The following is a 72,089-nucleotide window of genomic DNA, read 5'->3' as shown; positions in this document are numbered from 1 at the left end:
TTTACAATTATCTAACAAAGGCAGGTGTGTCTAAAGGATCATTGGTTTTCTAAGTCTGTATATAGTAAAAAGAATAGAGCAGTGCCGTAGAATAGGTTTGATCACCTGCAGCAATTCAGCCATTCAAAGAACATTAATATTGTTCTTGGCAGTTAAAAACAAGTATGTAGCTAAGACTGGCGGGTACTGAATTTAGCAGTGTCACCTGTGTGAAACATCAAATACACTTGTGAATGTTTGTCATTTGTTGCATCAACACACAAAGCATTTATATAGGTCATCTGTAATATTGTTATGTAAAAATGTACCATTTCAGTTATGGAACGAAAATCATTTTTTCTGCCATCAACACAGTCAGGCTATCCCAATCAATATTCAATTTATCTATCAGCAATTATATTGTGCCTTATGCTTTAACAACAATCCTCTGATTTAACCATATGGGCAAATTATTTGCAAATTAAGTTCAACACAGATAAATGTGAGGTAGTACATTTCGAAAGGAAGAATAGAGAGATCATTTATTATTTGGAAGGTGCAAGTTTAGATGAGGTAGAGGAACAAAGAGATCTTGGAGTACAAATGCAACTATAACTAAAAGTTGTGCCACAGTTGGCAAGGCCATGGAAAAAAGCAGACCAAACACCAGGCTTTGTTTCTAGAGAGAGAGAATTGAAAAGTAGGCAAGTTATGCTAAACCTGTATCGAATCTTGGTCAGGCCACACTTGAAGTATTGTGTGTAGTTTTGGTCACATAATATAAAATGGATATAAAGTCACTGGAGAAGGTACAGAGATTTACAAGGATTATAGCATAAATGCATGGTACACATATCAGGAAAGGATTGACAGTCTGGGTCTCTTTTCTCTTATAAAAAGAAGACTGAGGGGTGACCTAATAGAGGTATTTAAACTTATGAAAGGTTTTAATAGAGCAGATATGGATAGAATGTTTCCTCTCGTGGGGAAAAGCATACTGGGGACAATCAACATGAGATAGTCACAAAAGAAATCCAGTAGGGAATTCAGAAGAAACTTCTTCACCCAAACAGTGCTTAGAATGTCAAACTTACTATCACAGGGAGTGATTAAAGTAAACAGTATAGATGAATTTAAGGGGAAGCTAGAGAAGCATATGAGGGAAAAGGGGATAAATGGTTATGATGGTAAATTGAGTTGATGAAGGATGGAAGGAGGCTTGAGCACAGCATAAACACCAACATGTACCAGGTGGGCTGGGTGGCCTGGTTCTGTACCATACGCAATATATATTGCTCACCTGAGTATTGATTCACTTACAGGTCTGGATAAGCTAGGGGCAGCCTTAGAACTGAATACCATTTCTGTTGTGTTGCTACCATACTACCCATCTCACCCTGATATTGACTGTAATCAATTATTTAATCATCATAACAATTTGATCATCAATTTAGTTAAAACAAAAATACAAGCTTTTTTGCAAATGCATTCAGCATTTGTCAAACAAATGCAGCACTTGCACTGAATGTGATTTAGTTTTATCTATGATGCACTTGAAGGTTGTGAAGGTGAATTATTTGTACACAGAGCCTCTGGCCAATCAAAATTTAGTTTAGAGGGAACTGTGTAGTGTGAGATTAATGTGTTTCTTATTCACATGACAGTTTCTTTCCCGTGTGCAGCAGATTAGCAGAAATAATGGAGCAGGCCACTGCCCTAACCTCACAGCCTGGAGTATCTGGCAGCTGCAGACAGATCTGCAGAGGATTCTGTCACCACAATGACACAGAGATATGTCAAGGGATATGCAGACTACTATCACTGAAGCTGTGAGTGACAGTTTGCAATTAGTCCTTCATCTGCCAGAAATTCATACAAAATACAAAACACACATAAAAAGGAGTTAATAGCACACACAAGTATAAAAAGTATAAAAGATACAAAACATATTAAAAAAATTAATATTTCCTATACTGGTCTCCACGTTTTTGGCTAAAGACAAACATCCCTTGGGGCTTTCAGGATCTGATTGTAAACATTAGATTGACCCTCCCGCTGGTCAGTGGCAGGCAGTGGTCATGTCATGCCTGAAATCTGATGGCAGAGTGTTGGCTGTCACTCAGAATAGCTGCACATGAAAACTCCCCAGCCAACCCCTCACAAGCATGTGCAAGTTATCACAAGAAGGTAAGGCTGGACTGTATGTACAGCAATGCCAGAGACACAACCTGGAGACAGTCCATCCAAGGGCTCAGCTGGCTCATACATAGTCAGTTCCGACATAGTGTTATATTCATCAGCCCTGCACCTCATATGTTCCTGCCCTGCCCTGTAGGAACCAGGTTACAATTAAGAATGACTTTAAGGAAAGTCACAAGGTTAGTCATCTGCAAACACATGAGTCATAAGGAGGGACAGGAACAAAAAGGTTGTTGGATTCGCATTACTTTGCATGAGAAGAATGTTTTTGCAAATTTGAAAATGTTTTGGGTGAAGTAGAATGAATGTGAATGTGTTGCACACAGAGAAGAGGTACAGGTGGGGACATATTTGTGATGGGCAGGGGAAAGGATGGAGGCAGAGCAATTCATGTTGTGGACAAATTAATATATGCTATAAAGGGCAGGAAAAGGTTTCCACAATTAAATAAAAAATAAATATAAACTTTTCGGTAGAGTTTTCATTCTGTTAATGTTATTGTGAGTGAGACCCATGTTGGGACAGTTTTTTTCAGATTTTAAAACTCTTTATTTATGAATTTAAAATTGTTCAGCTCCCTGCCTTCAGGGAGCTTTCAGTGTCCGCTCCCCCGCGGATGCGCAGACTTCTGAGCTCGCACTCCTCCCGCCCCCATCTCAGCAGCGCTGAGGTTCTTGGTGTGCCAATTAACGGCCAGCCAGCGTGAAATCGCGGTCGGGGGTTGATCGTGGATGCTGGACTGTTTCCCGGCCACTCCCAGGCCTGCCTGCCGCGCCCACCTGATGAATGGAAAATCTTGCCCATTGTATACCTGGATTTTAATAAAGTCCCCCACAGGAGGTTAGTTAGCAAAATTAAAGCACTTGGGATAGGGGTTAACATACTGACATGGTTTAAGGATTGGTTAAAAGGCAGAAAACAGAGAGTAGGAATAGGAGAAGGTCATTCTCACGTTGGCAGGCTGTGACTGATGCAGTACTGCAAGGATCAGTACTTGGGGCCCAGCTGTTCACAATATACATCAATGATTTGGATGTGGGGACCAAATGTAATATTTCCAAGTATATGGATGATGTAAAGCTAGGTGGGTCTGTGTGTTGTGAGGACGATGCAAAGCGGCTTCAAGAGGATTTAGTGAGTGGGTAGAAAAATGGCAAATGGAATATAATGTGGAAAAATGTGAGATTATCCACTTTGGTAGGGGCAACGGATGTGCAGAGCATTTCTTAAATGGTAAGAGATTAGAAAGTGTAGATGTACAAAGGGATCTGGGTGTCCTCGTCAAGAAGTCATTTAAAGCTAACATGCAGGTGCAGCAGGCAATTAGGGAGGCTAATGGTATGTTAGCCTTTATTGCAAGAGGATTTGATTACAGGAGTAGAGAAGTCTTGCTTCAATTGTATAGAACCTTGGTTAGACCACACCCGAAGTACTTTTTGATCTCCTTACCTTAGGAAAGATATTATTGCCATAGAGGGGGTGCAACGAAGGTTCACCATATTTGCTCTCAGGGTGGCGGGACTACCTGTGAAGAGAGATTGGGGAAATTGGGCCTGTATTCTCTAGAGTTTTGAAGAATGAGAGGTGATGTCATTGAAACCTACAAAATACTTAAAGGGGTGGACAGGGTAGATGCAGGTAAGATGTTTCCCATGGCTGAGGAGTCTAGAACCAGGGGACACAATTTCAAACTAATGGGGAAGCCATTTAGGACCGAGATGAGAAGAATATTTTTTACTCCAAGTGTTGTGAATTTTTGGAATTCTCTACCCCAGAGGGCTGTGGAAGCTCAGTCATTGAGTATTTTTAAAGCACAGATTGACAGATTTCTAAATACCAATGACATAAAGGGATATGGGGATAGTGTGGGAAAAAGGCATTTAACTGGATGATCAGCCATGATCATATTGAATGGTGGAGCAGACTCAACAGGCTGAATGGCCAGCTCCTGCTCTTATGTTCCTATGAAATAGCAAGGGAAGGTGTAGTGACATGACAAGAAGAAGAGGATCATCGTAAACAAGAGAGAATCTTACCTATTCCAAATGATGTTTAACATCATCACCATTGCTGGATATCCCCCATCAACATTCTGGAGAGGTTACCAAAACTGAACTGGACCAGCCATATAAGTACTGTGGCTACAAGAGCAGGAGAGTGGCTAGCAATTCAGCAGCAAATAATTCATTTTGTGACTCCCCAAAGCCTGTTGTCCATCTCCAAGGCACAAGTCAGGACTGTGGTGGAATGCCCACCACTTACCTAGATAGGCGCAGCTCCAACATCATTCAAGAAGTTCAACATTATCCAGGACAAAGTGGCCCAGTTGATCAGCATCCCATCTGCCAACTAAACATCCACTCCATCCACCACTGGTGCACAATGGCAGCAGTGTGTACCATCTATAGGATGCACTGCAGCAACTCACCAAGGTTCCTTTAAGAACACCTTTGAAAACTGCGACTTCTACCCCCTAGAAGAATAAGGGCAGCAGATGCATGGGAACAGCATCACCTGTATATTCCCCTCCAAGCCACACATTGTCCTGACTTGGAAATATATCAACGATATTCCTTTACTGTTACTGGGTCAAAAACTTGGAACTGCCTTCCTAACAGCACTGTGGGTGTACCTATATACATAGACTGCAGAGTTTCAAGAAGACATCTCATTACCGCCTTCTCAAGATGAATTAGGGATGGACAACAAATTCTGGCCTTGCCAGTTCAGGTCACATTTCGGGAGCAAATAACAAAAATGGCAATGAGTCTTTTTCTTGAACAGCTGCAGGATGTGTGATGAAAGGGCTCTCACGTTGCTGTTGAGGGGGCAGGGGGTGGTTCCAGGATTTTGGTCTAGTAACGATGAAGGGATGGCAATATACTTCTGAGTCATGATGGTGTGTGACTTGGATGGGAACTTGGAGGTGGTGGTGTGCCTATGCATCTACCACCCTTATCCTACTAGATGCTACAGGTCATGGATTTAGTGGGTGCTGTCAAAGAAGCCTTGGCAGGTTGCTGCTGTGCCTCTTATCAATGATGCCCTCTCCGTGTTGCAGTCATGTTGCACTAGTGGTGGAGGGAGTCAACGTTTAAGGTCGTGGATGGGTTGCTGATTCAGCAGCTGCTTTATCAGTGTTGTTGGAGCTGCATTATCGACTTACACCTTATGGTGGTGGACAGGTTTTGGGAAGTCAGTAGTTGAGTTACTCACCACAGAATAGCCAACCTGACCTGCTCTTGTATCCACATTAGTTATGTGGCTAGTCCAGTTAAGTTTCTGGTCAATGGTAACCCTCAGGATATTGATGGTGATGGATTATATCATGGTTACGACATTGAATGTCAAGGAGAGATGTTTAGACTTTCTGTCGTTGGAGATGGTCATTGTCTGGCTTTTGTGTTGTGTGAATGTTATTTCCTCTTATCAGTCCAAGTCTGAGTCTTGTTCAGATATACCACAAGTGGGCACAGACTGCTTCATTATCTGAGAAGTTGCAAACGGAACTGAACACTGTTCAATCATCAATGATTGTCTGACCTGACAATGGAGGGAAGGTAACTGGTGAAACAGCTGAAGATGGTTGGGCCTAGGACACTACCCTGAAGAACTCCTGCATTAAAGTCCTGTGTCTGAGATGATTGGGCTCTAACAATCACAACCATCTTCCTTCATGCTAGGTATAACTCCAGCCAGTGGAGAGTCTCCTCCCGGATTCCCATTGACTTTGTTTTTATTAGGGTGCCTTGAGGCCACACTAGGTTAAAGTTGGCCTCATTAGAAATTTCTGATATGGTTATGATTTAAATGTCACTTTTATGACAAAATGCAAAAATAATGCGCCAGATTCTGCTGGAGCAGGGCATCACTCAACATGTCCTGTTAGGTTTCTTCGTGTATATTTAGGCTTTAAAATGTTTTCACCACAAAGTCAATGGAAGTGTGAGCTGTTAGTAACACAGCAAGGGAAACCTAGCATTTCGGACTTTGGTGAACATCAGGACAAAGGGTGTATCTCCTTAACTAATAAAATTAAGAATTGAGAAATTAAAAAAGCAAAGACTGAAAAGAAGAATGAATTAGAGTAGATGGATTCAATGCCAAACCAGATACAGAAAGAGAAATTAAAAGAGAGAAAGACTGAATTAAGAGAGAAAAAAGGAAAGACAGAAAGTCAAAGAAAATTAAAAATTGACAGTTCTAAATCTCCTGAAATAATTCAGAACCTAAAGGAATAAGGCACCAAACATAACTGTTTACCTTGTGGGAGGATGGTTGATTGATAGTTATTAACAATTTTCACCTTAAAAGAGTACCTTCATGATTAATTGCTAGATTTAATATTCTGTGGTGAATTTAATGGTCAATTAATGTGCAAATGCAGCAATTTCATGATAATCACAGGAGTGGGGGGGGGGGGGGGGGGGGGGGGGCAGAAAGAAATTCAGTGTGAGATACTGTCTTTGGAAAGCTCATGGCAAAGTGGTACAAATCGACCAGCAGCTTATAGCGATTCACAATTCATGGGGTGCCTCTTCCTCATTACTACACATGCTATTTTTCAGAAAAGTTTGGTAAAATATTTGTCTATGCTATAGGCAACAGTTTCAATAAGGGATTAAAACCAATGTTTTAAAAATAATGTTGGAATATTGTACACATGTGATTTTCATTCCCAATAGAGTCCTACCCTTTGGTTCAAATGAGGTGTCAGCCTTAGGCGTGGGAACCAAAAGAAGTATTATCACAAGTGCATGTTCTAACAAGTAATTTCCTACACTCCCAACTGATCTGCAGATGCCACATGTCTATACAAAACACTTATATACATTCTCAGGTCAAGTCCAAAGTCTTACTGCACAAAATATGTTGCTTTACAGAGAGAGATGGATGCAAAAAATATTCACATTTATCTCCCTTCTTGGAAATCTCGTTCGCAGCCCTCTCTCAACAATGTTTTACCATAAATTCAGAAACCAAGGAATTAATTTTCCTAAATGAACGTTAGTAATTTTTCTATAATTAAGAGCTGGAGAAAATCTTGCCAGAATCGTAACCTGCTATTTGGATGTATTTTATGGTATTAGGCAATTTGCTTTTAATTACTGACAGTTCCAAGTAAACATTTGGGCAAGTGCAGGAGAGCAGTCTCATGGTGGGATTGGAAAATTGCATGCAATTACAATGTAAAGAGAAGTCAGACTCAAGACGTTTGAGCTTTTGCAAAAGCTACATAGGCATTGCAATCCACTAGCACTTTTTGCCAAGGGAAAAGGAACTAAAAAAGAAAAGAAACCGGTTTTCAGGTATTTGAAGAACAGTTGAACTCTGAACCCTTTTTAATGACAATTGAAGTGAATGAGATTCTGCATAGTGTGGCACATCATCCTTAACCAATCTACAAATTTGCACCTTAATCAACATTCTTTAATGGAACTAGGGGGCAAGAGCAGCATATGGTCTCCTGGGCACCCCACAAACTCCAGCCCATCTGAGGTCCCACTACCCGTATCACCTCCTCTAATCCCCACTAATCTCAGCCCAAACCTCTGGCCAGTTTAGCCTGGCAATAAGAAAACGTTTATCTCCTTGAACCAACAAACTGCAAAAGTGCAACCCTTTGACCCAGCTCAACAGTGGCAGACTAATGAAACCCAGACCTCCAATTAGTTCATCCTCATGCTGACACAACTAGGTGGATGGAGTAGCCATTTTGCTATATGTTAAAATTGATTCCCAGAGTCAGAATAGAGTGTGAAAGGTAGATACAAACTGTAGACAACCTTTAGCCAATACGAAAATGCTAAATTTCATTGCCAACAGAGAACCCTTAGAACATCATAAACCAGTGATACCAGACATGGGGCAGAATTTTACCTTTGGCGTGCGGGCTTGGCGGGCAGCTGCCCTTGGGAAGATGACTGCAATTGGCAGCGCACCGCAGGCCATTTAAGGCCCACCCAGTGTGAAAGGCGGCTGGGGAATCAGTGAGAAGGGGCGGGCAGGGGCATGATTTCTACCGGGTCCAGTGGTGACCCAGCGACCGATTCAAAACCGGCCCAGGCAGCCCCCGGAAGGCTGCCACAGAAGGATACGGAAGGGAGGATGGAACGGAACGTTGCATTTGGACTCAGCAGGCAGGAGGGCAGGTTGGCGGGGCAGTTGGCCATGTGCTTCTTGGATGAGTGTGAGTGCCTCACAGCCCTCCTAGAGGAGGTTGCAGCCAGCAGGGAATCCTTTGTCCCCAGACGAGAGGACTCCTCACCAAAAAGGCCTGGGATGAGGTGGCATCCAAGGTCAGTAGCCATGACGTGGTGAGAGGCACATGGGTACAGTGCCAGAAGCGTTTTAATGATCTGCTGCGATCAGGAAATGTGAGTACTGTGTTGACATGGGTCACTTTTGAGATCAGTTAAGAGCTGGCCATCCCCCCGTGGACCTCAGAGGCATTAGCATGTGAGTGGCAAATGTCAATGAGGGCAGGAGCTGGCCAAGGGGGTGAGCCCTGGTTGCTTGGGTTGAGTGCCTTATGGCTCCAGGGTCACTAATCGGCTGAGCCCTGCGAGGTATTCCTCAGGTGGGGTTGGCCATGGTGCAATGGTGCCATAGGTAGAGAGTGGACTAATCAATGCTCCTCTGTCCTTTCAGGAGAAGGCATCCCATAACAATATTGAGAGGTTGCAGGCTGGCGGGGGACTGCCACACCTCCTAATTCTCATGCATTACAGAGCAGTAGGCCCTGGAGCTTGAGAGGTGCCTTGCACCTCGGTCAAGTGGACGCGGTAAGGTTGCGGTGCCAGACGGAGGTGAGAGTGCAGTGCACTGAGGTGAGAATTTCGGCTATTGCAACCATTCTAGTGTAGTCTCTATATTGATGTGAGCCTCAAAACTGGAGTCCCCATTGATAATGGAAAGACTAGGACACCATGATGCATATCTCTGTCTCACCAGTGTGCCTGGCATGCACAGTGACAGCGTCAGGGATTAAACTAATGATATGTCCTTCACCAGCAGGCAGTCACTATGAGGATCCTGAAGGCCCACCCCTGAGCCCGGAGGTTCATCATGCTGAGCACGCACCTGTGTCACACCCTCTCTGTCAAGCAGGCACCAGCGCAGATACCAGCACCTTGGTGCGCATAAGATCACCGTCTAGTATCTTGGTGCACATTGGTGAGGGCACTTCACATCGCTTGAAGTGCAGGCGGAGGCAGAGAGTACCCAGGATGCCAGCAGTCAGAGGACTGCTGGGGACTAGGGCAATGCCCAGTCGATGGCTGATAATGGACTTGTCCATTAGGCAGCAGATGCTGGAAGTCCAGTGGGATGTGTGGGAGGATCTGGCAGAGATACATGAGGGAATGCGTGTCATGGTGTCCGCTGTGGAGAAGTCCCTGCAGAGCATGACCACTGTGTTTTTCCTTTAGGCCAAGTGCAATGCCTCCTCCATGGAGAGAGTGGCCACTCTCATGGAGCGGCTGCTCTAGGGACTCAATCAGGGGTCCCTGGGGATGCACTCGGACCTGCAAGCCCACACACCAGCAAGGACCTCAGCTGGTCAGTGTCAGTGTGGGAGATGGATTGGGCACCCAGTATCTCAGCTAGGTACCCGGCTATCAATGGTGAGCAGGAAGGTCCAATGCAACCTCACGTTGGTGCACAAGCTGCCTGTCGTCTCTGTGGGCTTTTCTCAGGATGATAGCAGCAGCTCCTCCACCCTTCTGCCAGTGACCGTGACATCTGGTGAGGCTATGGCGACTGGGGAGATGCCAGCCATTGCACTAGCTGCTCCCTCCCAGGTGGGGCCTTCACAGGCTCCACAGGCCAGAGTACGACTGCCAAGGTCATCAAGGCCAACAAGACAGCAGAGTTAGCAGGCTGTCTCCAATGCCAGTGCCAGCGATGGGGGAGAACCTAGACATAGCACCCGCAGACGTAAATGTAAAGCACCTTAAACATGAGACAGGCTCAGTATTGGTGATATTTTGTTTCCCCATTTTGGTTTGAACTTTCTCATGGTGTGACTAAAAGCACCGGTTTAATGTTCATTTCAGCCCTGTTTCACATTCACAATTAAATGAGATGTTATTTTGTGCTATTGGCCTCTGTATGCTTCATTTGTTCTGTAGGTGCAGGGAAGATCATTATGTAATGATTGATGTGTGTCTCCTGAAACTTTATTGCAAAGGCACACAGAGTATGTTGTTGGCCAAGGAAATGGTGCTGTCTGGGATCGAGTATGGAGAATGCAGCCCTGGTATGTGATGGTGGTTCTTATTTGGTAGGCTAGCTGAAGGAGCGTTGGATCAAAGCGTCCCATGTGTCCCTGCCTCCCTGGAGGTTACCCAGGTCAGTGTCCAAGCCCTCAGCATTCTCTTTGTGCTCGTACTCGTCCTTGGACTCACCACTGGATTCATCATTTGTCGTCTGTGCAGCTGCGTCAAGATCTTCTTCCTCCACTGGGTTTCCCCTTTCCAGTGCCAGATTGTGGAGAGCGCAGAATACAACTGCTATCAGTAGCACACGCTCTGAGGGATATTGCAGTGCGCCCCCTGAATGGTCCAGGCATTGGAAGCGCATCTTGAGAAGACCTATGGTCTCTCTACCACCGTCCTTGTGGAGGCATGGCTCCTGTTGTACCACTACTCGGCCTCTGTTTTTAGGTGATGGAAAAGTATCATGAGCTACCTTTTGAAGGGATGGCTCTTATCACCCAGCAGCCATCCATCCTGTCGGGCTGGAGAACTGAAGAGCCTCGGCATCTGGGAGTGCCTCAGGATGTAAGCGTCATGGGAGCTGCCAGGGTACCTTCCACTCGCTTGCAGAATCTGCATCTTGTGATCACACACTAGCTGCATATTCCACAGTTGCACTAAGGAATCCCTTCCTGTTGACAAAGGCATCCAGTGCACCCGCTGGTGTCTTGATGGCCACATGTGTGCAGTCAATTGCACCCTGGACATGGGCGAACCCAGCAATCGCTGCGAAGCTTCTGGCTCACTCTGCCTGGCTGGCCCCGTTCATACGGTAATGAATGAAAGTCAATGAATGCCTGAACAGAGCTTCTGTCACCAGCTTGGTGCAACTGTGGACAGCTGATTGTGAGACTCCACACATCCCCCACTGACCCCTGGAAAGAGTCGGAGGCATAGAAGTTGACTTTCAGCACCACTGGGATGGGGTGACCACCCACACAGTCTGAACTGATCTCAGGCCCGATCCTCTGACAGATGGAGGTCACTGTCTCGCTTGAGAAACAAAGCCTCCTTCGGCATTGCACCTCGGACATATTGAGGTAGCTGCACCACCGCCTGTAAACCCTAGCAGCAGGATAGTGATGTCTTCTGCAGCCCCTTCTGCCTTGGACTTCCTGTTAGCCCTACCCCCCCTTGTGCCTGCACCTCTCCTCCCACAGGTTGCTCCCCTGGAAACTGCGTTGGGACACCTAGCCTCCTCTCCCTTTTGCCCCTCTCTTCCTCCTCAGAAGAGGTAACTCCAGCGAAGACCACAATTCTCATTACCAGGGTAACGGAAGGCTGTCCTGGGAGGGCCCACGCAGTCTGAATCCTCCGGGGGCCTGAAAGAAAACAATGAGTCTTGAAATGAAGCCTAGAAATGCTTAGAATGCAGCTCTGAAGCGAGATGAAGCTGTCCAGTTCATAGAAGCAACCAGCAGCGTTTGATCCAAAACTCCTCACTACTCGCATTGACCAAGCCACTGACGCTTCTTATTTTGCCTGTGGATGAGCTTCTGCTAATTGTGGCCTGCCCGTTTTGCCCGTGCAACAGCTGAAAAATCGCACGAGCCACGTAAAGTCGGAGACAATTTGTGTCTCAAGGGCCTTAACTGGTCTCTTAATTAATGGCAGGAGCACCTCCGTCTCCTTTGCGCACCTGCCTAGCAAAATATCACACGAGTGCACATTGACATCAGCATGCTCGGCTGACATCAGCGCACATTATTTCATGCTCAAGCAGGTCGGGCATGTGTGCGCCCGCCAAGTGAAAAATTCTGCCCATGGAGTGTCACTGCTGTCAGGCACAAGCTCTCCTCTAGGCTTCCCTCATGCTGATACACACCAGAGATCCATCATTGAGCTAAGCCTCGAAACCAGTCTGTGTTGTCCACTCCCAAATTTCCTATCCATACTGATGTTATAACCGAGGACCACCACCCTGCCTTCCCCATGTTGTCAAAGTCCAGCAGCCTCACGGTAATATTGTCAGACTCTAGGACCCTTACCTCAGTTCCAGAAAACTACCAGATCATTTCCCACTGCTACTAAAGGACCTAGGACCATTCCCTAGAGTCACCGAGGCCTAGGATTCAACCCCATAACTACCAAAGCACAGGGCTTCTCCATTACGGCTAAATACTACATACTTACCGTCAGTATGTACATCTTGCATACTATCTTTTTTTTATATTTTCAACGAGAAATTGAAAGGAATAAAGATTAAATACATAGGTAAAAAGACAAATATTGGCTGATATTTACCTATATCAATTTCTATATTTTCATTTACAATGGCACTGAATAATGCAGAGCTGCAAAATTCAATTTCCAAAGTACAAGAAATAAATCCCAGAATGCATTTACACACAAATGCATCAAATCCACTCCCAAACTGCACCCTTGAGAGGAATGTTACCTAGCCATTTTCAACAGCTAAACATCAAGCAATCAATCAGTATAAATGACAGACAACTTAATGATTGCATAACACTCTGAAAATATCTAAGGGTTGTAAATACTCACCTTAGCAAAAACCTAAATCTAACAAAAGGTTTTGGAAAATATTCATGTGTCAATTGATCAATGAGCAATGCTGCATTAATTTTTCCTTGCTAATAAGAATGGACTGCCAATAAAGAGAAATTTGATTAAATGAGGCTATTCACAGAAAATACTTTATCTGAGCTTATCTGAGGTTAAAAATGTTGCTTTGAGGGTATCATGTCTAAACGCAGCGATGTACCTCAATCGCAAAGGGTCCCCAGTGTTGTGTGATATTATATGTGCCTGCATGCCATTGTAATGTAAAGGCGTTGCATGACAGTAACTGGGATCTGTACATAGTTAAGAATTAACAAGTGTTCAGCTTTAAACACACAAGTCTCAAGAACTCATCACTGTGACATATAACAAACCACAACACCCGTTGTGCAGTTTAATTGTGATCATGCTCAGCACATTGTGCAAGTGAATGCCTGGTATCCTATCAGTGCTCATGATATATTTGTTCAGCACCAGGTCGATTCATTCGACTACATTGATGTGAACACAACCCAATTCCTTGTTCAACAAAAAAGTCCCACACTTTACTTTCCCTCTATGCTCTAGATCATAATGCTGAAAATAATGCCTCAAATTAAACAAACATTTCAAATCAACTTTATCAAACAAACCATCCAATATTCCATGCCAAGTCAACTAATCACCCTTCTATCTTTCTTTAGAACCTGTCTTCCTTGTGCCCTTGCCTGGCTTAGTGGACCTACACAATGCTACCCCACTGGCTGCAGCGTGGTTGGTGGAATATTACACATTTTCAGTGGGAGAGACGTGGATGGCCTTGCAGGATGACCTCAAACAGCTTTGGCCCTAGCAGCCCCAGCTTTGGACTGCACCATCTCAGCATAGGCAGCAGCTGGTTGACAAGCAACAGCAAGGACACTGGGTGAATGGCTGTGGTGGGTGGATGAATGTTGAAGGTGAACAGCAGTTTCCTCCTTCAGAGCCATTGCCATGCTCCCAGGGCAACATCCCAGCAATCTTAGTAATCTGGTGGAATATAGATTGGTAAACTGCTGTAAGCTCATGATGGCAGCACTCTCAATCTGCAAGGTAGTCAGCTGCACTTGACAACAAGTTGAACTTGTATGATATTCGTCTTAGCTTCTAATACAGCACTCAAATGTTTGATGACTTCTGCTTGTGCCGAAATGGAAGCTGGGACTTCAACCATCAGACACTAGATCATGGGTCTGTAAGTGTTGTCTTGGAGTTGGCCTCTACTTTCATGATGAAAAATATGGGCTCTTAGCTCTGCAATAGCCAAGTTGGTGCTGGACTCCTCCATGCTCTTTGACAGTAACTGTGGGCTTTTCAGCAGGCCTGCCAATGCACCAAGCATTGCTTTGGAAATTTCCAGGCTTTTCCTGTACACTGGCCCACTGAAGTCCTTAGCCGAGTCTCTTGCAGCAGAAGTCGTCTGTGATCTGGCCTTCTGGCAAGCTGGCACCTGCAGAAACCTTTATCACTGCCCTGGCTTCAAATCACCTGTGCCTGGTGACTCATCATATGTAGATCCCACTCCCTATATCACTTTCTAAAGTATGCGCAGTGTCAAAATCTGTGGCGATAGCTGTGAGTGCGAGATAGAATGGCAGTGTTTCATCGTCAGCATCCCTCTCACTTCAAACTCCTGCACTACCGCCTGGCCAATTGACGTTTATCAGATATTTGAAAGGAGAAATGCACAGGATAGACCAGCAATGAGGAGAACAGTGGAAAGCAAGAGCTGCAGCTTGAGAATCAGTAGAGACTTTGTGATGAGGGGGAAGTGGGGTGTGGAAGGTGGATTAGGTATGAGCATACCTTTCAGTCTCACCACTGGCTATGTCCTCAGTCACAGCTATTCCAATGATGACAAGCACTATCTCCTCCACTGCAGTGAAGAGATGCAGCCGGCTCTGTCCCCACAGTTAGCTGCCACCGCCTTCGGTTGTCCGTCATCTTGTCCTGCAAGAAAGAAGGCAATGTGGCAGTGGGGGTGGTGTAACCTGTTTGGGTAATGTGGCTGTCATGGTTGAATAGGTGGCATTGTACACAAGTTATGAGATTGGGGTGTGAGGCTTACAGCAGTACTAAGTATGTGAGGGTGAGGTGAAGCAATGAATATTAGGTATGAGATGTGATTGATGAAGATTTTTGGTAGGTGTGAAATGGGGTTGCTTGAGCTAATGGTGCAGCTGGGGGCATTTAGCATTTGAAAGTGCATTCACTAATACTGGCCACTTGTGTGGGGTCATTGAACTTATTTTGCCACTGTATTCAAATGAAAGCAATTAGGAGAGCAAAGAGGGGATATGAGAAAGCTCCGGCTGGTAAAAGTAGGGAAAATACCAAGATATTTTATAAGTATATCAATGGGAAGAGGATAACCACAGAAAGGTATTGGAGGCGTTGGCAGGCTTAAAAGTGGACAAATCTCCAGATCCGGATGATTTGTGTCCCAGACTGCTGAGGGAGGAAAGGGAGGAGATCGCAGGGGCTCTGACCCAAATTTTTAATTCCTCCCTGGCTATGAGGGAAGTGCCATGGGGGCTGGAGAACAGCTAATGTGGTTCCACTATTTAAGAAGGGTTGTAGAGATAAGCCAGGGAACTACAGGCCATTGAGTCTCACATCAGTGGTAGGGAAACTATTGGAGAAAATTCTGAAGGAGAGATTCTATCTCCACTTGGAGAGGCAAGGTTTGATCAGGGATAGTCAGCATGACTTTGTCAGAGGGAGGTCATGCCTAACAAATTTGATTGAATTTTTTTAGGAGGTGACCAGGTGTGTAGATGAGGGTAGTGCAGTTGATGTTAGTTTATTTGGATATCAGCAAGGCCTTTGACAAAGTCCCACATGGGAGACTTATAAAGAAGGCAAATGCACATGGGATACAGGGTAATTTGATAAGGTGGATTCAAAATTGGCTTAGTTGTAGGAGGCAGAGGGTGATGACAGAAGGATGCTTTAGTGACTGGAAGCCAGTATCCAGTGACGTACCGCAGGGATCTGTGCTCGGTCCCCTATTATTCGTCATTTATATAAGCAACATAGATGACTATGTGGGGGGTAGGATTAGTAAGTTTGCGGATGATACAAAGATTGGCCGGGTGGTTAACATTGAGGTTGAGTGTCTTGGGCTACAGGAAGATATGGATGGGATGGTCAAATGGGCAGATAAGTGGCAGATGGAATTTAACCCTGAAAAGTGTGAGGTGATACACTTTGGAAGGAGTAATTTGACAAGGAAGTATTCAATGAATGGCATGATACTAGGAAGTTCTGAGGAACAGAAGGACCTTGGCATGTGTGTCCATAGATCTCTGAAGGTGGAGGGGTATGTTAGTGGGGTAGTGAAAAAGGCATATGGGACACTTGCCTTTATCAATCAGGGCATAGATTACAAAAGTAGGGAGATCATGTTGGAGTTGTATAGAACCTTGGTGAGGCCACAGCTGGAGTACTGTGTGCAGTTCTGGTCACCACATTATAGGAAAGATGTGATTGCACTGGAGCGGGTGCAGAGGAGATTCAGAGGATGTTGCCTGGGATGAAACATTTAAGTTATGAAGAGAGGTTGGATAGACTTGGGTTGTTTTTGTTGGAGCAGAGAAGACTGAGGGGCGACTTGATTGAGGTGCACAAGATTATGAGGGGCATGGGCAGGGTGGATAGGAAGCAGCTGTTCCCCTTAGTTGAAGGGTCAGTCACAAGGGGACACAAGTTCAAGGTGAGGGGCAGAAGGTTTATGGGGGATGTGAGGAAAAACATTTTTACCCAGAGGGTGGTGACGGTCTGGAATGTGCTGCCTGGGAGGGTGGTGGAGGTGGGTTGCCTCACATCCTTTAAAAAGTACCTGGATGAGCACTTGGCATGTCATAACATTCAAGGCTATGGGCCAAGTGCTGGTAAATGGGATTAGGTAGGTAGGTCAGGTGTTTCTCATGTGTTGGTACAGACTCAATGGGCCAAAGGGCCTCTTCTGCACTGTGTGATTCTGTGATTCAGGTCCTTGGGATCTTACTGCTGGTACTGACTTGCACAGTTATCCGCTCCTATTGCCTTCTCAGAATTTGTCTGGAGGTCCTCCTGGCCCTCTGAGGATATGGGAGCTTTCTCCTCCTGTTGACCTCCTCCACCAAGACTTCCAGTGCTGCATCAGAGAACCTTGGAGCCTGCTCTCTGCCATATTGTGCCACTCCTGTGTCTTTCTGAGGTCACATTCAGTTGTGCAATGAATTCTTACACTGCTCCAGCCAAATACATTTCCCCCTATAAGAAGTGCAGGCTTCATTTTCATAGAAGAGGCAATTTTAAACTCATGCTAGTCTCTCATGCTTTTAAATCCCTATACTCAGGTGTCCAGTCACTCAACGGTGCACTTAGTGCTGACTGCAATCTTGTATTTGAGAATGAAGTTTGTGCGCTGCCTCTATCAGAAAGAATAGACATGGGTCAATCACACATCGCGATTCCTATGCCTGGTTTTGAACCTTATCCAATTTTTCCCCAACAATAGACAAAATGGAAGGTAAGACCCATCAATGTTCATTCTTCCCATTAGGTATTAGATTCCCAGTGTTGGCTAAGGAACTTCAAGAAGCACAATGAAATTTCAGTCCAGGAAAGCTTCTAGATCCAAAGGCTTTACAACCAAGTTTTTCATCTTTTACTCTCCAAATAGAAATCCGTCACTCTGAAGACAATATTCAAGGTTGTGCACCTCTGCAACAACTCCGGCACTAATATACTCACTGGACAAAGAGAATTTTACTGAGTGGGTTGGGAATTTTTTCTCATGGTACTCAAGAGAGTAGCCTCAGGTGAGTCATCCCAAAAATTCCATATTCACAATATATACCATTGAACTCAACTCTATTGTATTCAGTTTCCAAAAGCCTGCCTTCTTATTCCTCCTTCAACATTGTGTTGGCAATTGAATCCCTAGTAAAAAAAAAATGAGAATGGAGCAGAATACTGTTATATATGTATAATGAGTCCTCCACCTCACTGCCAAAATGATTGAAGTTGTATTTTTTTCTTAATACCTTTACAAGAGCATGACCCTTTATGAACAAAACGTTTATGGGTGTGCTCTGCCTGCATAGCTTGTATCATAATGAAAACAATTTCATGTCCTAACCCAACACAAATATTTTGTCACAACAAAATTAAGTTTTACCTCATCTTTTTGAATTCTTTATGAACATTATGGGTTGGGTACTTGTATTGACAGTCACTAGCAGTACAGACACTACCAGCTTTTCATTTTTTTAACCTGTTAGCGGCAGCTACCATCAGCTTTCACATTTTCCACTTTTTTGAGAGTAAGGAGCTGCTAATTTTTCCCAATTAGGTACAGCTAATATTCTCTCTTTTGGGTTTCAGCCATGTATTCTGACTGTAAGTCAAGTAACAAAGTTTTAAGCTTTAATCTATTGACTTACAGCTTGAAAGATTTTTTTAATATATTTTTAATATATTTTAATATATGATATAATATATTGATGCCTATAAATGCAGGATTCGAAGTGTGTAGACAACAATTTTCATGCATCTTCATTTTGTTGAAATCAATGCTAATCACACTGTCTTCATCTCTTAGTCAGTCTTTCCTGGGAAATCCAAATTGTGGACCTTAGTACCTCTTTCATTCAATTTACAATTTACCTCCCTGCAATTTACATGGTTCTTATTTTTAAAAAAATCCAAGTTTGGCATCACATTAGTCATGAATTCTTTATGTATCTTACTTTTTAAAAACTTTTTTGGAGTCCCAAAATAGGTCTGAACTTTTCAACTGCAAAAGTACAGACAGGTGTATTCAGTACTCAGGAAAATCAAAATTTTAGTCAATGTTAATGTTGTTCAAATGGGTAACAAATTAGGAAACAAATAATGACTAGTACAATTGTATACATCTGAAGTGCTTTCCTTCATGCAATCGATCTGCAACACACTGAAAGTGCACTGCACCTATTTCCCTAACAGGCATTTTAGCCTTCAGTTGACAAGTTGTGCCACCCGTCCATTGGGAACAAGGTAGTTGGATGTGCGAGATTCACTGTTGAAGTAACTTTTGGATAATTAATGATATAGTTGGTCTGTTGAAAATCAATGAGTTAGTTTGTTCTTTCCTTTTTAAAAAAACATTAAGGACTGGAAATTGGCCCATGCTTTCGGCCTCACCTCCGTCCTCCCCCTTAATATTGGGGTCAATGGATCTGTAAGTGCTCCAATGCTTCTGCATAAATATGTATGTGCTCCAGGATGACATAGAATTAAATACTTTTTTTCTCTGTGTGGCCAAGGAATCCTGTACAACTTTCTCAGTACTTACCCCACTAAGATCTTAACAAGCAAAATTACATTGTATTTCATCTGGTTTCCTTTCAGAGCATAAGAACAGGAGTAAGCTATTCAGTCCCTTGAGCTTGATGAGACCGGATCTGTGCCTTAATTCTATCTAGCCACCTTAGTTCTGTAACCCTTAATATCCTAGTCAAACAAAAATCTACCAATCTTAATTTGAAATTTTTCATTTGACTTAGCCCCAGCACCTTTTTGGGAGAAGAGAGTCCTAAATTTCCACTACCCTTTGTGTAAAGAGACACTTCCTGAATGACCTAGCCTAATTTTAAGGTTATTCCCCTTTGTTCTGCATGCCCCATCAGAGGAAATAGTTTCATTGTGACTACTTTATCAAATCCTTTGAATCATCTTAAACACCTCAGTTAGATCAGTCTTAAGCTTCCACACTCAATGGAATACAAGCAATGTTCATACAACCCATTCTCACAAGTTAACCTTTTTTAACTCAGGTATCATTCTTGTGACTTGGCACTGTACCCCCTTCAAAACCAATATATCCATCCTGAGTTGTGGTGCATAGAACTGAACCAGTTCTCTAAATGGGGTCCACCAGAGATTTATATAACTAAACATAATTTTCACCCTTCTTCATTAAAAGTCCCCTTGAGATAAAGGCCAACATTCCAATCATCTTTTTAATTAAGTTCTATTTGTCCACTAGATTTTAATGATTTTGGTTCTTGGAGCCCTAAATCTCTGTGTGCCTCCAAGCTCCTAGCTTTTCACCATTTAGAAAATATCTAATTTATATTTCTTAGGCCCAATGTGGATGCCTTAATATTCCCACGTAGAATTTCATCTTCCACTTTTGCCCAATCACTTAACCTATCAAAGTTCCTTTGAAACTCTCTGCTTCCTTCTACATGATTTACTATATAACTTAACTTGGTGTTGTCAACAAATTTGGATATGTGGTTCTCTATTCCTTCATCCAAGTCATTTACAAATATACCAAAAAGCTGAGGGCCCAGTACAAATGCTTGGGGAGACACAACTAGTCAAGCCCTGCCAGTTGGAGTACATACCCACTGTGCCTCCTCCTCTGTCTCCTCATCAACTGCCTACCTTTGAGAATAGGTTGCCTCCAATTTTTGTTAGCCATTTTTTATGTGGAACCTTATTATATGTCTTCTAGAAGTCCAAATAAATAACATGCATGGACACTCCATTATCAACATCAGTACCTCCACAAAAATTTATCTAGATTCATTAGATATGACTTACCCATTACAAATCCATGCTGAAGAAGAGTCATATTGGATTTGAAATGTTAACTCTGTTTCTCTCTCAACAGACGCTGCCAGAGGTGCTGAATTTTCTGTTTCTGTTACAAATCCATGTTAGTTCTTTCTGATCAGTTGATGTTTATCCATGTACTCAGTCACTTTCCCTAATAATAGATCTTAGTACCTTCCTGGCAATAAATGTTAGTATAATAGACCTATCATTTCCTGATTTATCTGTCTTAAATGGTGGCATGCGATCGGCAGCTATTCAATCTAAGGGAGGAATTCATGAATTGCGCGAGTTTAAGAAAATCATGACTGGAACATTTATAATTTCCTCACTGACAGGTAGGGGTATGTCTTAAAGCACTATATAACGCTATATTTATCACATTGCTGGAAATGAGGAATAGTTTGATTATCAATAGAAACACATCTAAAAGTCACAAATTCTGGAATAGCAGAGAAGATCTAACATGCAAAAGAGCTGTTTTTCTTCATTATTACACATGTGAGTGATTCATTAATATTGTATATCATGCCTCGTGCTGAAATTACAAGCTCTCATTCACTGGTATCGCTAATGTTTTCTGTTGCTATGCAGAGAGAAATAAGGAGTGCCAAATATTCCTTCTCACACGAAGTAAGTTGCCTCTATCTGCAATTACCAATTACAAATTACACCATCAGATAACTCAGGCTGAACCAATGTAAATGGGAACCAATTTAAGAAGCAATAAAGCAAGATTTTTAACAAGAAGGTAAAATAAGAAAAGAAAATATACCAAATTCCCCATATGGAATAGAACCATACAACACAGGAGGACAGTCGTGTCTGCGCTGACGCTTTGAAAGAACTATTCAATTAGTTCAGCTCCCTACTCCTTCTTAGTAGCTCTGCAAAACTTTCCCCTTCAAGGGCAGAATTTTGCCCTTGGCCTGCAGGCTTGGCAGGGGCAGGCAGTCAGGAAGCTGACTGCTGCCCATGATCAGGCCCAGGAAGCAATTTCATGCTGGCCCACCCAGCATGAAACACGAGCGGTAGTGCTGCCTGTGCAGAGAGCTGCCTCAGGGAGGCGAACTGATTTTAAAAAAAATTAAAGATTTTATAAATGTTGTGAAACATGTCCCCTCATGTGACTCTATCACATGAGCAGGAACATGTTATTAATGAAAAAATAAAGTTTTTATTTGATTTTTATTTACTTTTGGAAACCTCATCCCACCCATGGATGAGGTTTCCAGAAAGTACAAAGGCCGCTTGGCCATTTTGCCTGCCTGGCAACCATCAGGTTTCTTTTAATTAACTTTTTAATGGCCTTAGAAGGCTTTTTAGTTGTCAGGGGGCACGCCCGCCGACCGTAATATTGCGCCAGTGCGCTATGACTCCGGGAAGCACGAGCAACAGCGCATGCGCCTGCCGAGATAAAAATTTTACCCTAAGTTTATGTACAATTATCTTTTGAAAGTTACAATTCAAACTGCTTCTATCACCATTTCAGATCATAACAACTCATTGTTAAAAAATGTCTCATCTTCCACTTTTCTTTGCGAATTACCTTAAATTTAAGCACTCTGATCACTGACCCTCCTGCATTAGAAACAGTCACTCCTTATTTACTCTATCAAACTATCTAGATAGATAGGAAAGAGCAGAAATATCAAAAACAGAAGTGTAAAAAAATAGAAAATAACAAACAATACTTCCCAGCAGTTAGCGATTAAATTAGGTTAATTTAACATTACACCAAAGCAGGTATTAAGAAACAGCTGGGCTAAAATTTAACATAGATTCAATTTGTGATCAAATCTTCAGTTCTTAAAGTCAAAGGATCCTCCAGTCACTTTTTATGTTAGCTCATTGTTTTCTAGAATTTAATAATTTATACATGCAAAACATCCGTCTGTAATAAAAAGACATTTGTTATAATTTGAGGAATAGAGATTCAACAGTGACATTACATTTATTATCATAGTGGTATGAGCAACACAGCGCTTGTAAGTTGTCAACATAAGTTCATATGTGTATCACCACTCTTGTGAGTGACCTATACTTTGCATGTTTGTGTGTGTGCGTGTGTGTGTGTGTGTGTCTGTGGTGCCACCTAGTGTATTTGTATAGCATATGAAAATACATCATTCCTACAGCATGCAGTATTTAATACTGGCCGGAATTATCTGGCCCTGTTGGCATCAGGTATCATGACGAGTAGTGGAGGGGGGGGGGGGCGCGGAGTGGAGAATATGGCAAGAAGGTCAAAAATCAGTCAAACCAGTTTGGGATTGTCCACTCCACCCATCAATGGCGGCCCACATTTCCCACCGCCGCACATCAGGAACCTAATTTCAATACTTTAGCATCTTATTATAGGCCCTGCTCGCCGGAATCATCTCCCTATGTCAAATTTACCACAGACAGCAGCGTGACTTCAGAATGGTGTGTTTCATGAATGCCTTTAAAAGGAGTGCACTGGCAACCTGAACTTGGAGCTGAGTGCATACAACCTTGCACAGCACTTGCCAGCATCAGCCGTGGGACATCAAGGAAGAGGTACCTAGCATTCGTAGGGGGCACAGGCAAGTCGCTTTTTCCCAGCTGGCTTTCAGTGCGGTGCCGGGGCAAGGGCTACAATGCAGGTCAGGCAAGAGGGTGTGGATGGGAGGCAAGGCAGCACAGACTGAAGGAAGTACTCAAGCACATCCTTGGACACAGGGGGTGGAGTGGGGGTGATGGAAGCGGCCATGCACTTGGAAAATCTTGTCAAAAGCGAGTATTCTTCTGCAGCTGAACGGTCTCAGCTTTGATATGCTTGGAGTCAGACCTCTGAAGCTTTTCTGCCCACTCAAGCAATGCAAGAACATGAAAATGTCACCAAATGCTCCAGAACTTACCACTCCTCGGGCACAAACTGCAAACCATGTGCTTTTTAAAGGGCAATAGAGCAATTGGCCAACTGGACAAGTTGTATAATGCTCTTGTGAAAGATGGTCATGGTGCAGTCACTGGTGGAGGTGCTCACAGCCCCTTGTAATGTCTTTATTAAGGTTTGGACCAATATCCGTTATGGTTCAAGCTAACAGCACAGCCGTGCAGTGCATGTTAGGAGAATGCCTGTACCTGAGCGGAGAGGACAGGATGCAGTCAGTAGCCGAAGCTGCCACCAATCGGTCAGTTGGAGTGGAGCGGAGGTGAATGGGGCTTTGGACAACCAATGAGTGCACTACACACTGCTCATCCAAGTAGTGGCCAGCACTCTTCTGTATGTGTGAAAGGACCTTTAGACTTAACCAAGAGAGATTCTTAGGACACCTATGCCAACGCAGGCGTCTCTCTCTTTGATCCTGCAGGAGGAGAGCATCAAGATCATGGATCCTGGCTATTTAGTGGAATGCCTCATGGCTTACAGAGACCAGAGAAGAAGAAGAAGAAGAAGAAGAAGAAGAGACCAGTGGAGGGACCTGGCTCTGTAAAAGGAGTACCTCCCTCGAGATGAAGGGATGGCAGGGCCACCTGCGCACGCAGCTGAAGATCCACTATGAGCTGTTAGTCGTAGGCGCCTCGCTAGACCCAGGGCCTAAAGTCCACACTTATCATTCCTGCAGATGACCAAGAACAAATGTCGCTGAAGACTGCACATTTCTAGGGAACAGGCTAGCCATCTGCTGTAGGATTTGGTGCCACAGGGACATGGAGGGCAAGCCACTGGTGTGGCCGTGAAAGTGGCACTCAATTTTTATACCAGTGGCTCCTTCCAGTGCTCCACAGGTGACCGCTCTGGGATCTCACAAGCCTCCACTCACCTGGCACTAACGGGGCCAGAAAATTCCAGGAGGTGACAGACAAAGTACCAGGACTTTGTGTATTTCACCAGGGATCAAGGAAGCAAGAGCGCTGGGATTTGCACAGGTCTCAGGTTTTTGAAAGGTGCAGGGTGCCATCGACTGCATTCACATACTGCTTAGATCTCTGTGGCAACAAGCAGTCAATGTGTCAACCACAAGGGTTTCCACTTGCTGAATGTTTAGCTGGTGTGCGACCACTGCAAACACATCCTACAGGTCTGCGCAGGATTCCCAGGGACATTCCACGACTCCTACATCCTTTCAGGGTCCAGAGAGGCTGCAGAGTTGGCTCCTTGGGAACAAGGGCTACCCACAGAAGACATGGCTCACGTAGTGGCCTCAAACTGCAGCAGAGCAACAGTATAATGAGGCTCAGGCCTCGATCCAGACTTTGGCGGAGCAAACAATAGGCATTTTGAAACAATGTAACTTCATCTGAAACAGATGGAAACGGGTTTGTACTCGAAAGAGTTACATCCTTGTAACAGCTTGGCCTAAATAGCCAAGTGGTTATGGTACTGGGTTTGTAAACCCAAGATCAAGAGTTCAAATCTCACAATGGCAAACCATGAAACAATGTAACTTCATCTGAAACAGATAGAAACATGTTTGTATTTGAAAGAGTTACTGGGCTTGTAACCCCAAAATCAAGAGTTCATTTTCTTAACGATCTCGTGGAGGCAATTGTGGATTCAGTTGGTTTCCTGATACTGAGGAGAGAAGGTGTGTGGTGTTGGTGTTGCTGCTCCTCAGTGTTTCAACTGTTTCTGCTGCTGCCTTTGGGGTTGTTGCTTCTGCTGTGTGCTGCTGCTGGACCTGCACTCGAGGGTGTTTGCTGCTGCTGCTCCTGCACTCGAGGGTGTTTGCTGCTGCTGCTGGACCTGCACTCGAGGGTGTTTGCTGCTGCTGCTGGACCTGCACTCGAGGGTGTTTGCTGCTGCTGCTGCTCCTGGACTCGAGGGTGTTTGCTGCAGCTGCTGCTGGACCTGCCCCTGTGAAGCAAAAGGAGAGAGAGGGAGAGAAGAAGAACAGCTTCTGTTGCTGCTTCAGGACAGGAAGGCCAGGACGCCAGGACTGTGTGTCAAAACAACATCCTAGGTGGGTGTCCAACGTTAATGTTTGTGTAAGGTGGGGGCAATAAAGGACTGTGTTTTGTAGGGGGAGGAAAGAAGACCGCAGGAAGGTTTGGGGAAGGAAGAGAGGGGGGTGTGTGGTTAAAACCACCTTTCTGCTATCCCCCCTGCCCCACCCAGCCCTTTCCCAGTAAGGCCAGCGGTGGCTGGTGAAGACATCGCCTCCCCCTGCAAGAAGATCATCAGGCCCCAACCCAACGTCCACCTTTCATTGGAGACACCCACCTGGACTCTTCCCTTTTCCATCCTGTGCCTCCCTGTCCTTCACTCCTCTCCCTCCTCTCCTCTCCTGTACAAAAGGGGAAGGTTATTACTACTCTCCCTAGGGAGGAACATTGTATATTTAAAAAAATATATATATATTAAAAAATATATATAATTTAAAAAAAAAATGGCCAATCCTTCCCAGGGTGGGCGTGGCTCTGGCCCTAAGGCCAGTTCAACATCTCCTGTGGCCGGGCCCTCGAGGGCTAATGTGGAGGCGGCTTTGTCACCGGTGGCAGGGCCTACAAAAAAGACCTATGTGGGGGTGGTTGCTTCTGCAGCTCCTGCTGCTCCCGCTGCCCTGTCGCCATTCCGTCTCCTCACCAGGGCCCTCGGGGTAAAATGCTACGCTCACCCTGAGATGACTATTGAGGCCTGCGTTAAGGCTATGGCTGGGGTTGTCGGCCCCTCAGCCATTGTTGCGGCCTCAAAGATGTATGGGAGGGCCATCTTTTTCTTGAGGTCCGAGCGGGCGGTGCAACTCGCCCTGCATTAGGGGCTCACTGTGGGCGGGACTTTTCTGGCGGTGGACCCCCTTGAGGCCACCACCCAGAAGATTGTTATTTCAAATGTCCCGCCCTTTATACCATGTGGGCTCCTCCTCCCCCACCTTAATAAGCTGGGGGAGGTCAGGTCAGGAGTTGTGCCAGTCCCGCTTGGCCTCAGAGACTCGGCCCTCTGCCACGTGTACTCCTTCCGACGCCAAGTTTTCATCCGCTTGGCCCGGGAGGAGTGCCTGGAGGGGGCCTTCTTGTTTAATTTTGAGGGGACTGCCTATCGGGTCTTTTGGACCGCGGAGGGCGTGCGGTGCCATGCCTGTAAGGAGGCAGGGCACGTAAGAAAGAACTGCCCTGCCTCCAAGGCCACGAGCCCCACCCAAGTGGCCGCGGCTGGCACCGCCCCTCCTCCCCCCGCCACCACTCCATCTCCCTCCCCGCAAGGGGAAGTGATCCCGGCAGCAGCTGCCATCTCGGCTGCCGGTGAGGCGGGGGGAGAGCCCCCACGCCGTAAGAAGGTGCGGAGGAAGACCCGAAATTTGGAGGCGGCCCCTGAAACGCCCCAAACCCCCCAAACACCTGGAAAAACCGGCTCGGGGGAGAAAACATCATCTGGCCCCGGCGTCGTGTCTGCGTGTGCTCCCAGGTCCGTGGGTGCTAAGGCGCCGAGCGCTGGGCCCGGCGTCGTCCCTGCGCGTGCTCCCGGGGCTGGCGGGGAAAAGACGCGGGACCCCGAGCTGGGGAATCAAACATCCAAAACCCAGAGGGAGGACTGTCCGGGAGGGCTGGGCAAGGAGGAGGGGGCCTCGGAAATGGAGGTCTCCCTAGCCCCCAGCCTAACCCGGAAGAGACGTCACGCTTCGGAGGAGGAAGTGGGCGACGCCCAAACTGAAGTAGTTGGGTGTGTCCCTTCCCCTGATGAAGAGGTGGTGGCGTCTCCACCCAGTAAAACCTCGCCCTGCCCTCTGGGGGAACCCGAAACCCCTACCCCTACCACTGTTCCCCCTACCAGTCTGCTGCAGTCCCCTGAACAGGGCCCCTCGGGGGTCACTGAGGGCACCTCCCTTGTGGTGGTGTCCGTCTCCAGTGCACTTAACACCCCCGAGGTACCTTCTGGCTCGTCGGGGGACTGCAGCTTGGAAATTTTAAAAAATATAAATGGGTCATTGGGTGGCGGCGAAAAGGAGGGCCTTCCCGCTCCCTCCCAAACCTTGACACCGGGCGTCCTATGTTTAGGTCAGGAGCTTGTCCTGAGCTCCCCGGATGACCCGGTGCCGGGAGGAGAACGGGCATCAGAACTGCCGCTGCCCTCTGGCCCAAAAAGTTTAGAGGAGACCAGAGAGGACTCCTCTGGCCTTGATCCTGGGGGTCGGATCGAGGCACAGATAGAGCCAGCTGGCAGCTCCGAATCAGCCCCCGTACTCAATGCGGGGGAGGGGTCGGAAGCTGGAGGCGACGACCCGGAGGAGGACGGGGTATCGGTGGTGAGCGTTGGGGATCACGCGGAGTCGCTCTCAAGCGAGGCGGTGGATCCCCTGGTGCCCTCTACTGACTCCCCCCTCATCCCCCCAAGGGAACTCCGGGACTTTTTGTCGGGGCACCGCGGTCGCCGAGACAGGGTTCAGTTGGCCTTGGACCGGTGGCATTCTTTTCCGCTGGTGTTCTGGTCCACTCGCGAGGCTCTCAAGTCTCCCGAGTTGGATAGGAACGCGCGGCAGAGGGTCCAAACATTTCTCGCTGGGCTCCTGAAGGAGAGGAAGGACTAAAAAGTCCTCTTCTTCTTTTTAATTACTTAAGGTGAAGGTTTGATGTACCTTTGACAATGAAGACGACTATAGCCAGCCTCAACATCCGCGGCAACAGGGGCGCACAGCGCAGGTTCCAGAACTTCTCGGTCCTCAGGGACAGGAAGTATGCGTTGTGCTTCCTACAAGAAACCCATACCGTTCCGGGAGATGAAGCCACGTGGCTCCTGGAGTGGTGAGGGGGGGTCTACATGAGTCACCTAGCCTCCAATTCGGGCGGGGTGGCTATCTTGTTGGCCCCGCATTTTCAGCCGGAGATCTTGGGGGTCAAGGAGCCGGTGCCAGGCAGGTTGTTGCACCTGACTGTGCGTCTGGGGGGGGCGGTGCTTCACTTTGTGAATGTGTACGCTCCCCTGGGCACGCAGCAGCAAGCGAGCTTCTTTGAAGAAGTGTCCACTCATCTCGGCTCCATCGACGCTGGCGAGTGCATCGTCCTCGGGGGGATTTCAATTGCACCCTCGGGGTCCGGGACCGTCACGGTACCCCGCACTGCACGCGAGGTGTGAGTAAGTTGCGGGACCTGGTCAGGTCCTTCGACTTAGTGGACGTCTGGCGAAATCTCCATCCTGACTCCAGCGTGTTCACCTTTGTGTCACCTGGAGTCGGAGCGTCCAGACTCGACCGCCTTTACGTTTCGAAGGCGTACGTGTCCTGCGTTCCGGCTGCTTCTATACAGCAGGTTCCGTGCACGGACCACCGTCTGGTGTGGGCGGAGCTCACTTCGTTCTGCGCTCGGACGGGGTCCGCGTACTGGCATTTTAATAACCTGTTGTTGGAAGACCAGCGGTTCCTGGACTCGTTCCGTCGCTTCTGGGCCGGCTGGAGAAGGAAGCGGGGGGGCTTCCCCTCCTTGAGGCTATGGTGGGACGTGGGCAAGACTCACGTCCGAGTTTTCTGTCAAGAGTACGTGAAGGGGTCGACAAAGAGACGCAAATCCATGGTCGAGGAGTTGGAGAAGGAGGTGCTCGACCTGGAGGCACGTCTCCATCAGCCCGACGCGGACCCGGCCCTGCGGTCGGTGTACGATGAGAAGAAGGGTGCGCTGCGGGACCTGCAACTGGTCGGGTCTCGGAGCGCGTTCGTGAGGTCGCGGATCCGGTTCCTCAAGGAGATGGACCGTGGCTCCCCCTTCTTCTACTCGCTGGAAAAAAGGCACGGGGTCCGTAAGCAGCTCTTTACGCTGCTGGCCGACGACGGATCCCTTGTCTCGGATCCGGAGGGCATCAGGGCCATTGCCCGAGATTACTACACTGCCCTGTTCTCTCCGGATCCGTCCAGTGAGGAAGCTTGCAGAGTTTTGTGGGAAGACCTGAGTGCGCCGGGAAGCTCGACTCCCCTATAAGTCTGGGGGAGCTGACCGGCGCACTCGACGGTCTTTCTAGGGGCAAAACCCCGGGACTAGACGGGCTGACCGTGGAGTTCTTCAGGGCGTTCTGGGACGTCTTGGGGAGCGACTTCGAGGGGGTCCTGGGGGAGAGCATTGCTACCGGGGAGATGCCCCTTTCGTGGCGCAGGGCCGTGATTGTCCTGCTGCTGAAGAAGGGGGATCTCCGCCTTCTAAAAACCTGGCGCCCGGTCTCCCTCCTCAGCACGGACTACAAAATCTTCGCCCGAGCCATGTCTTCTCGGCTCGGCACCGTGCTGGACCACATGATCCACCCTGACCAGTCCTACACCATCCCGGACCGAACCATTTATGATAACATCCATCTGGTCCGGGACATCATCCACCATTCCCAGAGGGCTGGACTGTCGAGCGCCTTCCTGTCTCTCGATCAGGAGAAGGCGTTCGACAGGGTGGATCACGAATACTTACTCGGAACTCTGCGAGCTTTCGGGTTCGGGACGCATTTTGTCGCCCGGATCCGACTTCTGTACACCGCCGCGGAGTGTCTAGTGAAGGTTAACGGGTCCCTGACGGCGCCCCTTTGCTTTGGGAGAGGGGTATGTCAGGGCTGCCCCCTGTCTGGCCAGTTGTATTCTATTTGCGTGGAGTCTTTCCTGCGCCTCTTGAGGAGGAGGTTGTCGGGATTGGTTCTGCGCGGGCCGGGCATCGGGGTGGTCCTTTCGGCTTACGCCGATGACGTGCTCCTTATGTTTAGTGACCCGGCGGACCTGCGGAGGATGCGCGAGTGCCAGGAGGTCTACTCTGCCGCTTCTTCTGCCAGGATCAACTGGGGTAAATGTTCTGGACTCCTGGTCGGTCAGTGGCAGATGGATCCCCTACCCGAGGAGCTCAGGCCTTTCACCTGGAGCAGGACCAGCCTCCTCTACCTGGGGGTCCATCTCTGCACCGCTGAGGAATCCTGGCCGGCAAACTGGCAGGAACTGGAGACGAAAGTCACCGCTCGCCTGCGGCGCTGGACAGGACTGCTCCGAGTGCTATCTTACCGAGGTCGAGTTCTGGTCATAAACCAGCTGATCGCCGCCATGTTGTGGTATCGGCTGGTCACTTTGACCCCTCCCCCGGACTTTGTCACAAGAATCCAGAGATTGTTAGTCGACTTCTTCTGGGACAAAAGATTGCACTGGGTCGCTGCCGAGGTTCTGAGTCTCCCGCTTAGGGAGGGTGGTCAGGCGCTAGTGTGCCTACGCACACAGATGGCGACTTTCCGCCTTCAGACCCTGCAGCGATACCTCTACGTCGAGCCTCCTCCCAGATGGTGTGCCCTGACGACGTATTTCTTCCGTCAGGTGCACGGCCTGAATTATGACGTGCAGCTCCTGTTTATAGAACAGCTGAGCCTCGGTGGCTCCTTGCAGGCGTTGCCCGTCTTTTACCAGGACCTGATCAAAGTCTGGAAAGTGGTCGCCTCGCGACGCAGCTCTCCCCCGTCAGGAGTAGTGGCTATCATCAGAGAGCCGCTGATCAGGAATCCGCCCCTCCGTCCTTTTCAGTGGTTGGCGGAGAGGAGGGCTGTGGCCGCAGGGGTGACCAGGATCGGGGACGTGCTGGGTGGCGGAGGACTGGGCTGGATGCTCCTGCAGGAGTTGGCGCGACGCGCGTCTGTGAGTGTCCAGGTCGCAGCCGATGCCATCCAAGACCTGAGAACGGTCGTGCTCGTACCCGATGTTATTTTGGGTCTTGAGGTGGCCCAGGTGCGCGGTGGTCTTCCGTCTGAGCGTTCCCCTGTTCGGACGGAATTCCACATTGTGCCCAAGCCCCGAACCCTCCCTCGGGTGCTGGTGCCCCGCAATATGAGCCGCCTCGGGGACATGCCCTCTGTGCCTTTTGGCACAGCAAAGAGGGGCTTTTTGTATGGACTGCTGCTGCACATCTTACATTTTCTCGCCCTTGTCCGTCGACCGGACACGCCCTGGCATGCCTTGTTGCCGTCCGGCGGCGGAGGCCCCCGATGGGAGGCCCTCTACGGAGGTGCCCTCCCCCTTTCTATCGGGGACCTGGGTTGGAGGGTGTTGCATGCAGCAGTCTCTTATAATAAGAGGATGCATAGGTTCACGGACTCTCAGGACATGTGCCCTTTTTGCGGTCTTGTGGAGTCCGTGGACCATGTATACATAGGGTGTTGTAGGCTGCACTCCCTTTTTAGTTATTTGAAAAACCTTTTATTGATGTTTTGTTTGCACTTCAGCCCCACGCTCCTGATCTATGGGCACCCAGTGCGGAAGGGGGTCGGGAAGGAGGAGGACCTCCTCGTGAACCTGCTCCTGGGCCTGGCCAAGTTGGCCATTAACAGGTCCAGGCAGCGGGCGATCGATGGGGGAGTCCCGCCCGATTGTTTGTCCCTCTTCCGTGGCTACGTTCGCTGCCGGATGTCCCTGGAGAAGGAGCACGCGGTGTCTGCCGGCACTCTCGAGGCCTTCCGTGCTTGGTGGGCACCGCGGGGACTGGAGTGTTTTGTTGACCCCTTTAATCACATTTTGATTTAAAGTTTGTAAGTTTCCTTTAAACTTTGTTCTTGGTTTTACAGCTGACCTGAATTAGGGGCTGTGCCTGATTTATCCCAATTTTGTTGATTTGGTTTTCATTTAAAAGATTATCAAGAGTTCAAATCTCACAATGGCAAACTATGAAACAATGTAACTTCATCTGAATAGGAACAGATGGAAACATGTTTATACTTGAAAGAGTTACATCTTTGTAACCTTCCTAACTCTGCCACTATATTTTGGTGTTCCCCTGACATCCACAGCTTCATTTGCTTTAGGGAACAGAACCTCATCTTCCAATTAGGCACTTTACAGTCTACTGCACTTAACAATCAGTTCAACTAATTTAGGCCATGAACTCTGACCTCCATGTTGATATTTTTTTCCTAACCCAATCCCCCAACAAGGCCAGTCTGTAGCTTGTTCTTATATTTTGCTTTTAGAGAGCACTGACCCTTGCTCTGCTATTAACATATTCTGCAATCTTATCTTTATGCAACTTTAACACCTGCCTTCATCTTTAACGTTATCATAACCACTCCGTTTGTCTTGTGTCCATTACATCTTTGTCAAATCTCTCCCGAGTTCCCACCCATCCCTGGCCTTTTATTTTGCTCCACCTACTCTATCCCCTCTCTTCAACAGTAAAAAACTCTTTACATTTCTACCTCTCTTCAACTCTAAAGAAGTATATAGACACAAAACATTTACTGTTTCTCTCTCCACAGACGCTGCCAGGCCTGCTGAGTATTTCCCAGCATTTTATGTTTTTATTTTAAATCTTAGCTAACCTATGCCAACCGTATCAAACTTCATGGATGGCAGAAGATTTAAAATTCAGCAAGTCTCCCACCTTTTGGCATTGAGGACAGTTTTTACATATTGCCATGCATAGATGTCTGCACCATCAGAGCGAGGGGGGAAGCATTCTAGAAGGGGCAAAGCTGCCTCCAGGTTCAGTGAGGCTGCCCTTGATGCCCTCCTGCATGCAGTGCATGATAGATGTCACCAGTTCATGCCAAGTGTTGGGAAGAGGAGGGAGCCCAAGCAGACTCGTGCTGCATGGGAGGAGGTGGCTGACGAGGTCAGCAGTGTCAACGTACTGAGGAAGATTTAGTTCCAGTGCCACAAAAAGCTCAATGACCTCATGAGGTTAGTTGCAAGTAGCTAGATCTCTGCCTGTATACCCTTGGGCAGCATATGTTCATCTGCACCTCTGCTGAGTGTTTCTGGATTCCTCCTGACCCTGGGGGCCTGGTGCTGCTCTGTCCCATTCCTGAGGGACCACAGCATCCTGAGCCTCCCTGTGTTACCTTCTTCGTCTCACCCTTCTCCTTTTAATCTTTCCCTCTTCCTCACTGGAGGCTGTGTCTCCAGCTGAGACAACAATATCCATCTGTCTCAAACACTTTTCACCCCTCAACCTTGGGTGATGGACAGGAAAATAATCCATCAAAAGAGTCCTATTAAATCAGAGGAGAGTTCTCCTCACTAAAAATATCCAAAAGAATGCTTTGTCCACTCAAATGAGCAGTCCCTGCAGTCAATAGAGATTGGCCTCCAAAGCTGAAACTCTGGTCTGAACCTGCCCTTTAAATTGATATTCAAATAATGCAGGCAGGTTCCCAGCTTTCTGACCTGCCCGCCCGCTGTAAAATCGGAAACTGGCGTGATGACATCCTAAATGGCACCAGACAACATCACGCCCAATAATATGCTCCACAAAGCAGAAAATGGTCCCGATCTTGGAGTGTAAAATTCAGCCCAAAATGTTGAGCCAAGTACAGTTGGGGTAATAACGTGGACACCGAGTTCTTTCTTTTTCTGCAAGCTCCTATTGTAGAGGCACTACAGAGCACACAAATAGTACTTAGAAACACAGGCCAGAATTTTATGTTCGGCTTGAGAGCTCGGCGGGATCGGGTGGCCAGGGAGCCGTGCTGTGATTTTACGCGGGCAGGCCAATTAAGACCCGTCGAGTATAAAACACCACTGTGGCAACAGCAAGAAGGGGCAGGAGGGGGTGGGAGCTTAATGTCTGCCGGGTCCAATGGTGACCCGGCAGCCGATTCAAAAGCTGCGGCAGACATGCGAAGGTTGCCAGTGAAGCACACGCACCTCGTCGTGGAGCTCATTATTGGTGAACGTGGCAGGGGGAAGGGCAGGTCAGCGGGGCAGTCAGCACTGCCTTTCTCTAATGAGTGCCTTACTGCCCTCCTGGAGGAGGTGGCAGCATGGAGAGAGATCCATGTCCCCAGGGACAGGAGGAGGAGGCCCCCCCCTCACCTCACCAAAAATGCCTGGGAGGAGGTGGCATCCAGGGTGAGCTCCCATGATGTGGTGAGGAGCACATGGGTGCAGTGCCATAAGTACTTCAACGGTCTCCTGCGATCGGGAAAGGTGAGTATCCTGTTGGCATAGGTCACTTAGCACAGCAGTTAGGAATTGCCCACAACCCCCTTCCCCCCACCTCCACTCCCACCTGGCCCCCTTGGACCTCAGATGTCTTAGAGTATGAGTGGAAAATGTCAATGAGGCAGCATCTGGGCAAAGGGGTGAGACCTGGCTGCTTGGGATGATGTCTTGTGGCTCCAGGGTCACAAATCAGCTGAGCCCTGCGAGGTATTCCTCAGGTGGGGTTGGCCAGGCTGCAATGGCTATGCAGGTACAGGGTGGACTAATCAGTGCTCCTCTGTCCTTTCAGGAGAAGACATCCCGTAACAATGCCGAGAGGTTGGGGACTGGCGGGGGACCACACCACCTACTCATCCTAACTCAATATGAGCTGGGGTCACTGGAGCTGGAGAGGCACAATGCGCCTAGGTCAACCAGCCATGGTGAGGTTAGGGTGCCACAGGGGGGTAAGAGTGCAGTGCACTGAGGTCAGAATGTCAGTAATAGCAACCATTCCACTGTAGTCTCTGTATTGATGTGAGTGTCGAACATGGAATCCCCTTTGATAATGGTAAGATGAGGGCACCCTGATCCATGTGCCAGGCATGCACAGTAACTACGTAATGACAGTAACAGTGTAATGACTTCAACTAATGACATGTCTTTGTTCTTCCTTTCAGGCTCAGCATCAGCCCAATGAGGTGAGGAGACTGAAGGCCCACCACTGACCCCAGAGGTCAGCAACCATCGAAACGCACCTGCATCACATCCTCTCAGCCAAGCAGGCAGCAGCGCAGATACCAACACCTCAGTGGACATTACATCGGTGACTAATATCTCAGTGCACATCAGTAAGGGCACTTCACACTCGCTTGAGGTACAGGCGGAGGCAGAGAGTGCCCAGGCCACCGGTAGTCGGAGGACTGCTGGGGACGAGGAGCATCCTCAGTCAGTGGCTGATAATGTGCCTCTGGAGTCGTCCCTGAGGCAGCAGATGCTGGAAGTCCAGCAGGTTGTGCGGGGGGATCTGGCAGAGATACATGAGGGAATGCTTGCCATGGGGAATCCTTGCGGAGCATGAACAATGTAATGACTCTCATGGCCGAGCACACTGCCTCCTCCATGGAGAAAGTGGCAACTCTCATGGAGAGGCTCCTCCAGGAGCTGAATCAGGGGTTCCTGGGGATGTGCTCAGACCTGCAAGCCCTCACAATAGCAATGACCTCAGGTGGTCACTGTCAGTGTGGGAGATGCATTGGGCACCCAGTATCCCAGTTAGGTGCCCTTCCATCAATGATGAACAGGGAGGTCCAAAGCAGCCTCACGTTGGCGCACAAGCTGCTTGCTGTCTCTGCAGGCTCCTCTCAGGACGCTGTGGATGATGACAGCAGCTCCTCTGCCCCTCTGCCAGTGACTGTGGCATCCGATGAGGCTGCAATGACTGGGGAGATGCCAGTCATGGCACTGGCTGCTCCCTCCCGGGGGGGGCCAGCACAGGTTCCATGGGCCGGAGGACACATGCCAAGGCCAACAGGACAGCAGAGTGAGCAGGCTGTCTCCAATGCCAGTGCCAGCAAGGGGGGAGCACCAGACATAGCACCCGCAAGCGAAAACATAAAGCACCTTAAGTACAACACAGGCTTATCACTGGTGATATTTCCCCCCCACTTTTACATTAAATGTTATTTGGTGTGATGGACAACATCTATCAATTTCATTTGTATTATGTATGCCAGGCACCACATCATTAAATGTGTTTCTATTCTACAAGCTTCTGGGTGCTTCATTAGTTCTACAGGTGAAGGGTAACCCATGATGCTATGAGTGACTTGTTTGCCATTGCACTTTATTGAAATGGCACACAGTGTATGTTGTTCACCAAACAAATGTTCCAGTCAGGTGTCACGTATGGAACCTGTAGCTCTAGCATGTGTTGGTGGTTCTTATTTGGTAGGCTAGCTGAAGTAGCATTGGATCAAAGCATCCCGGGTGTCCCTGTCTCCTGGAGGTTGCCCAGGTCAGCATCTATCCCGTCAGCATTCTCCTGACTGTGCTCGTCTGGAGACTCACTACTGGACTCATCGTCAGTTGCCAGTGTAGCTGCGTCAACATTTTCTGCCTCTTTCGGCATTGCACATTAGACATATTGAGGTAGCTGCATCGCTACCTGTAAACCCTGGCAGCGAGATAGCGTTGTCTTCTGTGGCACCTTCCGCCTTGAACTTCCTGTTGGCCCTGTGCGCCTTGTGCCTGCGCCTGTCCTCCCACAGGTCACTCCCCTGGAAGCTGAATAAGGACACCTGGCCTCCTCCCCCTTCTGGCCCTCTCTTCCTCCTCAGAGGAGGTGCCTCCAGCGGAGACCACAATACCCATTCCCAGGGTAAGGGAAGGCTGTCCTGAACTGAAGCCTCCTATTTTTGTCAAAGCAGCTCTGAAGCAAAATGAAGATGTTCTGTTCAGACAAGCAAGCAGCAGCAAATTATAAGCTAAAGTACAAACAACTCGCACTAGCAAGCCCACTGACCCCTCTTATTTTTGAAAATTTGGCCTAACTGCCTGCCTGTTGCGCACGTGTGATGCTCTGAAAATCACACTGGCTACATAAACTCCAAGACAATTGGTGTTTCAAGGGCCTTAACTGGCCTATTAATTAATGGTGGGTGCGCCTCCGTGTTCATCATGCGCCCACTTAGTGAAATATCACGAGCGTGCGCGATGATGTTGGGACGTGTGACTGATGTCATCATGTGTCATATTATGCTTGGGCACCCACACGCCCAACGTAAAATTCTGGCACAATTTCACAACAGGAGTGGGCCAAATTTTAAAATAACAACCACTAATGCTGCCCCAAAAATCCATGTGCCTTCAGAACAGTCAACTTAACAAAGCTAGTTTACTGGAAAAACTCAGCAGGTCTGGCAGCATCGGTGGAGAAGGAAAGAGCTGACGTTTCGAGTCCTCATGACCTTCAACAGAACTGAGTGAATATTAGGAAAGGGGTGAAATATAAGCTGGTTTAAGGTGGGGGGGGAGGGGGGTGGGGGGAGAGAAGTGGGGGGGGTGGTTGTCGGGACAAGCAAGCAGTGATAGGAGCAGATAATCAAAAAATGTCACAGACAGAAGAACAAAGAGGTGTTGAAGGTGGTGATATTATCTAAACGAATGTACTAATTAAGAATGGATGGCAGGACGCTCAAGGTACAGCTCTAGTGGGGGTGGGGTGGAAAGGCTAACAGGGCATAAAAGATATAGATTTAAAAATAATGGAAATGGGTGGGAAAATAAAAATCTATATAAATTATTGGAAAAAACAAAAGGAAGGGGGAAGAAACGGAAAGGGGGTGGGGATGGAGGAGTTGTTTTGGATTTCCGGCATCCGCAGTTTTTTGTTTTTAAAGCTAGTTTACTCTTTTGTACTATCTTTGGCTCTATCCCACCAACTCTTCTGTCCCTTCAAGTCTCCTGCCTTCTGCCCTATCACGGACCTTCCCTTTCTTTTTCCACCCTCTGCCAATTGACCTACTTAAAACCTATTACATTTCTAATGCTTCCCACTTCTGATGAACGTTCGTCGACCTGAAACGTTTATTCTGTTCCTCGCCCACTAGGTCCTGCCACACCTGTTAAGTATTTACAGCGTCTTCTGTTGTTACAAAATTAACACCTCCTCATTTGATACAGGCACTTTGTTCAGTACTTTTACAGCTTATTTAAGTGATACAGTTGGAGGAGTGTTATGTGGCTCCTTTAACCCCTCCTTGTTGCCGTAATTCCCTAAAAGTCTTCTTTCCACAAGTTATTTAAGTACGAGTAGTTTCTGAAGAGAACGAACATCTAAATATAAGATACACTGCTGCGCATAAAAGCACCACTATCCCATCAGTGCATTGTTCTGAGAGTCGTTGCTTGGCGATAATGCCAGTTATTTCTATAAAGAAACACCCACATGTTTTTGTTAATAGAATGGGGATAAAAGTTGCTTAAAATTTACGAACACAACGCACATCCGCCAACGTCATAATTAATACAATGTTTGACTTTATGATGTCCCACTTTGTGATAGAAAATCCACACAATTCAATTTCTTCATTCTCGTGGTCCGAAAATATTTCTTTGCGTGGACGAAGAAAAATGTTTAAAAAATGTCAGAAGCCCCCGACTTCTACTGCGGAAAAGCACAAAGAATCAAAATCCTCATCATTACCAGGGATGGGTAAGGACGGGAAACCAAGATCAGAAGTTAAATCAAACACGAAGGTGAATTCGAATTGCTTCACTTTGAGGACGGGGGCGCTAGTAATTGACATGGGATCCGGTATTTGCAAAGTGGGATACGCCGGCCAACCCAGACCTGATTCTGTGGTGGGATCAATTTTGGGATACCCGAGAGGGAAGAGTAAACGTAACAACATCGCTGTGGGCAAAATGGTCTCAACCGAACCAGACCTCAAACTAGTTCGGCCGACCCGACAAGGAATCATAGTGGACTGGACAGCGGCCGAAGATCTCCTTCGGCACGTATTTTATGAGGATCTGAAGGTTTCGCCAGAGGAACACGCAATCCTAATCTCAGACCCCCCTCTCAGTCCCACGACCAATAGAGAGAAGATTGCAGAATTCCTGTTCGAGCGTTTCAATGTCCCTGCCATGCACGTCTCTTACCAGTCAGTGCTGGCTGTGTATTCTTATGGAAAAACCACGGGGTTGGTGGTAGATTCTGGTGATGGTGTCACCCATTCTGTCCCCGTTCATGACGGCTACAACATGCCTGATGCAGTCAGTAGAATAGATTTGGGTGGCCACGATCTCACTACTTACCTAATAAAGCTGCTCAGTGAGGCAGGTAACGCCTTTCATGAGAAAGGCAGGTACATAGTAGAAGACATCAAGCAGAAATGTTGCTACGTAGCTGTTGATTATCCAAACGAGGGAACCCGTCTTGTAGATTATGAGCTACCAGATGGTCATATCATCACCATTGGAACAGAAAGATTTAAATGTCCAGAAGCCCTATTCAATCCATCGTTCATGGAGTCAAACCAGGAAGGTATTCACATTATGACCATCAACAGTTTGAAAAGGGTTCAGCCCCATATTAGACAGCTCATGTACGATAATGTTCTGTTGAGTGGGGGCTCGACATTATTCGATGGCTTTAATGTTCGTTTCTGCAAAGAGATTTTTCCCTTAGCTCCTAAAGATGTTAAAACTAAAATTCACGCTGTTCCGGAGAGGAAGTATGCTGTCTGGATAGGTGGCTCCATATTGGCCTCATTACATGCCTTCCAATCTTTGTGGATTCGCCAAGAAGATTATACAGAACAAGGCCCATTAATTGTGCATCGTAGATGCTACTGAGACCCTGTTTTTTGTCCTATTATAGTTTCAAAGAATATTAAAGATTTTAATTTCACTGTGTCATTTTGTGCAAAGATAATAGTGTTGGTTTGTATATCAGCTATTGCTGGTTTATTACTTTTCCCATCGAATGTTCATAGTAATTAATGCCAATTTCATATATCTTCCTTCATAAATTAAGGCCAGATAACTGTACCATTTAAAATGCTTTATTTGAACTTATATTTAAATAATTAAACCATCAAGGAAATCCACATATGTGAAAATACAGAGGGTTTGCTTTGTTTTATTGCTGATTTTGAGACCTTTCCAAAGTTTGAGTGCCCTGGTATGGCACTCACGGAGAGGTAACATATTCAGAATAGGATTGGTAGCCTAAAAGTCCAATAAAAATTGACGATGCATCCAGCTTTATTTCAAAACTGGCCTACTATTGTGTACTCAGGCAGTAAACCATTTTTAATATGGAAATCAAGATACTGTGATGTAAATAGGATCCTGATTTCTAGGTGAAATCTAAACAGTTCCATTGTTGATGAACAAGCAAAGGCCTTCTAAAGAAAAGTCTTGAATTGTTTTTGTGGGCTTTGGTGAAACAAGAGTGTACCTCTGGGGCCCACAAAAATAGTCTGGGCAGCTGTCGCCCTGTGCCCCCCACCCCACCCTTTGCGACTGCAAACACCACTCCACTGCAATTTATCTTACTGGCAGCAGCCCCTGGTGACTTCCAATTTTCAACCTGGTGAGCTAAGATAGTATGCCTGTTCAATGCCCTGTAACTCATATGGTGAATTATATGGGGCTGGAATGTCAAAATCACGAGGGCAACTTCATTGCATGAATAGCCAGCCAACAAGGGTGCTTTGTCAGTCAGCCACCTAAAAGCCAACATCTACCTTACGCTGTACAATCAGCTCATCAAGTATTTTATTATTATGCAAATTAGAGGAGATCCCATACTGAGATTGAAGCAACAACATCCATTTATTTAACACCTTTAAAGTAGTAAAATATCCCAAAATGCTTCAAGGAAGCATTATCAGATAGAATCTGACACTGAGACACATAAGAACATTGCAGGACAGTTGGCCAAAAGCTTGGTCAAAGACAGATTTTAAGGAGTGTCTTAAAGAAGGAGAAAGAGGGAGAGATGCAGAGGGTTTCAGGAAGAGCAGCAGAGGGTTTTAGGGAGGAAATTCCAAAGCTTTGTTTCTAGATAACTGAAGACATAGCTGTTAATGATGTAGAAAAGTAAATCTGGGTGCATAAGAGATCAGTTTTGGAAGAATGCAAAGTTTGCCATAAGACCATAACCATAACATGTAGGAGCAGAAGTAGTCCATTCAGACCATCGAGTCTGCCTCAGAAAGTTGTAGGAGCTGAAAGAGATTTTATAAAATGGGGAGGGATGAGGACATGGAGGGATTTGAACACAATGATGAGAATTTAAACTTAGAGGCACTGCTGAACTGGGAGTCAATGTAGATCAGCGAGCATTAAGGTGATGAATGAACGGGACATGGTGTGAGTTAGGATCCAGGCAGCAGTGTTTTAGATGAGCGATAGTTGATGGAAGGTTAACAATGTGAGGCCAGCCTGCGGAGAGCAATGGAATAATCAAGCCTAGTGGTAACAAAGGAAAGGATGAGGGTTTCAGCAGCAGGCGGACTGAGGCAGGGATGGAGTGGTATGATATTAAAAAGGTTAAATAGTCAGTATTGACAATGGAGAGGTTATGGAGGCGGAAGCTAATCTCAGGATTAAATAGGTTTCAGTCTGGTTAAACTCAGCCAGTGGATGATAGAGGAATAGAATCTGTGGCCAAGGAATGGAGTTTGTGAAGGGGGAACCAAAATCATTGACATCAGTCTTCCCAGTATTAAAGTGGAGCATATTTCTACAAATCCAACACTAGGTGTCTTCATTGTGAGAAGTCTAAAATGAAAGGGGTATACGACTCTTGAAGACTGTTGACTCAGCTGGCTTCAGGCTGAATTCAGTGATCCTGTTGCTTTTGGCATCAAGACAGCTTAAAGTTGTAGATGGAGGATTTATCTGTTCCAGAGACAACAGCACTGGGTTGAGTTCTTTCTTGAAGCCTCTGTTTGCGGTACCTGGATAGTCAAAATCAGCCAACAGGATTTAGAAAAACTTGAAAGTTGGATGGAGAGAGAGAAAGAAACCCACTCAGGGTCTGGTTCTTTTCGCATCTCAGTTGCTTGTTCAGTTCTGCACAGAAAGCAGGTGCTTAAAACACACAAAGGGTTGGCTTGTTCAATGTTCAAATAAGGTCAGGGCTGGTGTATTCCAATTGCAACTTAATGAGATCATGGCTGGGAATTCCTTGGTCAGCCAGGGTGCCATTGTCCAAGTAATTATGTCTAATGGTTTGTCTCCACTCAGTTGAGAACCTGGGTGATTGGATGCTTTGTTAATGGGATAGGAGATGCCCCATTCATCCTCTTTCAAGACCATTGTTCCTGGTGCGACTTTTCAGACAGGTTGTCTCCATTTGAATTATTTTTTGGAATGGTGAAGGCACAGCGATCAAATGTGCGGCCATCTTTGACTGTGATCCCAAGTCACTGGGATGTGGCTTCAGGATTAAAAAAAATAATAATTAGAGGTTTCCAGCCAATAAATTCAAAATTCATTTTTTTATTCCTTATGGGAGCGGAGTCAACCGGAACTGCGAGGGACACCTCTACTCAGGCAGCAGGCTGAGTTTGAAAAAAAATATCCATGAATGACACCACAGGAAAAGTGTAAGTTCATTGGTTGGTGAGAAGCTGCTGTTAGGGATTGCATTTAAATAGCTTAAAAGTAGGAAAACAGATCATTTATAAAGAAGTAGTTACTTGGAATTCAGTAAGGAACACTAGCAATAGGGAAGTAAAAGTTAAGTCAAAGTGAAATAAAGTAAGTAAACCGAAGTAAGATAAAGTTAGCATGTGTAGTAAAGTTGTTACTAGTCATTTATTCCACTCATTTTATTTACCCTAAGTGTGATAAATCGCATTTAGAGTTATGGGATGGCAGGTCAACTTGGCGAAGTGGAGTGTACATCCTACGGTATGTGTGAAGTCATGGACGCACCATGTGTCCCTGACAAACACATCTGTAAGAAATGTCACCAGCTGCACAAGCTTGAGCTCCGGGTTTCGGAACTTGAGCGGTGGCTGGAGTCACTGCCATGCATCCCTGAGGCACAGGACTATGTGGATAGCACATTAAGGGAGGTAGTCACACCGCAGGTCAGGAGCGTACAGCCCGAGGAGGTATGGGTGACCACCAGGCAGTCTAAGAGAACAAGGCAGGTAATGCAGTCTTCCCCTGAGTCTATCCTGCATGCTAATCAGTTTTCCATTTTGAATGTTGATGGTTCCTCAGGCGAGTGCAGCCAGAGCTAAGCCCATGGCACCACGGGCAGCTCAGCTATACAGGGGTGAAGGAAGAAGAATGGAAGGACATTAGTGATAGGGGATTCCATAGTCAGGGGATCAGACAGGAGTTTCTGCAGCAGTAAATGTGACTCCAGGGTAGTCTGTTGCTTTCCTGGTTTCAGGGTCAAGGATGTCATGGAGTGGCTGAAGGATATCCTTTGGTGGGAGGGGGATCAGCCAGTGGTCATGGTCCACATTGGTACCAATGACATAGGCAAGAGGAGGGATGAGGTCCTGAAAGCAGATTTCAGGGAGTTAGGAAGGAAATTAAAAAGCAGGACCTCAAGAGCAGTAATCTCAGGATTACTCCCAGTGCCTCATGCTAGTGAGCATAGGAATAGGAGGATAGATTGATTAAATACGTGGCTGGAGAACAGGTGTGGGAGGGAGGGCATCAGACTTCTGATGCATTGGGACCAGTTCTAGGCCAGACAGGACCTGTATAAGCTGGATGGGTTACATCTTAACAGGACTGGGACTGATATACTCACAGGCAGATTTGCTAGTGCTGTTGGGCTGGGTTTAAACTAAAACAAAAACAGAATTACCTGGAAAAACTCAGCAGGTCTGGCAGCATCGGCGGAGAAGAAAAGAGTTGACGTTTCGAGTCCTCATGACCCTTCTAGCTTGTCTGGGTGGGTGGGAAGCTGAGGGATGGCCCAAATTTAAAGAAAGTAAAGTTGGTAACAAGAAGTAGTAGTAAGGCCAGAAGGCAGGAGTAACAAAGCTGTGCATTGAGTTTGCTTGTGAGGAAGATGTAAAGTGGTTGCAGAAGGATTTGGACAAACTTAATGAGTGGGCAAGAACATGGCAGATGGAATATAATGTGGAAAAATGTGAAGTTATTCACTATGGTAGTACGGACAGATGTGCAGAGTATTTCCTTATTGGTAAGAGATTAGAAAGTGTAGATGTACAAAAGAGACCTGGGTGTCCTTGTCCATAAGTCACTGAAAGCTAACATGCAGGTGCAGCAGGCAATTAGGAAGGCTAATAGAATATTAGTCTTTCTCACAAGAGGATTTGAGTACAGGAGTAGAAAACTCTTGCTTTAATTGTATAGAAGCTTGGTTAGACCACACCTTAAGTACTGTGTGCAGTTTTGGTCCCCTTATCTCAGAAAGAATATTATTGCCATAAAGGGAGTACAACGAAGGTTCACCAGACTTCCGGGGATAGTGGGACTGTCTTATGAAAAGAGATTGGGGAAACTGGGCCTGTATTCTCTAGAGTTTCGAAGAATGAGAGGTGATGTCATTGAAACCTACTAAATACTGAAAGGAATAGATAAGTAGATGCAGATAAGATGTTTTCCCTGGTTGGGGAGTCTAGAACCAGGGGACACAATTTCAAAATAAGGGGGAAGTCACTTAGGTCCAAGACGAGGAAAAATTTCTTTACTCAAAGGATTGTGAATCTTTGGAATTCTCTACCCCAGAGGGCCGTAGAAGCTCAGTTATTCAGTATGTATAAGGTAGAGATTGATATATTTCTGATTAACAATAATGTAAAGGGTTATGGGGATAGTGTGGGTAAAAGGCATTGAAGTGTTCAATCAGCCATGATCGTATTGAATGGCAGAGTAGGCTCAACAGGCTGAATGCCCTTCTCCTATTCCTATGATATAAAGCATGGTTTCACAAACATTAGCAAATATGAAAGAGCAGGAATTGGAGGTAACCTTGTGACATAGGTTAGTAATTATTTGGGAGTTGGGAATCAGATTGTAAGAGAACAGTTTCTGATTGTCAGATTGTGACAATTGGTACTGGATTTTCAATCTGGGGGTCAAGAAATCAATGCCCAGGTTATTTCCAGGTCCCAATCTCACATCAGCATTAGCAATTTTCATATCCAAAGGTCCTAACTGGGCAGAGGCCAGTTCACCACCCAATTAGTGGCACCAGAAGTGGCCTGGAGGTGTGGTGGTCTAGACAACTATAGGGAGCCCACTTAGTACTGAAAGGGTTAATGGAGAAATTGAATTAAATGCTTAGGCCTAAGAGAAAAATACTGCAACCTTGAAGAACAATAGCATCTTGTCTGATCACTATAGTAAGATAAGATCTGAGACATTCCATGTGTCTCTCTCTTGGGCCGAATGTAATCAAAGTTGTGATAACCAAGTGCGTAGGCACTGCACCTGTTGTGCAGGAATGGAAATTAACTAAAACATGGATTGGTCAGTTAATGTATGCAAATAAGCAGATTGAGATGTGCAAAATTTACTGATTGGTTGTAAAATGCTTTTAAGCAAGTATTTCTGTATTCTGCTTTGAGACGGTACAATAGCTCTCGCTGTATTGTTCTCCCTTGTGCACAAGTAATAAATGGGGTTTCCACGTACGAAATGATGCCTTGGTGTGGTTAATCTCCGAAAGTTTCTTGGAGGTTCCACCGAGATGACTAATCCCTAGGGTTGAGTCACAGAGCGCCAGTGTTAGGACCTCGCGGTTCAAGGACTTCTCAGTCCGCGGCAGCCCCAATTGGGCTTTAGGGGTTCTTTGTCCTGCGATCTACCTTCGCCTGCCTGTGGCTGACTCTCAGGGGAAGTCATCTATTTAAATATTTGGGAGATTAATTTGGCCAGTAATTTAGTGTAAATTAGTAGTAGTATACCCAGGGGTTCGAGTCCCCTGGTGGTGAAAAATAGTAGTAGTATACCCAGGAGTTCGAGTCCCCTGGAGGTGAAAAAGTAAGTAATTTCTGTGTTTTTTTTGTGTATATTATTAAGTAAAAATGGGAAATATGGCATCAAAGAAACCTCAGGTTCCCCTTTTGAAGGGAATCCCAAATGCATACATGTATATCCATTATGGGTCTTAAAGTGTCCAACATGTTTCTGATTGGGTTAAATGGACTCAAGGTAAAGGAGAGAGCTTCCCACCAGATGGAACTTTTAATCAGGAGAGAATTGAGTGCTTATAATGTTTTAAGGGAGGTAGATAGTCCGCTACTGAATTTTCTGTAACTTAAAAAAATGAATTGATCTAAGTTACAAGAGCTGTTTGTGCTGAAGAGAGAGAGAGAGAGAGAGGGTACCCCTAGGGGGTTAATGGGCAATTGACAAGCAGCAGCAGAGAAAATATGAGCTTTCGTCAGTTTGAAGGTCCCTATAGGTGGAGCCTTCAAGATCCCTTTATTCCCCCACTGCTAATTGAAGCTTCGTTTAGAGTTAAGATCAATATTGTAGGAGTATCGATACATACCTTTATCTATGTGTTGGTTTGTGTGCAATAAAGCATTTGTATGTGAGCTTTAATGTGTTTTCCTCCCTGAATTGTCTTTTGTGTGTGTAACTGAGCACTTTAGAGTCGAAAGCCCCATATTAGATTAAAGGAAAAGTTTATTCAAACATTCCAAAGTTTTGAGTATAAGGTTTGAGTTGAGATTTCTGGCAAAAAAATCATAATTTGAAGATAGTGTAAAGATAAAACAGGGCTTGCCTTTGTTTGAGATGAACCAACCCTTGTACCATCCCCTTGCAGAGTGGTAGGGAATAACCCTCATCATCAGCTTCCAAGCTGATTGTGATTAATACATACGAGTTAGTATTCTAAAATCCTGAGGAAAAATTACTTGAAATTCAGAAGGATTCTAGGAAAACCAAAAGGCATAAACACAAGGTCTAGGTGGTTCCAATGTATAAAAAGGGGATTCTTATGAAGAGATGAATTAAATATTAAAGGAAATCTGCTTTCCAAAAGCACTGGAATTTGAATTTGGGACAATCTTGAGATGTAAAGTGCAGTGTAATTTAACAGGTTTCTTTGAATAACGAGGATGCTATCTAAGATAAAGAATATGTCAATAAACATACAAAATTATAACTTTGATTCAAATCGTGGAGGTTGTTTTAATTTTGATAGTGTAAATTACAATTCTTACAAAGTTAAAAATTTGTGGTTTGGTTCTTGATAAAGTTCTCAAAAGGGAATTTTCATTTTAAAAGGTTTGACAACAATTGGCACTAATTCAAATGCTGCAAGCTTTTGTATTTGTAAGTCTGTTCCCAAAATATGAAGCTAAGCTCAAGACCTTGACAAAGTTTGGCAGAAATCCAATTTTTGGCCGAGTTAATGAATCTAGGATAATTCTAAAAGAAAAGGGTCAGACACAATTTAGTGGGTTACTTTTGAGACAATAAAATGTTTGAGGAGATAAGGAAGCAAAACATGTCAATACCTGATTTCTGTTTTTAAAACTGTTATGAGAATATTTTATTTACTTTAAAGTCTCTCCAGGCAACCTGAACAAGATAAGATGGTAGCTGTTGCATGTGTAACATTATATGAGGCAAGTAGGAGAATGAGTTGGGAAAGAGGACATAATGTACAAACTGTTTTAAGGAAAATGAATTTGATAATCTGGCCATCAACTGAGGCATTGGAACTGCTTAAAAAGTAAGGAAACATTTTAAACAATCAAGACAATAGAGAAACTGACTTCAAAAGAATCAAGATGATTGTGGTCAGAAAAAAAATCCTTGGAGGCAAAATTATTCAGTGTCTGTAGTTGAGGCAAATGAAGGGCAAGGACAAATAAAACTTAACAATTTACTACGAGATAGATACAGGTAAAGGGAAAGCTGGGAAAAGGCTAAATAGATGTATTACTGATAATATTAATGTGCCTGCGAGCTACAAAAAGTAAGACCACAGGATTAACACCTTGATGACAGGCAGAGTTAAGCGGTTCCCAGAGAGAACCATCACTGGAAGTGAAGATACTGAGCCATTGAAAGATAGGATAAGAAGGTGCATTGTAGAGTTGTTTAAGGAATTGAGGTCTGACATGAGACAGCAGCAGGAGAGAGTAAACTGGAAGGAGTGGGGGTGCCTAACCATAAGGATTCAGAACAGGGAACTCATTTCACAGGGAGAGTCATTAAAGAAGTATGTAATCTTATGGAGATTAAACAGAAATTCCATATTCCTTACCACTCCCAGAGTCCAGGGATGGTGGACAGGATGAACTGAACTTAAAAACATCTATAGCCTAAGCAGTTCAGGAGTATTGCTCAGCATTCTGATGCGTCTTAGGGCAACACCAAATAGGATTACCAGGTTCACTGCATTGAATTGATAACAGGAAGGGCCATGTAATTACCTGAAGGCATTATAATAGGAGGTGTAGGGCCACTGAAAGGAACAATACAGGACAATGAAAGGGAATTAAGTAGGTAATTACTTAAGTTGAGAGAGGAAGTTAGAGACTGACAGATGATTAAGTATATGGAAACAGGCAAATCCAAAGAGCAACAACGGACCCCCCCAATAGGGGAATAAGGTGATGGTCAAGGTGAGCTCAGAGCGAACAGGCATGGACCATACAAGGTAATTATGACAGGTGATGCATGCGCACTTGTAGATATGAGAACGAGATCCGATCTACGATCCTGGTCGTGGGCGTATCAGTACTGGCAACAAAGTCGGGGATCATCACTGCTCATCCCACGCCATAGGAGGAACTTTGGTACAGCACGGACAGTGCCGAAAGTGACACGCAACGGGGAATGATAAATGTAACAGTAGGGAAACAAGTGCTTTCAAACTGTAGTAAGGGTTTGCTTCAGATCGGGCATGGGAGGTCTGCCACTACCCAGCCATCTCCCACCTCTACTTTCAGAGTCCGAGTAGAGATAATTGAAGCCCCTCAAACCACACCGACTGACCCATCTTGTCCAACTATGCATCCAGGACCGGCGAATGGTTTGGTACTAGGTAATCAGAAGTTTTGTATCATAATGTACACCATGAGTTGGTACCCGTAGTCTTGAATGTATCCGATGTCGTCCTGCCCCAGTGGTGCTCAACCCATGCCCAAGCACTCAATATGGCTTTGACGTGCCAATTGATGACTGAAGCACTTCAGTTCAATGGCGAGATGCGATCAGGCTTGGGAGGGAACCGCGTTAAGCACAGCCTGATAAATGATGCAGCTACGATATTCAATATAGGGACATCATTGGTTAATCCAAAGCCTGGCTACTGTGCTCGAAAGTCATGCGGGGACTATCAATAAATTAATTGAAATAGGGAAAGATATTTCAGACAAAGTGAACAGGAATGATGAATGCAGCACCTACGGACAAGAATCATGACTTGACCGGTTGCTAGCTCAGAGGTTTAACATGTGCATATAGAATGAATGTTGAATGTATAGTGAATAGTAATATGCTAATAGGCATTGTATTAGTAAAACCTGTCATACCTATGTCAATGACATAACCCAGGCAAGACGCCCACAGTGACTGCTGGTATGGGATCCCAGCCATGGGGCCCGTTTGTACACCTACAAATGGACTTCATACAAATGCCTAAATGTATGGATATAATTATGTTTTAGTTATAGTATGTTTGTTCTTGCGATGGGTGGAGGCGTATCCCATCTGACGAATTGATGCTGTTATTGTAAAATTTTTGTTGCATGAATACATACCCAGATTTGGGATACCAGAGATTTTATCGAGTGATTATGGGCCTCGTTTTACCGCTAAAGTGATAAAGGAACTGTTGAAGGTCTTACAATGCAACCATCGCCTTTCCTGCCCATACCACCCCGAGTCTACTGGGGCAGTGGAGAAACAAAATGGTATTCTGGAAAACAAACTAGCTAAATTATGTGAAGAAACCAGTTTGAAATGGCCTGAAGCTCTACTCTTGGTGCTCATGACTATGTGCTCTCACCCTAACCGTACCATCTCCCTCTCTCCTTATGAAGTTATAATGGGACATCCTATGCGCCTCCCAGTGGCCCCAGCTTTATCTGCTAAGGAAATGGACATCCACGTTATGGATGAGGGAATGATTACATACTGTATAGCGCTCACTAATTCTCTCAAAAGCTTGCATATACATGTAGTAGAAGCTCAGAAAAAGCCCACCATTGAAGACTGCCATCAATACTAGCCCGGGGACCTAGTCCCGGTAAAGACCTTCAGGAGAAAGAACTGTTTGGAACCTCGATGGGAGGGGCCTTTTCAAGTCCTGCTCACCACCCATATGGCCATGAAGGTTGAAGGAAGTCCCTTGTGGATCCACGCACCGCACATCAAGCAGACGCTGACCTCGGACGGAAGTGCTTGTGCAAGAACTTTAACTGAGCCGTCAGAATGCTGACTTTGATCTGGGTCCTGTCCTGCACAGTCCTAGCAGGGGCATGAAATACCAATTCTGTGGTTCAACGAATGCAGGCTGTAGCCTCGCAAGTTAATCGAACTAAATGTTGGATTTGTACTCATTTTCCTGTTAATCCCTCTTCCTCAGAGATGCATTTTCTGGCTTTCCCCTCAGATTCTGCATGGTCCCTAGGTATTACAGGGGCCCTCATTCAGCAAACACCCATTTGGAGACGGGAGCCCACTTTTGTGGTTGTTAAGGGGCTGGCCTGGCTATGCAGCAGGAGAAATTATACCAAGGGTAGCACTGCCATTGGGTTCCTGTGCCTACCTTGCTGATTCAAGCCAGCTATCTATTCCCTCCCTCTCCTCAGGGATCAAGACCCCTCTGAGGATGAAGCCCGACAGCTCGGATACATAGAACTTGGCTAAGGGTGATGGATTGTCCTTGTAGGACAAAAAGGGGGAAGTGTGGTGGCCTGGACAACTATAGGGAGCCCACTTAGTACTGAAAGGGTTAATGGAGAAATTGAATTAAATGCTTAGGCCTAAGAGAAAAATACTGCAATCTTGAAGAACAATAGCATCTTGTCTGACCACTATAGTAAGATGAGCCCTGAGACATTCCATGTGTCTCTCTCTTGGGCCGAATGTAATCAAAGTTGTGATAACCAAGTGCGTAGGCACTGCACCTGTTGTCTAGGAATGGAAATTAACTAAAACATGGATTGGTCAGTTAATGTATGCAAATAAGCAGATTGAGATGTGAAAAATTTACTAATTGGTTGTAAAATGCTTTTAAGCAAGTATTTCTGTATTCTGCTTTGAGATGGTACAATAGCTCTCGCTGTATTGTTCTCCCTTGTGCACAAGTAATAAATGGGGTTTCTACGTACGAAATTATGCCTTGGTATGATTAATCTCCGACAGAGGCAAGACATAAGTTATCGAGGACCCTTTGAAAAGGTGAGCAATTGTCATGATGGAACAACAGGGATCTCAAAGGCCAGTGCTAGCATGGGCAGGCATCCACAGATAGCACCAAAGTTCTCAGGTGCCTCCCTGGAGGCTTTAACCTCAAGTTGCAGACAGGAGAAGTATCTTGTTCCCAGTGCCTACTAGAAGAAATGTCTGGATGGATGTGGCGATGGAAGTCAGCAGTTGGACAGTGACCAGAAGGGCTTGCGTCCAGTATAGAAAGAGATTTAATGACCTGGTAAGGTCAGGAAAAGTGAATGGCATTGACACCTTGGTGACAAGTCTTTAACTCTGTACACACCTGTGTGCACACGAACTGAGCAGACTGAGTGTTCATACTTCACCTTAACTCTGTTAGATCAAGTGACCAATTGCACCACTGAGGCATCAGCAACCCCCACTTATGGGGTGTAATTGAGGATCCTGACGTGTCCCAGGCACTCCGTTTGCCTTGTCCCACCTGAATGAAAATTCCAAATTGTTGCGCAAAAGTCTTTTAATGAGCTCAAAAATGAGCTCAACAACCACTTAATTGGATGTGTGTGGGTTTCTGGCTTCCCACACTTGCTTTGAAAATCATGTCACATTCAGGAGGCCAGAGGCATCAGGATCCAGTGACACCTTTTGCGAATGTGATTTTCAATGTGTGCCCACACCCGAACCTACCCCTGCTTCAATTGAAAATCCAGCCTGTGGTGTTTCCCAGGAATTTGTATTGGGATTTCAGCTTTTCATTACCTATTTTAATTATTTTGCTTAAGGAACCAAAAGTTGTATATACAAGTTTGCAAATTACTCAAAATTAGGATGCTCAGAATACATTATGTAGATGGGGAACAGGAACTTACAAAGGGACATAGATTAAGTGATTGGGATAAAACTATAGCCGAGGACATTTACTATGGGAAGGTCAATGTGAAGAAAAATCAAAATATTTTCTTAATGAGAGACCAGGAACTGTGAAACAGCAAAGCGATTTAAGTGTTCATGTACACAAATCACTAAAGGTTGGTAAGCAAGCACAAAAAGTAATCAGAAAAAAAACTAATGAAATCTTGACCTCGATCTCAAGGGAACTGGAATACAAAAATGAACAGGCGATGCTTCCGTTAAGCATCAAGGGGAGGTGGTATTATCACTGGACTAGTATTACAGAGACCCAGGATAATGCTCTGGGGATAGTTCAAATCACACCATGGCAGATGGTGACATTTGAATTCACTAAAAATCTGGAATTCAAAGTCCGATGATGACCAGGAAACCATTGTTATAAAAACTAATCTGGTTCACTAATGTCCCTTAGAAAAGAAAATCTGCTGCCCTTACCTGGTCTGGCCTACATTTGACTCCAGACCACACAACAAGTTGGCTGACTCTTAACTGCCCTCTGAACAAAGGCAATTAGGGAATGGGCAATAAATGCTCGCCTAGCCAGTGATGCCCACAGTAAAAAATATATAGTGCCTTGGGAAATGGATGATTCAGGATTCATATCATCCACTGTTGGTGGTTGACAGCGAGATATGGACATTGTAAATCAGAGAGAAAGGTCAGAAAACAGCTTTGATTTTGTAACATAACACTTAACCAATTTATTTCAGAGAGAAGAGTAGGCTTAAGATTAGTATGTCAAACTTAAATGGCGGTAATTATGAGGGCATGAAAGCAGAACTAGCTAAAGTGAACTGGCAAATGAAGTTAAGGGATAAGTCAATAGATATGCAATGGCGGATATTTAAGGAAATATTTTGGGATACTCAGTATGGATACATTCCAACAAGAAAGAAAAATTCCAAGGAGCGGACCCACCATCTGCGATTAACTAAAAAAGCTAAAGATTGTAACAAACTTAAAGAAAAATCATATAATTGTGCAAGGATCGGTGGTAGGACAGAAGACCGGACAGAATATGGAGAACAACAAAGAATGACAAAAAGATTATTAAGGAAGGAAAAATTAAAGTACGAGAGAAAGCTGGCTAGAAATATAAAGACAGATAGTAAGAGTTTCTATAGATATTTAAATGAGGAAAGAGTTAACAGAATGAGCATTAGTCCTATAGAAAGTGAGTCTGGGGAATTAATAATAGAAAATAAGGAGGTGGCAGATGTATTGAACAGGTACAATCAGATCAGCCATGATCTTATTGAATGGCAGAGCAGGTGCCTACTCCTGCTCCTAATTCATTTGTTCGTATGTTCATCTGTTGTTTACAGTCATGACGTGCCCAAATTATGCCCCTTGAAATGGCAGGCAGATTGCAAAATCAATAATAATTAGATACAAATGAAATAGTTAGGAGATCCAAATTGCACCTATATGTTCTGGGTTTTAGGACTATTGTTTAATAAATTCTGACGTGTCATTCATAAAAATGCTGAAATTTTTAAAGTGAAGAGCTATTTTGGGATTAACTACATTATTTTGACTCACAGTGATTTTCTCTTTGCTTAAAATAAATTATCCATGAATTTTAGTCAATGAAAAATATATTATAATGAATACTATCTAATTATTGCTAAAAAAACAGACATGCTCTCTGAGCTTTTCATCTTGCATTCATCAGGACAGCTCAAAAGAAATTATCAAACTGTAAGGGGGCAACAACAATTAATACAGCATGAGAAGAGAGTGCTGATTGGTTGGCTAGTGGACTCTGATTGGTGGAGGCGGTGCCATGAAGAATGTAGCATGGAGCAGTTAGCTGCCCAGCTTTGTTCAAGTTCAAACCAGGCAGGACTACTCTGATTGGTCAAGGAATTGTCATGGGGATTAAACCAGGGAATGACTGTTCCCTAAGCTTTTGTTTAGATGAAAAGATGCAAAGTGTGTACATGTTACTTCTGCCTGCAAAGGACAGAATCCTGGTTGTGAACATGTGTGACTTCTAGCATGCCTACGTGACCCATGCTGTGAGCCCAACTGGCAGTCTTAAATTGGTTTTTGGTGTAATTCTTCGCACCATCTAGATTGTTTAGCAGGTGTTGTCAATCCCAGAATCACATCTATTGTTGGACATTATGCTTTGAGTTTTGCAAGCATGGGCCAGTTGGGTACAGTCAGTACTTTGCCTGTTGCGAACAGCTGAAGGGAAGTGCTGTTTGTTATGATCCACCAATAGATGGAACCATGGCCTATTAGCACCACACCAGCACTGAAATTAATATACTACATTGCTCATTGTGTGATAGGCAGAAAATCTTTTTCACTTGACGGCCGCATTCTATTGGTAGAGAATACCACGCATGTTCCTACTGCATAGTAACAGCATGCAATGGCTAGCTTCATCTGTTGCTCAAATTTTTGTGACACCATAATCTGAGGTGGACTGGGCATTTTTCTGGACTGAAAATGGCAGCCTTTAGGCCCATTCATGAGTTTGTACGATCTATAGCGAACAATGCTCTGATTAGGGTAGCCATTATCCCACAGGATGGTTTTGATGTGCCCTATTTTAGCATCAAGCTTGCACAGTGAGCAAACAACTCAGGCCCTATTTAAGGGTTTACTGACAAGACCAATCTTATAGTATGTGGAATTGTAGGAATCCCGACACATATATTGACGAGTGAAGGTAGGCTTGTGGTAGGCAATAGTAAAGAACCCATTGGCATGTTTCTCAACTAGCACGTTGAGGAAAGGGAGCTCCTTTGACTGCTCCGTTTCGAAGGTGAATTTGAGTGCAGGATGAAGCCCATTAAGATGTGCAAGGAAGTTCTTACATGCAGCTGCCCAATCAAATATAGCAAACGTTTCATCTATGTATGGTAAATATACAAGGGGTTAGGTTAGGTATCATTCCATCCAAGATGCATGCTGTTACTATGCAGTAGCAACATGTTTAACGTTTGTCAACAGCACCTTCTTTGAATGGTGTGAAGAGAGTGTTGAATTACATAGCCTATACACATTTTTAAACAGCCTACCGTAGTGTACTTTAATTATCATTGCACTTTAAGGGTCGTTGGCAATCTACAATAAAATTAAAAATAATCAATTTCAAAAGTATCATAAATTAATAGTAGTTTTGCAGTTTTAAGAGATGAAATATTTTGCAAACGTTACAAAATCGCCTCGAATGTAATTCACAAGAGCAGAAAAAATATTTTTGGGTTAACATGGTAATCCATAAGTCTTGCATGGCACAAAATGTAAGGCTTGTTTTTATCTGCGTGGAAGAATAATTTGCAAGGTCGTAGGTACATTTTTTAAAAACAATGTGTTTAAACAGATTAAGGAGGCGAGGCTTTAAGTTCATTTTAAAATTTGGCCAAACCTACAGAGCAGCTCATTTCCAGATTTAAAAATAATGACAGCCAACGTTGCCAGAATTGCCTGAGTTGCAAGTTGCATCTCAGCGCCGTCATAATTGATGAAGTAAAATGTGACTATGATGTCCCACCATGTAGGGGTGGATTTAACAAATTTCACAACTAGTGTTTACTAAATTGATATCCCGGTTATCAAGCACAGCATACCGGCCTGCTGGTTCTTTAAAGACTTCGAAAATGTTACAGAAAATTCAGCGGCCGCCGTCGCGCACTGTGGACAAGGCGAAAATATCAAGGCCACCCTCATTATCAGGAACGATTAAGGATGTCAAACCAAAAGATAAACCTGACTCTGAGCCACAGCCCAGAATCCCAGTTATGAGAACGGGAGCAATGGTAGTGGACATTGGATCGGGGAGTTGTAAAGTGGGGTATGCCGGTGACCCAATTCCCCAGTCACTGGTTGGGTCAGTGGTGGGATACCCGAGAGGGAAGAGTAAACGTAACAACATCGCTGTGGGCAAAATGGTCTCAACCGAACCAGACCTCAAACTAGTTCGGCCGACCCGACAAGGAATCATAGTGGACTGGACAGCGGCCGAAGATCTCCTTCGGCACGTATTTTATGAGGATCTGAAGGTTTCGCCAGAGGAACACGCAATCCTAATCTCAGACCCCCCTCTCAGTCCCACGACCAATAGAGAGAAGATCGCAGAACTTTTGTTCGAGCGTTTCAATGTCCCTGCCATGCACGTCTCTTACCAGTCAGTGCTGGCTGTGTATTCTTATGGAAAAACCACGGGGTTGGTGGTAGATTCTGGTGATGGTGTCACCCATTCTGTCCCCGTTCATGACGGCTACAACATGCCTGATGCAATCAGTAGAATAGATTTGGGCGGCCACGATCTCACCACTTACCTAATAAAGCTGCTCAGTGAGGCAGGTAACGCCTTTCATGAGAAAGGCAGGTACATAGTAGAAGACATCAAGCAGAAATGTTGCTATGTAGCTGTTGATCAGGACAAAGAGACAACCCTGACCGACCAAGAGTACCTTGTGGATTATGAGCTCCCTGATGGTCATGTTATTACCATTGGCAAGGAAAGGATGAAATGTCCAGAAGCTCTCTTCAAGCCATCAGTCATGGGATCAAACCAAGAAGGTATTCACACAATGACCATCAACAGTTTGAAAAAAGCTCAGCCTCAGATTCAGCAACTCATGTACGACAATGTTCTGTTGAGTGGAGGGTCGACAATGTTTGAGGGATTTTATTCGCGGTTCTGCAGAGAGATTTTTGCTTTGGTTCCCAAAGACACAAAAACCAATATCCACGCTGTCCCAGAAAGGAAGTATGCTGTCTGGATTGGTGGCTCCATATTAGCCTCACTACATGCTTTTCAGTCTTTATGGGTTCGCCAGGAAGATTATAAAGAACGAGGCCCATTCATTGTACATCGTAGGTGCTACTGAGATTGGTTTGCTTTTCTGGTATGCAGTGAGATTTGAAAAAGAGATGGTTAATTCATGAAAAAAATACAAAACTGCAGTGCTAGATACAAAATGTCAGTAAAGGCAATAAATAGTATTACAACTGTTATCAGTGCTGTGTTTTTCACTCTAAAAGAAAACTTGATTACCATAATGTCAATTTGAACTTGGTCACAATTCTTCAAGAGAGAACTAAGAAGAGGTGAAAGACACTCCGGTCTTTACTGTATCTATTCAATGACAATAAAGTCAGAAAAAAATCAAGTCAGGGTTATTTTCCATATGAAGTGTGACCAAAGAGCTTTACTGCTTTACTCCATGATTCAGCACTCCCAGCATGCACTGCATTATTTTCCCTTTGGCACAGAAACAAGATTTAGAACCAAACTCTAAGTTTTGATTTGCGGCAACAGTAAGTGACTGCGAGAAGTGTTCTATCCTACACTGACATGTCACTTAGCTTCCTCAAAGAGCATCAGTCTGTTCCTGGGTATTTGTCTTTGTGTAATACCCATATTTGGTGATCTGCATTAAGCAGTAATGAGTAAGCTATGTACATTTCAATGGAGTTTGATGTCTAGATCCTGATTTTGGCTAGCACACTGAGAACTTTGCTGTCCAAGTCATTCCACCATGCAGTAGAAAATGTCTATTTAATTGCTGATGAGAAGACTACTAGGCTGGGAGAATAACTGCTGCATGATATTTCTTGGAGGCTGAGCATAAGAACATACACTTTTACACATGAAAATATACACATGAAAACATATCCATGGTTTAGTCTCTAACTGTAACAGGTTGTAAAGAGGCATTTGTTTAACTGCTATAAAATCAGAAAATGCTGGAAATACACAGCAGATCTGTGAAAAAGATACAAAGTTAACCTTTTATCAAAACTGGAAAATGTTAGAGATGTAAATGTTTTTAAGCAAGCACTGAGGCAGGAAAAGAGGTGAGGAGAGAAAAGAGCAACAGGTAAAGTCTGTAATAAGGTGGAGGGCAGGAGAAATCAAATGACAAGGATTGCTGGTGCAAGGCAAAAGAGGGTGATAATGGAATAAAAAAAAAAGCTGGAGCTAGAGGAGGTGTAAATGACAAGAGCTGAAAAATAACCAACAGCTACTGTCCAAAAAAGGGAGGAGGGATGATTTGAACTCAATGCTGAGTCCAGTCTAACATCTGTATCACCCAGTCAGTTGCTCTTCAAAACACTGAGCAATTAGCCTCACTTAAGTCCAAGCTGCAAGGACTTTTTCAGTACAAATCCACATCTGGACAGAGCTGGTTGCCCCTTATCTGGTCCCTCAGAATAAACTCCAGACTCTAAAGATCTAATTCCCTTTGCTTGCCTCTCATCAGTTTATCCTCAAGTTTATTGGCAGCCACCAAAACTTTATGATCATTAGGACTTGTGCATCCAGTTCTGTTCTGAGACTGTCTGTATCCTTTATTTCATTATCTAATCTAAAGCTATGGCATCTGCCCAACTTTTATGGCTGTCAAGATCTATACTTTGGGATCTCCTTATTGCTCGATTAGAAGGATTTTCTCCAGCACATGATTGTTTGCTGACACGAGTCATTTCCAGAAACATTATCAGTACTCGCAATGCACTTTTTTTCACTCCATTCTGCCAGTCTCTTGACAATTCTGTCTTTTGCTGTAATACTCAGATTCTGTAATAAAGCTGTTTTTGTCCTCTTTCCTCATTCTGTATGTCCTTAAACATTCTGCGCCCAATACTTTGACCATTTTTAAAAGCCAGCAATCACTGCATTCTCTATTCTTTGTGTCACCATAGAATGCCCCATTTGTTCCATGGATGCTGAAGAAAATGGCTGTTTCCCCAGGAATTCTTCTCATGGCAGCAGACATCTGATCCAACAGGATCTCCCTCTCCCAGAACCAAACACTAGTTAGTGCCAGTAACCTGCCCATATGAGACACCTTAAAACATGGATCCACGGATCTCCAAGTTGAATTTGTCAATCTTTTATACAATCTCTTAAAGTCCACGATATATTTTTCCGTGAAAAGGCTATCCGTTTTATGAAATCTAAGGTTGACCATTCCTTGTAGACATTCAAAAGATCATCTTTCTTATCGATTTCATCTAAGAACACTAGTAGAAAGTCCAAATCTTCATCACTAGCCAACTGATGAGTATCCATATCATAAAATGCTCCTGATTTTACTTCTTATCAGTAGCTGAAATGCCAAGGCCATAGCTTGATTCCTTTTTGGAGTTCTCTAACCCAGATCCACATATCCACTTCATTCTTTCATTAGTCATTTGGTTCAGGCTCCTAAAACATTGGAAGGGAATTGTACCTCAACAATTTACACTTGCTTTTTGCCATTTTCCTCAATGTCACTAGGATCGTCGTTTTCAATCTGAGATTTTTTTCTTAGCTTCCAACCTTCACCTTTAGGCAACCATCCTCTGCTATCATGTTATATTCCAGAAAGCCAGTTGGTGAAGCATCTATTTACAGAGTTACAAATTACATACACCCCTAACTGAATTGCCATAGTTTCACTGTGTCTGTTTATAACTCTTTTGTGACACCCATTATCAATTAAGTGCCCTATTTGAAAGGGGCACACTGACCCAGTGTAATTAAAAACAACCCAAAAAACTTTAAAGCAAATGTAATAACTTAAATTAGAATGATTTTCCCGGGGTTGATGATGAACTTCAGTCCCTCCTGGTGTCTACCAATTGCAGAAGGCCTCAAGTGTACCAGCAGACACCATGTGCTCTCTCTCTCCAGGGATACCTGGGTGTGACCACGATAGAGAGGCAAGCAGACAGGCTAGGTGACCCCCTCGACCACATACTGTCTGGACCTGTTAATGGTCACATTGGCCAGGCCTAGTAGCAGTCTCACGAGGAGGTCTCCTGATTTGCCCATTCCCCTCCACACAGGATGGCCAAAGGTCAGGAGAGGGGCTGAAGTGCAAGCAGAAGTTGAGCAGGCCCTTCAGATAATGAAAGAGGGGCTGCAACCTTTCACACACTGTATAAATATGAAACACAGACTCCTCCAGGCTGCAGAAATTTCAGATCACCCAGGAGTCTTTGAATTGACTTAATCATCTAATATACGGGACTGCCATATGCAACACCCTCTATGCCAAATCCCCGATGAACAAAGGGAGGACTCCCGCATAGAGAACCTCCCACCAGGCTGTGTCGGTTAAAACGGGCATATGTAAATCCCAGTTAATGTCCACCACCTGTATACAATTAAACACAATTAACACAGGAGATTATAAGCCACCTAATTGCAAGTTGGTGTGTTGTTCCACAAGCATCTGTTCAGCTTCATCAGAATAGTGTAGGAGGCCAAGGACAAGAGATGCCAGAGGAGGAATGGGGTCGAAAATTAAAATGACAGACAATTGGAGTCTCATGATCATGCTAACAGGCTGAACAGTATTCTGCAAAGTGATCACCCAATCCATCTTTGGTCTTTCCAATGTAGAAGGGACCCCAATATGAGTGATGAAAACAGTATATTACATTTAACTTTTATTCCTTTACTTGTCCCACTACCATCCCCTTTTCCCTTGAAACATCATCCCTTCTTTCAGTTAATCTCTCCTCCCTTCCTCCCTGAAACAGACCTTCCCTTTCCTTCTTTCCTCATCTCTTTCCCTACTTCTGTACATGCTTAGAATCTGTTATCATCTGTAACATTTTCCAGTTCTGAATGAAGGTCATTCGTCTGAAACATTAACTTTATTTCTCTCTATAGATGCTGCCTAACCTGATGAGTATTCCAGTATTTTGCTTTTTATATGTGCTTACTGTTAACACTCTACCTTGGCTCACAGGGAAGTGTGGGTGGGGCTTAGGAGGAAGATGGAGAAAGGACATGTGCAAGTAGGGACACTTCTCAAGGGGCTGCCACATCTTATCCGTTGACCCTGCCAGCCCCATCAGACAGAGCCTCACATGCTGCAGATATCAGCAACAACCTGCTGTGAAAGCCTCAGGCTACAGAGGCACTGGTGCTCTATCATGTTCAGAAAGCTGATTATCTGTCTATATAATATGTGATGGGCTATTACCTTCTTCAAGCTGGAGCCCTTGTCTCTGGTGATTAATTCCAGTAACTTCCCCGTAACTCATGTGAAATTAGTAGGTCTGTCCAAGCATTAGAAAGGAGTGGGGCAGCTAACTTGTCCCCCTCTACTAGACAGGGTTGGGTCATCCAAAATGCACTTCTGCTGCCTAACCCCTAGTTCACTGCTTTTTGCAGTTTTTGTGCAGCCTGGATGCAGCTCTGCTCCCTTTGTGGCCTAGCACAGGCACAACATTGTAGGCATCTCTGAGCTGTAGCTTCTTTTCGGAGGCTTACCTTTAAGTGCATTGCCTGTCCCAGGACCCACCCCATCCCAAATCCAGATGCTTAAGTCTGTGGGATTCTGGAGGATGCCACAATGCTAAGCTTTCTGGACACCAAACATAGAAAGTAAAGCAGGAAGTTGAAAACACCCCCATCTAATTTAAAATCCTTGGCTGGGCTTGTAGATAGTTCATTGCAGAATAAATCTGCCATTGCGGAATGGCCCATAAAATGGTAAAGATGACTTAAGGCAAGAATACAATAAAAGATTAAATTTGTAATGAAAGTTGTTGCTGGAGCTGAGGAAATAGGAAATTGCAAATCAGCCTGCAAATTACACTGACAGTATTAAAATGAATACTTAGCACTCAAATTTCAAATTCATCTGTCCATAACCTTAATGCAAAGTTAAACCATTGAAACGGATGAGTCTGCCCCTTGAAAAAAAAATCCCAAAATCACTTAGCACTTTCAAATTCCAACTTGCCTAGCTGTTGGCCCTCCATTTGCCACAACATTTCTGCAGCTATTAATCTGCTCAAGTCCACTCTCATCTCCAACTTTGATGGTCTTGTCCACAGAAAAACCATTACTCTCTCTCACCCTGCTCATTTCCCCTAGTGTACCCTGATTTTTGATTCCTTAAATCCAAGGGATGCAGGCTTGAATGTTTATGGAGGGCAACTGGTTTATCCATTGATCACCAGATCTGGCTGGGATGCATAAGACATATATCATGTCCTACTCTCCTCTGCCAAAACTGCTCACTATTTCAGGGGCATTCTGGAATGAAAAGATAATCCCCAGTTTACCTTCACTACAAATTATCCTCTTAGATCACTCTCCAGTGTCCTCTCCATCCTCACATCCGACAAGTGCAGCATGTTCATAGACTTCTTTGTCAGTAGTATCAAGGTCATTTGTTCAGCTGCTACTGCTGCTTCCCTCTCTTCCCCTAGCCTACCAAGCTAAATTTTCCCTCAGGTTTCCTTGTCAGAGCCCTCAATTCTTTCTCCAGTTTCTCTTCTATCTCCCCTTACGCCATCTAAGAGTACATCTTGTCCATGAAACCCACCTCCTGCATCCTTGAGCCTATTCTTTTGAGTCTATTCCCGCTAATCTACTGAACACTCAACTTCTGTTCCTGGTCCCCATGTTAGATAATATTGTTAATGGTTCCCTCTCCTCAGGTACTGATTCCCTTCACCTTCAAATCTGCCATCATCACCACCTCTTCAAAAAACCTTGACCGTCTGTCCTTGTAAACATCCCCCATCTCCAACCTTGCTTTCCTCTCAGAAAGTCCTTGAATGTGCTTCTGCATCCCAAATCCATGCCCATCTTGCCTGCAACTCTGGGTTTAAATTCTTAAAATCAGGTTTCTGTCCCTGATATTGTACTGAAATGAACCTTACCAAAATCACAAACTATATAATACTTTCCTGTGACTGTGATAAACTATCCTTCCTCATCCCTGTCAAGCTGTCTGCAGTTTTTGACGGTATTGGCCACATCATACTCCTCCAACACCTTTTCTCTGTCAGCCAGCTGAGTGGGACTGCCCTTGCCTTGTACCATTCCTACCTATCCCATCATAGCAATGGCTTATATTCCTGCTGCTGCACCATTACATCTAGAGTATCCCAAATATTCACCTTAGACTCCCCTCATTTGTTCATTACATGCTGCCTATCGGCAATATTACCCAAAAGCATCAAGTCACGTTTTGCACATACCCTGATGATACCTAGCTCTATCTTACCACCACCTCTCTCAATCTCTCCAATACCATGGATTTTTCATGCTGCTTTTCTGACATCCAGTACTGAATGAGAAGAAATTTAGAGAGAAATATTATACACACAGTTCTCTCTTTTGCTATTGGATCTCCCCTGCAGCTCTACCTTCTTTGTGGTTCACAGAAGACTCCTTCTCTCAATTTCCCTCTCCAGTTCACGTTAGCATCATTCTTCATTCTCCCATCTCCAGATCACAGAGTTAAGTTTCTACAATTTTCTCACTTCCCAGTTCACAGGGGTACTGTTCTACGGAATTCCTGACCTCATTATACTGTCATAATGTCACAGCACATAACAGAGTTTTGATCCTCTAGAGCAGATAGTTTAGGAAGAGTAAGAGTTTTATGGCTGCATATGTGGACAAGTGCTGGCTATCTGCATAAAAGTCACACATCAGGCACCTTTAAGAAAGAACATGTTCATTCACTGTAGCGTTTAGGTTGTAAGGTAAATTATTCATGTTTCAATTAGAAAAATTGATTCAATTTCAATTTTATGGATTATTTCACATTCACATTTGCGCTTTGACTCAATGGTTTAGGTCCAAACCCAAGAAGTGCTGGGATGAAAGCTTCCCTCCTTGTCTTAAATTGGCACCAATTTGTCACATTTACTCAGAGTAGCCATGGTGTGAGAAATGCAAAGAATTACTGCTCCTTTAAAGGGTGCTCAAAATTAAGGAATTGGTATTGAGAAGGTCAGAGAAAGCATCACCCTGCATCTGACCCAAATTATACTTGGCTGAAAGTGCTTGATGCTGACACTACATGCTGAAAATGGAGAAGTACTCTATTCCCAGTATTGACATCCTTCACCTGGGTTAGCAGGAAAAAAAAATCATGAATCAGAAAAAGCTCTGGCAAAGAATATTCTAATTTAGGGCAGTAGATGGCAAAGTTGCACCATGGAGTTGTATGCAAATGAATTAGTGGCTGCAAAAAATTCAAGAGAATGTGGCAACTCAAAAATATTTTCTTGTAGCAGAAACAATCAACCTTTCTAAAATTTCACTGAATTTATTTTAAGCAATAGTTTTCCGGGATATGACCATTAAGGATTGAATAAAATTCCAAAGTACGCGTACACATAATGCCCTGTGCCAAACTATTGTCAGGATCCTCTACGTTCCTTAGTATTGAACATAGGCTTCTGGCAGCCTCCCCAATGCACCAAGTACTTTGTTGTGTATGTCCATCAGTCTTCTTCTGTTTGTCATCTCCGGTGGGTGCCTCGATCAAAAGCACTTACTTCCTGATTGAGGGACTCTAAACCGGAAAGGAGGGGCTGGCAGAGAACCAAGCCCCTGCCCTTGCTGCTATTCCCCCTACACCCCTCTCCCCATGAGCCACACCCCGTGAACCTGCATCCCCATGTTATTTAAATGTGGCCTGGATTGTTCCACAATCCTGGGACCCCGAATCCTGCTCTTCTGGCAGCAGCCACGGCCTCCCCAGTGACGCTGCTGAGCACAAGGGCTGCCAGCCTCTGCTTGGCCAGCAGCACTCAGTAGGCAGGACTTCCCAACTTCCGGGCTCTTGATTCCAAGGAAAGGCCTGCTGTTTGCTTTGCTACTGCATGATTGACTTGTGTTGTGGCAGGCCTTCCAGAAAAGAAGCAGTGGGGGATCTCTCGCCAGGTCTCCAGCTGGTAAGCGAGACCGCCAACGTCTCAACAAGATTCCGCTCAAGTGTCCTTTTTTTGACAATAGTCAAGCAACAGCCTGACAGTCATACTCACCGAATCATACCTTATAGACAATGTCCTAGGCTCACCTGTCATCATCCCTGGGTATGTCTTCTCCCACTGTAAGGACAGACCCAGCAGAGGCGGTGGCTCAGTGGTATAAAGTTGGGAGGGAGTTCCCCTGGGAGTCCTCAACATGGACTCTGGCATGAAGTCTCATGGCATCAGGTCAAACATGGACAAGGAAACCTCTTGCTGATTATCACCTATCGCTCCCATGTTGAACACCACTTGGTGGAAGTACTGAGGGTGGCTGTCCTTGTTCTTCTTCTGGTGGTAGAGGTTGTGGGTCTGGAAGGTGTTAAAGGAGCCTTGGGAGTTGCTGCTGGTCATCTTGTATTTAGCACACACAACCGCAATTGTGCTTCGGGGATGTAGGGAGTGAATGCTTAAGTTGGTGGATGGGTTGCCGATCAAGCAGGCAGCTTTGCCCTCAATGATGTTGAGCTTCAACAGACATATTAAAAAAGACATGGATTGTCGCAGCCCCAGCTCGGTAGTTTTGCACCATTGGGACTCCTACTTCCACAACACTGGAGCTCTGGCTTTGGATCAGATCAGGATATTGAATGGGAGCGCAAGTCCAGGAGAGGGAAGCGGCGAGTGGGTGAGTCAGTGAGTGGGGCCTTCTGCGAGAGAGTGAGTCAGAGAGGGAAAAGAGGCCCCAACTCGAAAATTGGGGAGGGGGAGAGATCACAATGTTGAGGGGTGGGAGGAGGAGGATTTGCAATGAGCAGGAGGATCAGGAAGCAGAATTGGTGGCAGGCAGGAGGTACTGTAAGTAGAAAGTTACACTTTTCTTTTAAAAATAAAATAAGTTTAAAAATATAAAAGTTATTTCATTTACCAATGTAGAAATTTAGCTCATCCAGTTTTTAAAGTAAGTTTAGCATTATTCAGCTTTTAAAAACTTTACTTGAATAGGTACATTTTTAATTCCTTATATTTTCCTGGTTGTTGTTTTATAAATGCTGTATTTTTTAATTGTACATGTGTATTTATTTTTAAGTATAATATGTGATTTTGTTTTAGTTAGATGTGTCATTGTGTAACATTACATCATGAAGGAGCAGTAAGCAATGGTAACTTAGTAATGGATGTGGCTCTCACCACTGCAAGTTTTCTGCTAAAGCGGCCCTTGCTTGAAATAATAGTGAAGATCACTGTCTTAGAAGGAGATTACAGAGATAAAGAGAGGCAAGGATATAGAGGGATTTGAAAACAGGGAGGACTTTAAAATCAAGATGTTGTTTGACTGGATGCCAATGTAGGTTAGCAACGTGGGTGATAGGGGAACTGGACTTCCTCCGAGTTAAGACAGGACAGCAGAGTTTAGGATGACATCAGGTTTATGGAGGATAAAATGGGGGAGATCACTAGGAGTGCACAGTTGAGCTGGAGGTAGCAAAGCCATGAATTAGGATTTCAGCAGCAGAAGAGGGGCAAAGTTGGCCAATGTTTTGGAGCTAGAAATAGGCATTCCGAGTGATGGCATGAACATGAGTTTGGAAGCTCACCTCGAGATCAAAAGTGACAACAAGGCTGTGAACAAACTGGCTTAATCTCAGACTGTTGCCAGGGAGAGGGATGGAATCAATTGTTTGGGAATGGAATTAGATGTCGGGACTGAAAACAATGGCTTCCGTCTTCTCAGTATTTAATTGGAGGAAATTTCTGATCGTTTGGTACTGAATGGTGGATTAGCAGTCTGATACTTTAGCAACAGTGGAGGAGTCAAGTGAGGTAATGGTGAGGTAGATCTGGGTATCGTCAGAATACATCTGAAAACCAATGCTGTGCTTTCAGATGATGTTGCTGAGGGCAGCATGTAGATGAAAAATAGGAGGGGGCCAAGGATAGAACCTTGGGGTATACCAGAGGTTGCAGCGCAGGAGCAGGAAGAGAAGCCATTGCAAGTGATTCTCTGGCTATGATTAGATAGATAAGAATGGAGTTACGTGAGAGCAGTCCCAACCAGTTGGGTGACATTGGAAGGGAAATGGTGTGGTCAACTGCCAAATGCTGCAGACAGATCAAGAAGGACGAGGGAAAGTTCACCTTTGTCACAGTCATAAAATATGTCATTTCTAACTTTGATAAGGGTTGTTTCAGTACTGTGTCAGCGACGGAAACCTGATTGGAGGATTCAAACATGGAGTCCTGGAAAAAATGGGAACAGAATTGGGAGGTGACCATACATTCAAGGTCTGTGGAGAGCAGAGGCTTGGAGATAGGACAGTAGCTTCCAAGGACAGTGGGATCAAAAGTTGTTTTTTTTTGTGGGGAGAGGTTAATTCAAATGAAGAGAGAGAACCATTTACAGTATTGGCTAACACAAAGATCATAATTACATAAATCATATTGCTGTTTCAGCCTATTTAACTTATCAGACTGACCCAGTTTCTTGAAACTATATAATTTACTCAGTGAGCCACCCCACTAGCAATGTAGGCTCAGCCATATTCAGGAGCAACAAGGATTTAAGTTTAATTTTTGTCCAGCAGCATCTTCCAAATGAAAGAAAGGCATTTATAAAGCACCTAATACAACCATCGGATGTCTTGGTGCTGTTTACAACAAATGAGTAGCTTTTGAAGTGTTATTTTTGTAATCTCGGCAGCCACTTCGAGTAGAGCAAGCGCGCACAAAAAATAATGTGATAATGGCCAATTACTTTGTTTTTATGATATTAATTGAGGGATAAATATTGACCAGGACACTAGAGATAACTCCCTTGTTCTTTGTTGGAATAACTGACTTTTGCAAATTTTCTTGTCTATGAAATAAATCAGGACGTCAAGAACAATAATTATCAGGAACATGATGTCATATTCAAAATTTTGCTGTCAGTACCCCCCATTTAATTATACTTCATAAAACACTGACAATGTTTGTTGTCATTCCAGTCTGATAAAATAATGACTTTGGGATCCTTTTAACATTTTAAGTTTATGTTGTCAGAGGTGTAATCTTTTAGATACAGCATTAAACTGTCTCAGGTGAATGTAAAGATCCTGTGACGAGAAGAGCTTTTCCCCTGGTGTCCTAGCCAATATTTATATCCCAACCAACAACATTGAATTGTATTACCGGGTCCTTCAATCTCAATAATGTTTGTGGGACCCAATTGTGTGCAAATTGACTGTTGCACTTTCTTCCAATAATGACTATATTTCGAAAGCATTTTATTGGTCAAGTACCTTATTGGCTTTAGTACTTTAGGATATCATAAGGTTGTGAAAAATGCCATAAAAATGTCTGTTCTTTTTATCTTAGGCAGTTGCTCAGGATTGAGAAAAACCTGTTTCCACTCCAGTTTGATGGGCTCTGAGATGGCTGGTAAGTCCAATGTGCGATCTGCAGACTCTGCCACATGCGGGGCAGGTGGTGCTTGAAGGGTTGGGCAGATGAGCTATTTAGAGCTTTGTGTACTCTCTCTGATGCTTCAAGTTTGCCTCTGCATGCTCCTGGAGAATGTTTTTAGTGCCTTCCGAAATAAAGCTTCTCTATTTTGATTGGTTACAAGCCAGGGCCTCCCATGAGTCGGCAGGGGTGTTTAATCTTTTCAGGGATGCTTTGAGGACATCCCTAAAGCATTTCCACTGTTTTCTAGGGAGTTTTCTGCCACAAACAAATTTCAAGGAGAACAGTTGTTTTGGGAGTCTGGTGTCAAGCATAAAAAGGACATTTCCCACCCAATGGTGATGGTTGTCAGAGAACCTTGATGCTAGGCATGCCCAGTTATTTTTACATAATAGAGGACACAGTCGAAATGTGTGAACAATTACTTTAGTAAACATTTTGCTTTTAACATGCCATTATTAATTCCTTACAGCGGCTCCAACAACATTCAAGAAGCTCAATACCAGTCAGGTCAGAACAACCCTTTTGAATGGCATTCTCCCCACCACCTTAAAAATTCTCTCCTCCACCTCCAAAAGATAGTGGCAGCAGTGTGTACCATATACAAGATGGACTGCAGCAACTTAGCAAGGCTCCTTCGTCAGCACCTTCCAAACCTGCGACCTCTACCACCTAGAATGATAAGGGCAGCAGATGCATGGGAACACCACCACCTGCAAGTTCCCCTCCAAGCCACACACCATACTGACTTGGAACCATATCGCCATTCCTTCACTGTCATTGGGTCAAAAACATGGAATTCATTTCCAGGCACACTATGGGTGTACCTACACCACATGGGCTGCAGGAGTTAAAGAAGGTGGCTCACCGCTGCCTTCTCAAGGGCAATTAGGGATGGGCAATAATTGCTAGCCTAGCCAGCAACACCTACATCCCATGAAAGAATAAAAAAATGCCACTGTTTGTAGCACTTTCTTCACTGAGTCAGAAGGCATTTAGGTTTCAGTCCAGCTTCAGAGACTAAATCACATAATCAAAGCTGACATTTCAGCTAGAATGAGTGAGTGTGGCACTGTCACAGATGATGGGTCCAATTTTAACTCTTACCCAATGTTTTGTGGATGAGATTTTAAACTGAGCCCTGTCTGCACTTCCAGGTAAATGGAAATGGTTCCATGCTGTTATTTGAAGAAAAGCACAGGAGATATTCTGCGCCATATTTCTACCTCAACAAAGACCACCAAAAGCAGATTATCTGATTTCTTCTCTCACTGCTGTTTATGAAATCTTACTGTATGCAAATTGAATATCATGCTTGCCCACAAGATAATAGTGACTGTTCTTCAAAGCAGTTATTTGGGTAGATTTTTGTCCGCTATCTGTGTAGCAATCCGAAGCAAAAAAGTCACTATTTTAAAAGTACTTCACCCTGAGGTCATGAAATACATAAGGTATTCAAGTTTTTCTTTTTTGATGAATTCAAAATAAATCTCAATTTACAATAAAATTGGAAGAACAACTTCCAAACAAATTTCTCACAACTAATAAGATACAGATATGTAATGTCACTAATGTATTCATTTTGTGGAGTTTCATGTAATTGGAATTGTTAAGCCAATTTTAATAAAATAAATTTCTGCACATTATTTTTCTTCAGACATAGGGCAGAATTTTATGCCCCTGTTGTGGTGTGAGCGGAACTGTAAATTGCAGCGAGCCATTGAAAAGTCCATTGATGCTGGCGGGAATGGGAAATCCCGCCAGTGGGAGGGTGGTAAAATTCCACCCATAATGTATAAACAAGTTTCTATGCCTGAAATATTGTAGAAATTTTTTATTTTCTTATGATGAACACAAAACAAAGTACACAGGAAATCTAGTTACATGGCACTCTTGAAGGAAAAATAAGTTTACCAGACAGAAAACCTAATTGCCAAAAGGTAGTTAAGGAACGGGCAAAATTGCCTTGTTGAAGTCTGACAAGACAAAACTCACTGCGCATATGATAAGCAAATATATCCTTTATACAAGGATTTAAGAATTCATTACACTTAGTACACGAGGAGAATCTTGGTCCTGTGTTATTACTGATATTGCAGAACACATAATTAAGAAGATTTTTGCTTGGAATTATAGGTTTCATGTAGTAAATCTGATAGAGAAGGAGCAGGTAGGAGGAAGATTTCATTCAGTCCTTACACCCTGTCCCTACGTCCAGGGTTCTTGCTGGAGATATGAATGGATCTATTCAAATGAACGTTAATTATGGGGAAATGTCAAATAATGTATTTCTCATTATTAACTCCACAGCTATGCTGGACGGTAGTAAATCTAATGTGTAATTACCGCACAGCATACAGAAGGCATGTAGAATTAAATCAACCTCCAAGAGAATGGAACTAAGAATGTGGCAACGATGCTCTCTTTGCCTTCTTCTACAGCTTCCCTCAGAAACAACAAGATAGTCGGATGTGCACTTCAGGACTATGGACAACGCCATAGAAAGTGTAATTAGGGTAGAACAGATGTGATGGGCCAAATGGCTTCCTTCTAAGGCATAATTTTCAGTGTTTCTAATTTTCCTTCTTCCCCAGGGAAAGTTTATCAAAACCGGTTGGGAGACCACAAAAATGATTCAAATGTGGATAACCTTTTAAATTCTTTCAAGTTAATAGTGTGAAAAAGCCCCATTAATGTTACATCAATGTCCAGAAAAGTAGAAAGTCTTAGCTCACCTGTTGCAGAACAGGACTCTTGAGTTTAACTTTGTGCAGAATTGATTCATTCAACAGGTTAGATGGGTAATGATTCTCAAATTGCATTGATGATAATGGAACAGCCAATGCAAAAGATAGTGCAAAGATAATGCAGAGTGCAGAGGGGCTGCATAGTTACTCAGAAGTGTGATCTGACACTTCAATTACAAATACTCAATTGCTCGTCAAATTGAGACTATTAAAGGTTGCAGTGTAATACCATCACCAGTGCCAAGATAATTCCAAAGCATGTCACAGGGCTTCCACTGATGCCTGAGCAAACTGTGTTATTTGATATACGAGTGTCACTTGGTTGTTTATTTTCTTTCGCATGCGTATCTCACTTGGGTTGACAACTCAGATCAGTGTGCCTGATTCATTTCTTGAAACATCTCCTTGATGCCTGTCCATATGTGTTCACTTGTTCCCATATCCAATATTACTGCATTTTTCATTGCAATTACCATCATTGCTGTTCCTCTATCAACTACAGTTCAGACTAATGACCTAAACAGTAATGAATATATAACTAAGCAAACTCTCAAAATTATTGAGGTGTTGCCTTTATCCCCTATTGGAAATCCTTTAAACAGTTAACCATGCAAAAAGAGACAGCAAAGGAGGGATGCACAACTAGCACAACCTTTGCCTTACTATCCATTGCTAGGCAAGACCTCTTCTATGCCTTCATTAGCAGTGCTTTGTAGTACACCAAGTGATTCCTCCACCACATTATCATTATCACTATCTATATGTGTGGGTGGGGTGCTTAAAATGACACTGAATGAGGTGCTAAGGTGAAGGCTCCTCTTCTTGCTTTGGTGGTAGACCACTGACCATATCTTGCAGACAGTAAAATATAAAATAGCTGATCTTTATGGAACTTAAGTTTCCTATGTTTAATATTGTTGCTTTGTTTTGTAAGAGCTGGCAATAGAAATAGATTTATGTGTGTTTCTGAGATGCTATGAGCTGATCTGTGCTCAATTATCTCTGCTTGTCACCTCTCCCTGATGTGTGGG

The 72,089-nt window shown here is 44.6% G+C and overlaps 2 protein-coding genes across 2 annotated transcripts; both read left to right on the top strand.

The window, feature by feature from the left end:
* Positions 1 to 31,876: 31,876 nt before the first annotated feature.
* LOC121286753 (actin-like) lies at positions 31,877 to 39,748 on the top strand. Its single transcript, XM_041203786.1, has 2 exons — positions 31,877 to 31,893; positions 38,674 to 39,748. Exons 1-2 carry the CDS (start codon positions 31,877 to 31,879, stop codon positions 39,746 to 39,748), a joined length of 1,092 nt encoding a protein of 363 aa, XP_041059720.1.
* A 12,483-nt stretch (positions 39,749 to 52,231) lies between these two features.
* On the top strand, positions 52,232 to 57,033 carry LOC121287261 (actin-like). Its single transcript, XM_041204973.1, has 2 exons — positions 52,232 to 52,248; positions 55,944 to 57,033. The coding sequence occupies exons 1-2, from the start codon at positions 52,232 to 52,234 to the stop codon at positions 57,031 to 57,033; spliced, it is 1,107 nt and encodes a 368-aa protein (XP_041060907.1).
* The last annotated feature ends 15,056 nt before the right edge of the window (positions 57,034 to 72,089 follow it).

The sequence above is a fragment of the Carcharodon carcharias genome, chromosome 14 (genome assembly GCF_017639515.1).
Source record: "Carcharodon carcharias isolate sCarCar2 chromosome 14, sCarCar2.pri, whole genome shotgun sequence".
In the NCBI taxonomy this organism is placed as follows: Eukaryota; Metazoa; Chordata; class Chondrichthyes; order Lamniformes; family Lamnidae; genus Carcharodon; species Carcharodon carcharias.
Note: the sequence above shows the minus strand (reverse complement) of the source record. Positions and strands in the feature narration are given on the sequence as shown.